A 70823-nucleotide genomic window follows, 5' to 3' on the forward strand; every position below is an offset into this window, starting at 1 on the left:
AGAAAGTAGAATTCCTTGTTCAGAATTTCTACCTTGGACAGACAGTGATGACCTTTGTAATCTCTTTTTACAGAGTATTGGAAAATCTGAAGACGGAAGTTTCAACATCAACAGATGAAGGGCTTATGCCCGAAACATTGACTCTCCTGCTCCTCGGATGCTGCCTGACCTGCTGTGCTTTTCCAGCGCTGCAATTTTCGACTCTGACTCTCCAGCATCTACAGTCTTCACTTTGATGTCAATGTCTGACAGTCACTCAGTCCATCGGGACCGCAACAGTTTTTAACTATGAGTCTGTGAGAAGGAGGAAAGCTTTTTGGTTCTCATTTGAGTACGTTTTCAGCATCAGTGGGATTGGATGAGACACCCAACTGTTGCAGCGCACTGAATGAGGAGTGTGTAGCAGCTATACGGCCTAGAAAGAGGAATTCACGACGTGTTTGTGCGCGACTGAAGCTTTGGCCATGGAGAAACCCAAGGAATCCCACCCCATGGAGAAACCATGGAAGTGTGGTGACTGTGGGAAAGGCTTCCGTGCTCCGTCTGCCCTGGAGATTCATCGGCGCAGTCACACCGGGGAGAGGCCGTTCTTCTGCCCTGAGTGCAGGAAGGCCTTCAGCAATTCCTCCGCCCTGCAGGCCCACCAGCAGGTCCACACAGGGGAGAGGCCGTTCCCCTGCACTGAGTGCGGAAAGATCTTTAGCAATTCCTCCATCCTGCTGAAGCACCGGCGGGTCCACACGGGGGAGAGGCCCTTCAGCTGCCCTGAGTGCGGGAAGGCCTTTACACAGGCGTCCATCCTGCTGACCCACCGGCGGATCCACACTGGGGAGAGGCCGTTCTCCTGCCCCGAGTGTGGGAAGGGATTCAGTCAGGTGAGCAACTTGCATGCGCACCAGCGGGTCCACACTGGGGAGAAGCCCTTCAACTGCCCCGAATGCGGGAAGGCCTTCAGCTATTCCTCGGACCTGCTGAAGCATCAGCGCGTCCACACCCGGGAGAGGCCCTTCAGTTGCCCCGAGTGCGGGAAGGGCTTCAGCGATTCCTCCGACCTGCTGAAGCATCAAAGGGTCCACACGGGGCAGAAGCCCTTCAGCTGCCCCGAGTGCGGGAAGGCCTTCAGTGATTCCTCTGCCCTGGTGAAGCACCGGCGAGTCCACACGGGGGAGAGGCCCTTCAGCTGCCCCGAGTGCGGGAAAAGCTTTGCCCGGTCCTCCAACCTGCTGACCCACCGGCGGATCCACACGGGGGAGAGGCCCTTCAGTTGCCTCGAATGCGGGAAGGGCTTCACCCGCTCTTCCCACCTCCGGAGCCACCAGCGAGTTCACATGCCATCGCAGGGGGATTAAAGGAGTGACGGCCGAGTGCCATTATCGACTGGACGATCAACCCAGTTCCAGGGATCCCGGGTTCAATTCCCACCGCGACAGATGGTGGAATTGGAATTTGGTCAGAAATCTGGAGTTCAGAATCTAACGGTGAAACCATTTTAGGGGTGTGGGGGTGGAGAAACCCCCATCTGATTCACTCAGTCGCCCCAGCTGTATCCTTTACCCGGTCTGGCCTGTACGTGACTCCAGACCCACAGCAGTGCGACTGATTCCCACCCACCCCAAAAAGCCCCTGGCAAATGGGCGAGGAGAAACTTACTTGGACACAGGGTATGGGTTGAAATTGCTGATTGAAGCAATACTTCCTCTGGGTTACGGCTGTACCAAGGATCCAATTACAAAGAGACAACTCCGTGCTGACCAATATTAAAGGAAGGGGGTGGGGGGGGGGTGTCTGTGTGCACTTTGATCTTGAGGTGTTTTTTTTTTTAATCTGCTATGCTTTCTCTGCCTTTTTGCTGGGGAGAATCTGAAGCTGTAACAAAGTTGGGTCACAATAAAGGTTACCTGAACTTACCCTCTGGCTCAGACTCTCATTGAAAGCTTTGAGCTCCAAGAGGTTTTTGTTTTGAAGCTGCTCATTTCTTTCAGCCTCCTGCAGAGTTTCCAATGTCGTGTATCAGATGGAGCAGTGAATGAGGAGCCAGTACCGTTAGAATTTTTTCCGGAGTGCAGAGTGTGCCATGTCATTGGCATTGTAAGGTTTCCTGGCAGCACCAGAAGCTGTGGGCTGTGTTCACTGGGAACAATGTGGAAGTGCCGGTGTTGGACTGGAGTGGATAAAGTGAAAAAATTACACAGCACCGGGTTATCTTCCAACAGATTTATTTGGAAGCAGTAGCTTTCGGAGTGCTGCTCTTTCATCGGGTACCTATGGAGCAGGAACATATCGCAACCGATCACAGTGTCATACTACGGATAGGATATATTGAACAAATCAAGATTGTGGTTTAGTCTTTCAGCTTCTAGAATGGTTTTGTGGGTTTTGGTTCATTAATATGTAAAGCTCAGAAGTACTTTTGAGTCACATTCTTGAGATGACTTAAGGTTTTATAAAAATCAGTGACATCTCAGCTCAGTACATGAAGGATGTGAGGTTTGACTCTGTCTGTATCCCAATCTTGAATTTCCAAAGTAGGAATGTATAAAATATTACATGGATTGACTGCCTGCAGATTGTGTGCTTTTTTGATCAAAATTGAATGTATCTGCAAATGCAAATTTACCCCATAGACCTGTGTGTGTCTGTGCATGCAGCAGAGAGTGTGTGTGTGCGCGCACGTGCATGTGACTTTGTGTGTGAGAGTTTGCTTAAGAGTATATGTTTGCCTGTGTGCGTGCTTGGTAATGTATGAGTGTGATGAAGTATAAGCCTATGAGAGGGTGAGAGTGGGTGGTACGTATCTGTGTCTGAGACACAGCGTGTACACGAGAGCGGTATAGATAAAAGTGAGGAATTGCATTTTGCTTAAAAAAAAGGGAGGACTAGTAGCAGTTACTGGCAGGGCCCTGCGTTATGTTGTAGAACAGAGACATGGGGGTGTGGTTCAGGTACATAGTTCTTTAAAAGTTGCATCACTGGTAGACAAAGTGGTGAAGAGTTGTTTAGCCTACTTGCCTTCATTGTACACACTGTTGAATGTTGGAGTTGGGACATCATTTTGAAGTTGTACTTTTAGAACACCAAGTGCAGTTCTGGTCGCCCTGTTATGGGAAGAATACTATTAGAGAAGGTTCGGTAAAGATTTACCAGGATGTTGCCAGGACTGAAGGGTTTGAGTTATAAGGAGAGGCTGAGACTTTATTCACTGGAGTGGAGGAGGTTGAGGGGTGATCTTATTGAGATTTGTAAAATCATGAGGGGTGCAGGCAAGGTGACTAGCAAAAATAGTGAGGAGCATGTTTGGTTAGGTCGAGTCACGGGGGAAAAGAAATATTGGCTCTACCGTTCCTTTTTCTCCTATTGGCATTTGACACTTAAATTTGTCAGTAATCACAGCATTGCCACAGAGTGGACAGCGCACGCTCCTCGGTGTCAGCAAGAACGGCGCATGGTCCTAGCTGTCCGCTGCAACGGGGCGCGATCTTCTTTAGAAGCCAATGAGGAGCCTTGGAGGACCGAACAGAGGGTAGTCCTCCTGCCAATGAGAACATCCCCTATTGTCTGAATGTGGAAGTTGTAACTGAAAGGGGCACAGGCTGGACTGAGAACCGGTAGGGGTGGGCTGCCTTAGAGTGGTTGGAAGGTGGGAGGCTTGCTGTGTCTGTATTGTCTGCACTTCTGTATGTAACTGTATTGTTTAATGTACAAATGTCATTGTCTCTGTCTTGTCATATGTGGAACTGGGATTTGAGGTTTGTCCTCATCTCCCTGTAAAATGGTCAAACGGTAGGGTTTGGGGCCTAGCTTTGCTGCTCCTCTCCCTTGTAAAATTGCTGTCTCTTGTACAGCTGTAAATGTTTATTGTAAACTGTTTTGTAATTTGTTTAATAAAATAAAAAATGCGGAAGTTGTCCCATGAGCTTCTGAAGCTGCTGCTGCACCTCTCTCTCTGAATGAAGATTGAACTTCACTCCAGACTGCAACTTCCTTCCTCTGTTTAACATCTGGGAGTACGGCACACTCTTTTCCATTTCTTATTTCATTGTGGGCTTCAATTGTTGACTCGCAGCAACTGAATGTAAAGGAAGTGAATCCAGGGAGGAGCAGTCTCAGGAACTGTTGATCCAGGTCTGTGTCTCAATTGGCAAACACAGTCCCACAGTGTGAGGTTATAGCCTTTGCTGTGGGGAAGAAAGGAAGGAAGGGCATTGTTTAATTGGTGATATATGGGGATGTGGGGAAGGGGAGGACTGCAGGTGTTGAAGATCAGAGTCAAAAAGTGTAGCACTGGAAAAGCACAGCAGTCAGGCAGCTTCCAAGGAGCAGGAAAGTTGAAGTTTCGGGCCCGAGCCCTTCATCAGGAATGCCGTGTGGATGTACAAAGGGGCCTCAGCATCCTCCTACACCAGTCACTGCCTGTTGTCAGACAGGTACAGCAAGCAATCAGCATGGCAAGTGTTATATTAGCAAGAGAAATTGAGTTCAGAAGTGGGGATGCCTTCCTACAGTTACGGGGGCGGGGGGTCATTGAATATATTCAAGGCTGAACTCATCTGATTTTTGAACAACAAAGAGGTGGATGTTTCTGGGGGAAGACAAGAAAATGGTTTCAAGACCAGTATAGAACTGTTACAGAGTTGGACAGCACAGAAACAGACCATTCAGTCCAACTAGTCCGTGCTGACTATGTTCACAAACTAAACTCATTCCACCTGCCTGTGTTTGGCCCATATCCCTCCGAACCTTCCGGCTTTTGCTGTTCCTTGGATGCTGCCTGAACTGCTGTGCTCTTCCAGCACCACGAATCCAGAATCTGGTTTCCAGCATCTGCAGTCATTGTTTTTACCTCCCTCTGAACCTTTCCTATTCATGTCCTTATCCAAACATCTTTTAAACACTGTTACTGTACCTGCATCCACCATTTCCTCTGGACATTCATTCCACACACAAACCACTCTCTCAAAGGAAAAAGGTGCTCCTCATATCTCTTTTAAAATCTTTTCACCTCGCACCTTTAAAATTTGCTCCTAATCTTGAAACAACTCCTGCCATTCACCTCATCTATGCCCCTCATGATTTTATAATTCTCCTATAATGTCGCATCTCCACTTCCTGTGTTCCATTGAAAACATCCCAGCCTATCCACCTAGATGTAGGTAAATTAATATCCAGTTATGATCTGTTCAAAGCTGGTGCAGGCTCGAAAGACCAAATGACCTACTTCTGCTCCCAACTCTCTCACTTTGTCCAGGACAGTAAGAGACTATAAGACAGGAGCAGATATTTGGCCATTCACCACATCGGGTCTGCTCATACCATTCAATCGTGGCTGATCGGTTTGCCAACCCCATTCACCTGCTTTCTCCCAATACGTCTCGATCCCCTTGATACTCAAGAAACTACCTATCTCAGTTTTAAATAGACCCAGTGACCTGGCCTCCACAGCCTTCTGTGTCAAGGAATTCCATAGATTCACCACTCTCTGGCTGAAGTTTTTCCTTTTCTCCATTCTAAAAGGTCTTCTGGTCCTAGTCTCTCTTACCAATTGAAATATCTTCCCAATGTCCAGGTCGTTCAGTATTAGGTATGTTTCAATTAGATCCCCCTCCTGGTGAGTATGGCCCTGTTAATCAGCATGAACCAGACCCTTCAGGATGTGGTACAGCTGGGATTAGGTTCAGCAAACTGAAAATGGAGGGAGAGTGTGTGGGATGGAGATCTTCAGCTTCTCTGGAATAAGGGAGGAAAGAGATATAAATGAGAATTGATCGGATGGGCTGATCGGCCAAAGAGTGGCAGGTTGAGTTTAATTTAGAGAAATGTGAGGTTTGCGTTTTGGTCAATCAATCCAGGCAGGACTTGAACAGTTAAGGGGAATGTTGCAGAACAAAGAGACCTTGATATGCTTTCCTTTATTGGTCAGAGCATTGAGTACGGGATTTGGGAGTTCCTGTTGTGGCTGTGCAGGACATGTGGTTAGGCCACTTTTCGAATAATGCATTCAGTTCTGGTCTTCCTGCAATAGGAAAGGTGTTGTGAAACTTTGAAAGGGGTGGGAAAACTTTTATAAGGCTTGTTGACAGAGTTGGAATGTTTGAGGTACAGGGAGAGGCCAGGGATATTTTCCCTGGAGCATCAGAGGCTGAGGGGTGACCTTATAAAAGTATATAAGGGGCATAGATCAGGGCAAGGTGTTTTCCCCAGGGTAGGGGAGTCCTGAACTAGAAGAACATAGGTCTGAGGTGAATGGGGAAAGGGAAGTGAGCAGAAACTTTTTCACGCAGAGGGTAGTGGAGGTGTGGAACCTGCTGCCAGAGGAAGTGGTGGAGGCTGAAATAATGACACAATATAAAAGGTATCTGTATATATGAATAGCAAAGGTTTAGAAGAATGTGGGCCAAATGCTGGCAAATGGAACTGCGTTAATTTATTATGTCAGGCTGGCGTCTGTCTAGGTTAGGGTGGATTAACCATAGGATGTGCAGGTTAGGTGCATTAGTAAGGGTTAAATGCTGAGCAATAGGGGTTGGGGAATGGGTGTGGACTCCCTGGGCCGACTGGCCTGCTTCCATACTATGGAGCTTCTCCGACGGGAAGATGTTTTGCAAACTGCGCAGGCGCACTGCGGACCAGACGGCCGCCGTCCGGAGCAGGCGCAGTGTGACAGCTCCCGCTGCCGGCCTCGCTCCATTGGTGATGTCACAACGCGGAAGTGGCCATGTCAGTTTCAGAGTGTAACTCCTTCCCTCTGGGGAACTCTGCATCCAGGGAGGGGGAATCTGTTCACTTGTAGCAACTGGAGTGAATCCAGGGAGGGAGCAGACTCTGCAAACTAAAGGTGAGGAGAGACGGATAGAGGGAGGAGTGACCTGAAAGACTTTTATAAAATGAAGAGGGGCGGGGAGAGGGTAATTAGACAAGGTCTTTTCCTTGGGATGGGGGAGTCCAGACCTGGAGGTTAATAAGTTAAGGGGGTGATTTAAGCGGCTTAAAGGGGTATTCTTTTTACGCAGAGGGTGGTGCATTTATGGAATGAGCTGCCAGAGGAAGTGGCTCAGGCTGGTACAGTTGCAGTATTTTAAAAGTCATCTGGTTGGGGATATGAATAGGAAGGGCTCAGAGGGATTTGGGCCAAGTGCTGGCAAATGGGACTAGATTAATTTCAGATATCTGGTCAGCACCGAAGAGTTTGATCCAAGTGTCTGTTTCTGTGCTGTATGGCTGTGACTCTGGCTTTCCACAAACATTTGCCACATCTTTACCTTCAGTTTCTCTCTGGTGTCTATGTTAATTCCTTGATGTCTCATTTTGCTCCCCCGCTTCCCGGGGACGTTAACCATTTTGTGTCTAGTTCTTCTTCAAGAAGCTGCATTGCAGGTGCACCCTGAATTGACACTCTTCCCAAATCAGACCTGCTCACTCTTAGCAGTATCCTAATGTTGTGAAAGATATTAACTTTCAGGTGGAGGTATCCAAAATTCAGAGAGATGTCGGTTTTGACGTTTTTGCTTTTCTGTCCCTGTAAGATCCTGAATCAGCACTTTCAGGAGAATTAGAGTGGAGTGAGATCAGAGGGGGAGGGAGAATGGGATGGTGCTTTCAATTTTGTGGAATAATAAAAGAAAAGAATGGTCTGCAGAAAGTAGAATTAATTGCTTGTTCAGAATTTCTACCCTGCACTGGCAGTGATGACATTTGTAATCGCTTTTTACAGAGTATATGAAGATCTGAAGACAGAAGTTTCAAAATCAACAGGTGAAGGCCTTATGCCCAAAACGTTGACTCTCTGGCTCCTCGGATGCTGCCTGACCTGCTGCGCTTTTCCAGCACTGCACTTTTCAACACTGACTCTCCAGTGACTGCAGTCCTCACTTTGATGTCAATGTCTGACAGTCACTCAGTCCATTGGGAAAGCAACGGTTTTCAATTCTAATTCTGTAAGAAGGAGCAAAACATTTTGGTTCCTGTTTGAGTAGGTTTTTAGCATCAGTGGGACTGGATGAGAGACCCTACCGTTGCAGTGCACTCAGTGAGGATCGTATAATAGCTGTACGGCCTGGGAAGAAGAATTCATGTTGGGGAGGGTCTCCACACGTTTGTGTGCACCTAACGCTTCGGCCGTGGAAAAACCCGAGAAATCCCACCCTGTGGAGAAACGATGGAAGTGTGGCGACTGTGGGAAAGGCTTCCGTGCTCTGTCTGCCCTGGAGGTTCATCGGCACATCCACACGGGGGAGAAGCCGTTCTCCTGCCCCGAATGCGGTAAGGGCTTTACCCAGGACTCTACCATGCTGACCCACTGGCGTATCCACACAGGGGAGCGGCCCTTCAATTGCCCCGAGTGTGGGAAAGCCTTCAGCAATTCTTCGAACCTGCTCAGGCACCAGCGGCTCCACACTGGGGAAAGGCCCTTCAGCTGCCCCGAGTGCGGGAAAGCCTTTGTCCGGGCCTCCCACCGCCTGACCCACCAGCGGGTCCACACGGGGCAGAGGCCCTTCAGCTGTCCTGAGTGTGGGAAGAGATTTACCCAGGCCTCCAACTTGCTGACCCACCAGCGGGTCCACACGGGACAGAGGCCCTTCAGCTGTCCTGAGTGTGGGAAGAGATTTACCCAGGCCTCCCACTTGCTGACCCACCAGCGGGTCCACACAGAGGAAAGGCCCTTCAGCTGCCCCGAGTGCTGGAAAGGCTTCACCTGCTCCTCCCATCTGCGGAGGCACTAGCGAGTTCACGTGCCATCACAGGGGGATTGAAGGAGCGACGGCCAAGTGCCGTTATCGACTGGACTGTCAGCCCGGTTCCAGGGACTCCCGGGTTTGAATCCTGCCCTGACAGATGGCAGAATTGGTATTCGGTCAGAAATCTGGAGTGCAGAATCTAACAGTGAAACCATTTTCGGGGGTTGGGGGTGGAGTAACCCCCATCTGATTCACTCGCGTCCTTTTTAGGGAAGGAAACTGTCGTTGTGGGATAGGATCACTCGGTCGTCCCAGCTGCATCCTTTACCCGGTCTGGCCTACACGTGACTCCAAACCCACAACAGTGTGGTTGACTCTACACTGCCCCCCCCCCCCCCCACTGGCAAATGCGTGGAGAGAAACTTACTTGGAGACAAGGTATGGGTTGAAATTGGTGAGTAAGGCAGTATTTCCTATGGGTTACGGCTGTAGCAAGGACCCAATTACAAAGGGACAATTCGGTGCTGACCAATAGTAAAGGAAGAAAGGGGGGTGGCAATGTGTGCGCTTTGACCTTGAGCTGCTTATTTTAAAAAAAAGCAACATTTTCTATGCCTTTTTTGGTGGGGGGGGGGGGGGGGGGCGGCGGTGCGGGGGGTGGAATCTGAAGCTGTAACAAAGTTGGGTCACAATAAAGGTTACCTGAACTTACTGCCGGGCTCAGACTCTCATTGAACTTTGAGCTCCAAGAGGTTTTTGTTTTAAAACTACTCATTTTTTTGCAGCCTCCTGCACTGAGTTTCCAATGTCGTGTATCAGATGGAGCAGTGAATGAGGAGCCAGTACCGTTAGAAATTGTAAATTTTTTGTGAGTGCAGGTACTGCATCGTTTCATCAGAATTGTAAAGTTTACTGGCAGCACCAGGAGTTGTGGGTTGTGTTCACTAGATACGCGTATCTTTACAATTAAGAATACCAAAAATGATATATTCAGAAACATAGTTGAAGTCTGAAAGCATTTTAAATTTTTTAAAAGAGCTGTTGAAACCTTTCTGAAACTTGAACTGAATTCTATGCAGTTTAACCACAGCTCAGGACAGGTTGGAAGGGGTGAATGGCCTGTTCCTAGTCTTGTGAAATTGGTTCTGACTATGTAGAAATAGAGTCATAGAGTTGTACAGCATGGAAAGAAACCCTTCAGTCCACGCCGACCAGATATTCTAAATGAACCGAGTGACCCATTTGCCAGAATTTGGCCAAATGTCCCTCTAAACCCTTCCTATTCATATCCCCATCCAGATGCCTTTTAAATGCTGTAATTCTATCAGCCTCCACCACTTCCTCTGGCAGCTCATTCCATAAACGCCATAAACGCACCACCCTCCGTGTGAAAAGGTTGCCCCTTAGGTCCCTCACAAATCTTCCACACCCCCCTCCCCCCAACTCTATGCCCTCTAGTTCTGGACGACTCCCTATCCCCAACCTTGGGGAAAAGAGATACAAAAGTTCATTTACTCCCCCCACAGGATAAAGAGTTGCCCAGAGGGAGGGGGTTTCACTCTGAACCTCACAAGACCAGTTCTGTGCAGTGACATCAACAATGGAGTGAGGGGGTGGGGTAAGGTGTCTGGGTAATGGGGTGGGGCCAAGCTGAAAGCAGTCCATGCACCATTTGCAAAAATCCCAACCCGAGGAATCCACCCGAGGCAGATGGGAAACGGAAGCCTTTCCCACAATTGCCACACTTTCACGGTTTCTCCACGGGGCAGGATTCCTCAGGTTTCTCCGTGGCTGAAGCTTCAGTTACACACAAACGTGTGTGGAGCCCCTCCCCACCCTGAATTCCTCTTCCCAGGCCCTATAACTGTTTCAGGCTCCACACTCAGTGTGCTGTAACAGTAGGGTCTCTCATCCAGTCCCACTGATGCTGAAAACCTACTCAAACAGGAACCGAAAAGCTTTGCTCCTTCTCACAGAATCATAGTTGAAAACTGTTGCATCCCGATGGACTGAGTGACTGTCAGACATTGACGTCAAAGTGAGGACTGCAGACGCTGGAGAGTCAGAGTCAGAAAGTGCGGTCTGGAAAAGCACAGCAGGTCAGGCAGCATCCGAGGAGCAGGAGAGTTGACGCTTCTGGCATAAGGCCTTCATCTGTTGATTTTGAAACTTTTGTCTTCTGATCTTCAAATACTCTATAAAGAGAGATTACAAAGATCATCACTATCAGTGCAGGGTAGAAATTCTGAACAAGAAATTTTACTTTTTGCAGAACATTCCTTTCTTTTGTTATTCCACAAAATTGAAAGCACCATCCCGCTGTCCCTTCCCCTCTGTTCTCACTCCGCTCTAACTAATTTCCCTGAAGGTGCTGATTCAGGATCTTACAGGGGCAGAAAAGCAAAAATGTCAAGACTGACATCTCTCTGAATTTTGGATAATTCCACCTGCAAGTTAATATCTTTCACAACACTGGGATACTGCTGAGAGTGAGCAGGTCTGATTTTGGGAAGCAAAAAAAGTGTCAATTCGGGGTGAATCGGGAAGTCAGCTTCTTGAGGAAGAACCAGACACAAAATGGTTAACGTCCCCAGGAAGGTGGGAGCAAAATGAGACATCAAGGCATTAACACCGACATTGGAGAGAAAGTGAACCTATTGACGTGGCAAATGTTAGTGGAAAGCCAGAGTCATAGAGATGTACAGCACAGAAACAGACCCTTTGGTCCAACTCATCAGTACCAACCAGTTATTCTAAATTAATCCAGTCCCATTTGTCAGCACTTGGCCTATGTCCTCTAAACCCTTCCTATTCGTATACCCATCCAGATGCCTTTTAAATGCTGGAATTGTACCAGCCATCACCACTTTCTTTGGCAGCTCAATCCTTACATACAGCACCCTCTGAATATAGGAGTTGCCCTTGAGGTTCCTTTTAAATCTCACCCTCACCCTGAACCTAAGACCCATCCAGGGAAAAGACCTTGTCTATTTACCCTATCCATGCCCCACATGATATTATAAAAGTTTGTAGGGTCACCCTCAGCCTTTGGCGCTCGACAGAAAACAGCTCCACCCTGTTCAGCTCAAACCCTGACAACATCCTTGTCAATCTTACCTGAATCCTTTCAGGTTTCAAAACATCCTTCCTCTAGCAGAGAGACCAGAACTGCACACAATACTCCAAAAGTAGCCAAACAAATGTCCTGGAGAGTGCACAACGTAACCTCCCAACTCCGATACTCAGAGGACTGGGAAAGTTTTCAAAACCCACAAAAAACAACCGGGACAGAATGGAGGGACAAACCGATCTTTTGCGGGTCAGCTTGGAACATCAGGGCGGGGGAATGGGAATGAGGGAAGGAAGCTGAATGTGCTGGAGCCAAGGTGGAGGAAGAACAGAGGATGCAAAACCGGCTTGAAGCTGCAATGAGGAGTATTGCATGTGCTGTACTTGTACCTGTTGCAGTTACTGGTGGGAATCGGGTGCATTTTAAACATCAAAACAGAAAAGCTATCTACTCCTCCCACCTTCCCAACGTCGATCCTTCTGTCCCACCTCACCCGGGTAACTAAGACACATACCTGAGTTTGTGGAGTCTCCTCCCTCCCTGGATTCACTCCAGTTGCTACAAGTGAATAGATTTCCCCTCCTTCCATCTCTGTCTCCCTCGCGGGATGAAGAGTTGCCCAGACAGAGTGAGACTGACTTAAACGGACAGGGCCACTTCCCTGCTGTGACATCAACATATCGAGAGGCGAGTCACAGTTTGCAAAACCCCTTCCCTTCAGAGAATCCCCACAGTGTGGAAGCAGGCCACTCGGCCCAAAGACTCCATACCGACCCTCTGAAGGTTAACCCACCCACACCCATTCCCCTACACCTGTTGCTCTACATTTACCCTGACTAACCTACACATCCCTGGGCACTATGGGTAATTTGGCATAGCCAATCCCCCTGAACCTTCACATCCCTGGGCACTAAGGGTAATTTGACAAGGCCAATCCCCCCCTAACCTGCACATCCCTGGGCACTAAGGGTAATTTGGCATGGCCAATTCCCCCCTAACCAGCACATTCCTGGGCACTATGTGTAATTTGGCATAGCCAATTCCCCCTAACCTGCACATCCCTGGGCACTATGGGTAATTTGGCAAGGCCAATTCCCCCCTAACCAGCACATCCCTGGGCACTATGGGTAATTTGGCATAGCCAATTCCCCCTAACCTGCACATGCATGTCCATGGGGGTGAATTTGTGTGTGTTTGCATGAAAGAGAGAAAAAAAAATCTACATCAGTATATCTCTGCCTATTTGCTAACAGGTGCTTTATTTCTGTTGGTGTAAATATTGTTGTAAATCATAGCTGGGTGCTAACAGTTAGATGGAAGGGAGACAAAATTCCCCAAGTAGGGCACCATGAGAATCCTGGGAGAGCCCCATTTCTGGTTTACTGCTGAATGAACAAACATTAAGCACAAACACCTATTTATCTCTAATTTTGTTTCATTTTTCTTGTTTAATTCTCTGTTATGCCTACACTCTGTGCCTGGATGGTTGACAGGCTGGGAGATTGTTTTATTGTTCCAGAAGGTGTAATAGGGAACAGGGAGATCGACAGAGGACAGAGAAATCAGGCCCTGAAATCCGAGGTGACACCAGACTACCGTGTGCTCAGGGCTTTGATGAGCAGTGCCAATCCTCTGCCTTTACCTCACTTCCCATCTGACTACCCCCTCGATATTCAGGATCCAATCCTTGTCATCCTGAAGCCATGTCTTTGTTAGGAGTCTCCAATCATAATTATTCTCTTCATTGTGTGCAGTTAATTCATTCACTTTTGTTAGAATGCAGCACACATTCAGACACACTGTTTTTAGATTCAATTTTTGTGACCTTTAAAATCCAGTTTTGATTGCTGGTACATTTACTCCCCTTGTACCTTTCTATCGTTCTCTGATGTTCATTTTCCACGTCACTATACTGCTCACATGCCTTGATTTGGATTGGCCATGCTAAATTGCCCAGAATGTCCAGGGATGTGCAGGTTAGGTGGGTTAGCTATGGGAAATGAAGGGTTATAGTTTCATAGTAATAGAAGCAGGAGTAGGCCATTTGGCCCATCCAGCCTGCTCCGCCATTCATTAAGATCATGGCCGATCTATCCATCGACTCAGCTCCTCCTCCCTGCATTGTCCCAACTACCCTTCATTCCCCTACCATTGCAAATACCCATTCAACTGTGTATTGAGTTTAGAGTCATAGCAATGTTCAGCATGGAAACAGACTCTTGGGTCCAACCCGTCCATGCCAACCAGATATCCCAAAACAATCTTGTCCCACCTGCCAGCACCCAAACCATATCTCTCCAAACCCTTCCTATTCATATACCCATCCAAATGCCTCTTAAATATTGCAATTGCACCAGTCTCCACAACTTCCTGTGGCAGGTCATTCCATACACACACCAGCCTCTGTGTGAAAAAGTTGCCCCTTTAGTCTTTTATATCTTTCCCTTCTCACCCTAAACCTACGTCCTCTAATTCTGGACTCCCCACCCCAGGGAAAAGATTTTTTTCTATTTATCCTATCCATGCCCCTTATGATTTTATAAACCACTATATGGTCACCCTTCAGTCTCTGACACTCGAGGGAAAACAGCCCCAGCCTGTTCAGTCTCTTCTTATAGCTCAAATCCTCCAACCCTGGCAGCATCCTTGTACATCTTTTCTGAACCCTTTCAAGTTTCACAACATCTTTCCGATATGAAGGAGACCAGAATTGCACGCAATATTCCAACAGTGGCCTAACCAATGTCCTGTACAGCCGCAATATGACCTCCCAACTCCTGTACGCAATACTCTGACCAATAAAAGAAAGCATACCAAACGCCATCTTCACTATCCCATCGACCTGTGACTCCACTTTCAAGGAGCTATGAACCTGCATTCCAAGGTCTGTCTTAGTGAAGATGCCTCTACTGCTTCCATGGGCAGAGAATTCCATAGATTCACTACTCTTTGGGAAAAGCAGTTTCTCCTTATCTCGGTCCTAAATCTACTCCTCCTAATCTTGAGGCCTCATCCAGCAGCAGAAATGACTGGATAGGGTAGGGCTTCATCCCCACAGTGCAACAAATTCCCACCTTCCATCAAAATCCCGGATGTAGTTACTCACTCAGTTGCTGTCTCACAAATGCAAGATTTCATTATAACTTCTTCTGCTCCCATTAAGGGCAAAACATCTTTGAAAGCTGCTCTGAAACTCCAGCCTTCACAATCACACTTCTGCTTTCACCAAAGAAGATTAGAGTCATACAGCACGGAAACAGACCCTTTGGTACAACTCGTCCATGCTGACCAGATATCCAGAATTAATCTTGTCCCATTTACTAGTATTTGGCCCACATCCCTCTGCATCTGGATGGGTACATGAATACGAAGGGTTTTGAGGAATATGAGCCACATGCTGGCAAATGGAATAGATTGATTTTGGGTATATGGTTGGCATAGACGAGTTGGGCTGAAGGATCTGTTTCTGTGGTATATGACTCTAACTGTCTTCGGTGAAAACAGAAGTGTGGTTGTGAAGATAGGACTTTCAGAGCAGCTTTCAAAGATGTTTTGCCCTTACTGGGACCGGAAGAAGTTACAATGAAATCTTTCATTTGGGAGACAGCAAGCAACTAAGTGAGTACATCCGGGATTTTGGGGGAAAGTGGGAATTTGTTGCACTTCGAGGATGAAGCCCAATCCTATCCAGTCATTTCTGCTGGTGGCTGAGACTAGGCCTCAAGCTTTGGGGGAGTAGGTTGAGGACAGAGATGAGGAGGAGGAAGTGAGGGCAGTTGCTTTTCCCAAAGAGTAGTGTATCTGGGGAATTCTCTGCCCGAGGAAACAGGCTGCAAAATGCCCTGGTCCTAACTCTTCGACTTGACATACCCGTGACAGTAAGCTTTGAAGTGTTTTGGTTAACTGATGCAAATATTTCCCATTTGTCCAACAATCCAGTGTCAGCTGTTTCAGTCATTGGGATGGTTTTGATTCATCTACTAAATACACCTACTCTTATTAGACAATATTCATGACAATGTACACGAGGTGATACTATATATGCAAGTTGTAGACAATTAAAAAAAGCCGACCAGGCATGGAAGTGGTTAACAAACCCAGGGCATCTCTCTTAGAGTATGCATCTTGTTTGTTTACAAATTAAACACACTTCAGATCTTTTCCTAGCTGCTTTCCGAAAATCTGGGTGCCACCAGGTTTGTGAGTGTGTCCAATAATGTACGTAATCAACAGAAATAGGCAGCAGCAAAGAGTGAACACAAACCAGTCCAGCAGGGGGCACCCACATTTTGGTTTGAGTATTGAAGGAGTACCCTTTTTGAGGCCCCTGTGATATCAGTCCCATACCCAGGCTAATCTGCATTGAAACCAGATTATGAAGTTTTAACCTTTCTGCAAACTTCTGCCTGTGTGTGTGTGTGTCTCTGTAACATTTTCCAACTTTCTTCATATCTCAGTTTGTCAGCTTTTGTTTATTCCTTCCTTCCTTCCTTCCAAGGGTAATGAGGTACTCACATTCCAGAACAGCCCAAGTTAGGGAGCTGAGCCTCATAAATCCTGGCTGTGACACATTGCTGCTTAACCAAGTGTGCAAACTCTAAATCCCTCTCAGCTGTTCCATTTGCAAATCGAACACTGAATTCAAGGCAAGTTGTTCATGTCTCTGCATTAGTCCACAACACGGGGAAATACAACGGAGTCTTTAATAGTTGCCCAATGTGTCCTGTATACCAAATTCATTCAAGTCTGGACGTCCTGAAGCGAGCAATTATACTTCAGATTTCTACTCGCCAATTAAAACTAATGTTGGGCACTCAAACAGATCGGAGGCATCTTGAAGCATGCCACGGTCCTCAGTGTGGGTCCAGGGCTTATCAAATAGGGTTTCACCTCTCGTAACCCTGGGGCAAGCCAATTCATTATTACTAACTTTGGAAAGCGCAAGTGCTCTCAGCAACATTACATCCAGACACTAGGACCCTGTTGAGTTCTCTCACGAGTATCTTGTGGCTGAGTAGGGAGAATTGTAGCAACATTTCTAACAGCACTTTTGTCCATGGCCAGCTTTCCTCTTTATTTTGGACACAACAAAAGTAGCAACCACCCTCTATATTTCATCTCTCAAAGGATATCGGCCGGTGACCTGAGAGGACCAGGGTATCTCCTGCCTGACTCGCCAACTGTGGGGGATGGAAATAAAGCCCCATGTCAGGAAAGAATTTGTTTATCGGGAAGCAGTACAGCTGCAAGGCCAACCATCTCCGCTGAGCCTGGGAAACACAAGCTTTAGCAAACAGGCACTAAGCTGAGATTCAAAATGGTTTCCAGGCTTTAATATGTGACAAAATGGCTGACCCAAATCTAACAATTCTCCCACATCATCGCAGGGAATAAAACAAGAAAAATGAAACAAAATGAGAAATAAATAGGCGATCGTGCTTAATGTTTGTTCATTATGAGGTAAACAAGAAATAGGGGTCTCCCAGGATTCTTATGGTGCCCTACTTGAGGAATTCTGTCCAACAAGTTTAATTGGAAGCAGTATCTTTCGGAGTGCAGCTCCTTCATCAGGGGATTGTGGAATATAAGATAGTAAGACACAGAATTTATAGCAACAGTTTATAGTGTGATGTAACTGAAATTATATATTGAAAAAGACCTGGATTGTTTGTTAAGTCTCTCATCTGTTCGAATGACCTTGATAGTTTCAGTTCTTTCAAATGTAAATCACAAAACTTTTTTAAATAGTTAAATCCTTAAGTGAACTTTACCAATTGGTGTCACGTCAGCCCAGATAATGTATTGAAGGAGTGAGCTCCTCTGTGTGAGACTGTCTGTGCCACAATGGTTAAACTGACTTACAGAATCTTACATGGATTCATGCAGTTTTTGAGCAAAGTAAGACATAATTCTGCAAGTACAAATTCACCCAACAAATTTGTTTGTATGTGTGTGGGGATGTATATTTGCAGAAATATTCTATGTGCATTTTTATAAGAAAAAATCTGCAGACAGGCAATACATGTAATAGTTTGTAAATTCAACTTTGGAAATAGCATCAGTCTGACTCAAGATTGGGATACAGGCAGACTCTGACCTCACACCTTTAATGCATTGTCTGAGCTGAGATGTGAGCTTTTGCTATAAAACCTTGTTATCTCAAGAAGGTGACAACAAGAAATTCTGGGATTTACATTGCAATGAGACCTGCTTCTATTTGAAAAGGTGGAAGACTTAACAATCCAGGTTTGTTCAATATACCATTTCAGTGGCAGGACACTGGAATGTTTTGCTCTAAATTGTGTCTTAGGATCTTATACTCCACAACCACCTGATGAAGAGGCAGCACTCCAAAAGTTACTGCTTCCAAAGAAGCCTGTTGGACTACAGCCTGGAGTTGTGTGATTCTAGTATCTGGTTTCTAGCATCTGCAGTCCTTGTTTTTACCCAGTTGATTTTAACCCTTCTGTTATCCTCTTGCAAGGATGCCTGCATTGAAAAAGTTTACCTCCTCACTCGACAAGAATCTCAGCGAGTCCCTCTCCCACTGCAACTCTCAGGTCATTTCCTCTACCCTGAAGCTCTTCAACCATGTCCTGAAACAGACTCACGACCACAGTCACATTTGCTTCCTCAGTGCCTGCCTCCATAACCAACTCATCCTATACGGAGTCTGGACCACCTTTAAACCAGCAGAGTTCGGATCCGAACAGGCCACTCCACCCTCCTATCTGAGCTATCCCCTCTATTCCCACCCCCATCCACCTATTGTACTCTTTGCTACCATCCCCCACCCTCCTCCCTGACCTATCCCCTCCATTCCCACTCCCATTCACCTATTGTACTCCATGCTACTTTCTCCCCACCCCCACCATCCTCTCATTTTTCTCTCCATCCTGCAGGCTCTATTCCTGATGAAGGGCTTTTGCCCTAAACGTCGATTTTCCTGCTCCTCGGATGCTGCCTGAACTGCTGTGCTTTTCCAGCACCACTCTCATCAAAAGTGGATTGGCCATGTTGAATTCCCATAGTGCCCAGGGACGTGCATGTTAGGGTGGATCGGCCATGCTAAATTAGGCATAATGTGCAGGTAAGACGCATGATTCAGGGTTAAATGTAGAGGAATGAGTGTGGGTGGGTGACCCTTGGGAGGGTCGGTGAGGCCGAGTGGCCTGCTTCCACACTGTGGGGATTCTCTGAAGGGAGGGAGTTTTGGAAAGTGTGTTCTCCTGCCCGTCTGCTGCAGGCGCAGCGCATGCGCAGTGCGGCGTCCCGCTGTCGGTCTTGCCCCGCCCCCTGCACCGTCCCTTTTCCTTGCCCGCCCCTAGTTCCTTTGTGACGTCACAACGCGGAAGTGGCCCGGTCAGTTTCAAAGTGAATCTCCTTCCCTCTGGGTAACTCTTCATCCTGGGAGGGAGACAGAGATGGGAGGAGGGGAAACTGTTCACTTGTAGCAACTGGAGTGAATCCAGGGAGGGAGCAGACTCCGCAAACTCAGGTATGTGTCTTAGTTACCCGGGTGAGGAGGGACGGAAGGGAGAGGGCTGGATATTTTGTCTGTTTTTACGTTTAAAATGCAGCCGATTCCCACCTGTAACTGCAACAGGTACAAGTACAGCACATGCAATATTCCTCATTGCAGCTTCAAGCCGGTTTTGCATTCTCTGTTCTTCCTCCACTTTGGCTCCAGCACGTTCAGCTTCCTTCCCTCATTCCCATTCCCCCGCTCTGATGTTCCAAGCTGATCCGCAAAAGATCGGTTGGTCCTTCCATTCTTTCCCGGTGGCGCCCATTACTCTTGTCTATTTCTTGCCTTAATCCGGCCATGTGCGTGAACAAAGTGTTAGCGTATATCCTCTTTCACTGCCAGCTGCTTCCTTGTTTGCGAAAGCAACATTTCCTCCCATTTTCCGCCGACACTGAGCCTTCTGACCTCCTTGATTGTGTTTTATTTTGTTTTTGCAGAAGCAGGAAACAGATGCATATAACTGTTTGTACGAGCATATCTAGTTTAACCTACACCCCCTCGCCTCACACCACCTTTATCTGTTTGTCTGTAATATCTACCATTGTTTGCAGGCACATTTCACTCTAGTATGCACATTTTAACTAATACAGAAGCAATTATATAATTCCTTCACATAATTTTAACTCTTGTTAACTCCACTCTTGGCTGAAGCAATTATACCCTGGCGTTAGTTCATTTACCTTGCAGAAGCAATTATGGTTACAGAAGTAACACTGCTTTACCCATGTCCCACAGGGGTGACCCTACAACCTTGTATAAAATAATGTGGGGCATGGCGAGGGTACACAGACACGATCCTTGATCTGCGGTTGCTCATAGATTTCTTTTAAATCTCACCCTAAACCTAAGCGGCAACTCCTATGTACAGAGGATGGTGTGTGTAAAGAATGAGCTGCCAGAGGAAGTGGTGGCTGCTGGTTCAATTACAACCTTTAAAAGGTATCTCGATGGGTATATGTTGGGAAGCATTTAGAGGGACATGGGCCAAGTGCTGGCAAATGGGACTAGATTGATTTAGGATATCTGGTCAGCATGGACGAATTGGACTGAAGGGACTGTTTCTGTGCTGTACATCTGTGATTCTGGCTTGCCACTAATGTTTGTCACGTCTGTATGTTCAGTTTCGTCTTGGTGTTGGTGTTAATGCATTGATATCTTATTTTGCTCCCCACTTCCTGGGGACAGTAACCATTTCCTATCTGGTTGTTCTGATCTGGACTGCTGTCCGGATCTTCGGATTTCTGGAATTGGTCAATAAATACACCCGGAAATGACTGTCAATCACACAAGCAATAGTTTATTCTTTGATACGGCCGGGTCGGTAGACTCTGATCAGCCCAGAAGGATTAGATTAGATTCCCAACAGCGTGGAAATAGGCCCTTCGGCCCAACCAGTCCACACCGACCCTCTGAAGAGTAGCCCACCCAGACCCATCTCGCTCTAACTAATGCACCTCACATTACAGGCAGTTTAGCATGGTCAATTCACCAAACTTGCACATCTTTGGATTGTGGGAAGAAACCCACGCAGACATGGGGAGAATTTGCAAACTCCCACAGCCAGCCCCCCCCCCCCCCCCCCCCCCCCCCAAGGCTGGAATTGAACCTGGGACCCTGGTGCTGTGAGGCAGCAGTGCTAACCACTGGGCCACTGATGAGTACCCCCAAAGTTCCAGAAGAATCTGCCGACTTTTACAGAGTTTGTATAGAACTTATGTACACTGTTTTGAGTCAGACATTGAGCATAATCACAAAGTAACAACCAATCAGATCCCGCAAGGTCCTCGTGTATTTTTGACTTAGCCTAGGGCAGCACTGCGGCCTCACAGCACCAGGGTCCCAGGTTCGATTCCAGCCTCGGGTGACCATCTGTGTGGAGTTTGCACATTCTCCCGATGTCTGCGTGGGTGTCCTCCAGGTGTTTCGGTTTCCTCCCAGAGTCCAAAGATGTACAGGTCAGGTGGATCGGCCATGCTAAATTGCCCATAGTGTTAGGTGCATTAGTCAGAGGGAAAATGGGTCTGGGTGGGTTACTCTTCGGAGGGTCAGTGTGGACTGGTTGGGCCAAAGGGCCTGTTTCCAAACTATAGGGAATCTAATCTAATCTATCATCATTTCTTGTAGACGACCTATTCTTGGAATCGTATTTGTCCTGTCTGGTGGTTAGGGTTAAACCGTTACTTCTGCGATTAATGGTTAGGTTCACATTTGTTACTTTGGCATTTGCAATTTTTTTCACTGGATTTACGTCAGTCTGTGGTTTCTTGTTTGTTCTGAGTCGCCAGTATCTGCCTGACTCAGTTCCCACCGAGTTAGCCAAGCAGAAGCTATTTTGTCCTACCTCCCATGTTAAAGTGGAGATTTGAGGTGGCCCAGGGAATCCTTTGTGGACTCAGACCTGTAAAGCCTCTCTCTTGGTTTGTCCTGGAGATCGTACTCTTTGGAAGCCTGGAATAAAAATCTCTCATCATAAAGTCCCAAAATGCAATTCAATTCAATCCAATCCAGAGCAGATAAGCACTAAGAGTTAATTTTGTACGAGATTCAACAGCCTCAGCACTAAAATGGTCTCACAAGGGAACGGCTGTGAATGTAGTCACTTGGTGTCCTGTTCGCACAGATTCACTGATGCTGAGGCAAACCTTCTTAATTGCCTTACAGCATCCTGTTATCACTTGGTGAGCCCAGGTGTCCCTATCTTTAAGTTCTCTCCTCTTTCTGAGCCTTCCTGCCTGTTTATTTTCTAGTGCAGTAAATGATTTGAATAATTCAGCATTACTTTTTAGTTTGAATGTTTAAAGACAAGTTTTAAGGCTATAGACTTTATCACCCAGATGTCCACACCCTCATTCCTCCCTTTGATTGCACCGCGATCACTGAAAGAGAAGGCTAGTCCAAACACATGCCCTTCAAGGTGGTCCAGCCATCAACATCCTGCAGAGCGGCACCACCATCTTCGCAGCTCATCTGGTCATATTTATCATCGCCATTGACACGTGTGGGTGAGCCATCGGAACGCAAAAGGAGCATCTTCTGGAGCAAATCTATATCACTAAGGGACCTCATAAGCCGAGCAATTAAATACCTAACAATAGCAATACCGACAAACATAAATAGCTAAATTGATAAGCCAATTGTACCATCAGCCCGACCTGCAGTTTCCCCAACTGGTCCCTTCAGTCATTCTGTCAAGGAATACCTGGATCTCTTCTTGTATCTTAGTAATATTGCCAGTGAGATCGGGAATGCCCATAGTGCATTTATCTTGGACAATGGTGCAGACCTCACCCTCCCGGGCAAGTATATAGTCTAAGGCATCCCGATTCTGCATAGAGTAAAGACACAGGTCTGATAATCCCAGTTTCCTCTGTTCCAGGGCCTCTTTAGTCTTATTTCCTCGAATGGTCAGGCCACAAAGGAGGGAATTGTGGTTCTTCCAACCTCAGGGTACTCTGGAATCTGCATCCTATTGGATGTCCTGTATTGTCACCTAGTCCGTTCCAGGTCCATGTGCCCCATAAGGCCTGCTGTACCCCAGCTAGTGTTACACCAGCTGTTTGTATACACAGACCGGAGCTATTGGAAAGTGATATTTCTCTTCACAGGGTCGGCAGTAGGAAGTCTGACGAATAGAATGGAATCGGGGACTGGGACGGGGCAAGTAAGTCATCTCCCGATAGAGAGGAGTAACATACTACTGCCTCTGGGGCGAAGAGCGTTCTGTGGGCCTGTATAAATCAGTTGCTGGATTGTGGAGTTTCCCCTATCAGGCTTCTCTTTTCTCGAGTCGGCCCGTTCTGCAAAAAGGGAAGGTGTTCCCGGGCATCCTCAAAATATTTACCATAATAACGAGGTTGATCATTTTTATCCTCACTAGGCTTGCGTCTGCAGGTAAAATAAAAAAAACATGGTAACTGCCACTGATTTCTACTGTCCAGATGGACCACCTGGTCTTTCTGATGTAAGAGTCCATTGCAATAATCAATCTTCATCACATTCCACACGTCAAAGGCATCTGGTCCGGTGCTCCGGATGACATCTCCTCAGCATGGGTGGTGGATAATCTCTGATCATTCCTTGTCGCATCCATACTTAGTGGCTTTCCCCATCAGGACGTTGTACATGATCAGAAAGGTGAGGAGATAGGCGATCCCCCACATGTACCTCCTCTTAGTTCAAGTATCTGTAATAAGGTTAACATTAGAACAACAGCAAAATCCAAAAACCCAAATGGACAGTGGCCACTCCTTTTGTTGGGATTCCAGTATTCTCTCCTCCTCTTCCCCACTTTTGACTGCAGCGGTCAATCAAATTACAATGGTGCAGTTGGACCCAAGCCGAGCGCCCAGCGACTTTGACCGCCGTAGGGGTGGGAAGTAAAACCTGGAAGGGGCCATCCCAATGAGGTTGGAGACCTTTGCCAGTCCAGGTCTTGACGAGCACCAACGAACCAGGCTCTACCAGCGACGAGGCTGAAAGGGAGGGAACATCGCTGTAGGCCGCACGCTCCTGGGAATGACAGGCACGCTAAACACTAGTTAGAGCAAGAACATAACCAACCATTGCTTCGGTCATGCGGTGGACGTAGACTGAGAAAGGAGCCGAATTGTACCAAGGGGTACGGAGGGGGTGACCAGAGAGACTCTCTGCTGGAGACAGTCATGTCTTGCCGACAGACATGGATCTCATCTGGAATGAGGCCACAGGGATTAGCATAACCAGGAGAGGCCAGACTCGGCCATTAATTTGGCAAGTTTAGTCTTGAGTCTGGTTAAAACATTCACCAAGGCCGGCCGCCTGAGGATGATAAGCACCATGCAGTTGCCGACAAATACAAAGCTGGGAACAGAGTTCTCTGTTAGTATTACCTACAAAGTGTGGTCCATTGTCCGAGCTAATGCACGCAGGTATACTGAAGTGGGGAATTATTTCCTTAAACAAAATCTTCACCACGGTCTCAGCAGTAGCGTTAGGAGGAGGGTAGGCTTCAGTCCACTTAGAAAAGACATCAACAATAAGCAAAACATATTTATAGCAACTCAACTCATTTCTACAACTCAATTAAGTCCAGTTGAAGTGTCTCCAAGGGACCCTCCAGCAAGGGAGTTCTCGTAGAGATACTTGAACTAAGAGGTGGGGGATCGCCTTCCCACTGACCTGTATGATCACGGACAACATCCTGATCGGGAAAGCCACTGACTGAGTATCGATGCGATCTGGAACGATCTGAGATTATCCTGATGTCATCTGGTGCACCAGACCACACGCTTTCAACGTGGAGTCGTTTGAGCGATGGCGTGAGCTGCCAGAGGAAGTGGTGGGTGCTGGTACGATGACAAGTTAAAAGGCTCCTGGACGGGCATCTGAATATGAAGGGTTCAGATGGGTCAGGGCCAAGTGATGGCAAATGCGACTGGAGTCATAGAGATGTACAGCACAGAAACAGACCCTTCGGTCCGACTCGTCCTTGCTGACAAGATAGCTAACCCAATTTAGTCCCAGCTGCCAGCACCCGGCCCATATAGGGGCCAAGTGATGGCAAACGTGACTAGATTAATTTAGGATATCTGGGCAGGTTGGGCCAAAGGGTCTGTTTCTGTGCTGTGTGATTCTAATTGTCTTCAGTGAAAGCAGAAGTGTGGTTGTGAAGGCTGGACTTTCAGAGCATGTTTTGCCCTGACTGAGAGCGGAAGAGTTTGACTGAAATGTATCGGTGTTAATGCCTTGATGTCTCATTTTGCTCCCACCTTCCCGGGGTCATTAACCATTTTGTGTCTGGTCCTTCCACCCTGAATTGACACTTTTTTTTTGCTTCCCAGAATCAGACCTGCTCACTCTCAGCAGGATCCCAGTGTTGTGAAAGATAGTAACTTTCAGGTGGAGGCATCCAAAATTCAGAGAGATGTCAGTCTTGATATTTTTGCTTTTTCTGTCCCTGTAAGATCCTGAAACAGCACCTTCAGGGGAATTAGTTAGAGCGGAGTGAGAACAGAGGGGAAGGGAGAGTGGGATGGTGCTTTCAATTTTGTGGAACAACAAAAGAATATTCCACAGAAAGTAGAATTGCTTGTTCTGAATTTCTACCCTGCACTGATAGTGATGACTTGTAATCTCTTTTTGCAGAGTATTTGAAAATCTGAAGACTGAAGTTTCAAAATCAACAGATGAAGGACTTATGCCCGAAACATTGACTCTCCTGCTCCTCGGAAGCTGCCTGACCTGCTGTGCTTTTCCAGCGCCACATTTTTTGACTGACTCTCCAGCGTCTGTAGTCCTCACTTTGATGTCAATGTCTGACAGTCACTCAATCCATCGGGACAGCAACGATTTTTGATTGTGATTTCTGTGAGAGGGATCAACGCTTTTCGGTTCATGTTTGAAGACGTTTTCAGCATCAGGTGGGACTGGACGAGAGACCCCACTGTTGAAGCACACTGTGTGTGGAGCCTGAAACAGTTATACGGCCTGGGAAGGTGATTTCACAGCAGGGAGGGGCTCTACACGTGTTTGTGAGCAGCTGAAGCTGTGGCCATGGAGAAACCTGAGGAATCCCACCCTGTGGAGAAACCGTGGAAGTGTGGTGACTGTGGGAAAGGCTTCCGTGTACCGTCTACCCTGGAGACTCATTGGCGCAGTCACACCGGGGAGAGGCCATTCCCCTGCACTGACTGTGGGAAGGCCTTTACCGACGTCTTCACCCTGCGGAGCCACCAGCGGATCCACACCGGGGAAAGACCCTTCAGCTGCTCTGTGTGTGGGAAGGCCTTCAGCTATTCCTTCCACCTGCGGAGCCACCGGCGCGTCCACACGGGGGAGAGGCCCTTTAGCTGCCCCGAATGTGGGAAGGCCTTTACCCATGTCTGCGCCTTGCGGAGCCACCTGCGTATCCACACCGGGGAGAGGCCCTTTAGCTGCCCCGGGTGCGGGAAGGCCTTTACACATGTCTCCTCCCTGCGGAAGCACCAGCAGATCCACACGGGGGAGAGGCCCTTTACCTGCTCTCAGTGTGGGAAGGCCTTCAGCATATCTTCCTCCCTGCTGAGGCACCAGCGGATCCACACCGGGGAGAGGCCGTTCATTTGCTCTCAGTGCGGGAAGGGTTTCACCCGCTCCTCCCACCTGCGGAGACACCAGCGAGTTCATGTGCCATCACAGGGGGATTGAAGGAGTGACGGCTGAGTCCCATTATCGATTGGAATATCAACCCGGTTCCGGGGACTCCCGGGTTTGAATCCCGCCACGACAGATGGCAGAATTGGTATTCAGTCAGAAATGTGGAGTTTGGAATCTAACGATGAGACCGTTTCAGGGAGGGGGTGGTGCAGGGGAGAAAGCCCCCATCTGATTCCCTCTCTCCCTTGTTAGGGAAGGGAACCGCCATTGTGGGAAAGGATTCACTCAGTCGTTCCAGCTGCATCCTTTACCCGGTCTGGCCTACACGTGACTCCAGACCCACAGCAGTCTGGTTGACTCTACACTTCCCCTTCCTGGCAAAGGAGCGGGGAGAAACTTACTTGGAGACAGGGTATGGGTTGAAATTGCTGAGTGAGGCAATACTTCCTCCGGGTTACGGCTGTACCAAGGATCCAATTACAAAGGGACAACTTAGTGCTGACCAATCGTAAAGACAGTGGGGGTAGGGACAGGGGAGGTGTGGTGTGTGCACGTTCACCTTGAGCTGTTCTAAAAGCAACTACTTTGTCTCTGCCTTTTTGCTGGGGGGGATCTGAATCTGTAACAAAGTTGGGTTGCAATAAAGGTTACCTGAACTTACCACCGGGCTCAGACTCTCATTGAAAGCTTTGAGCTCCAAGAGGTTTTTGTTTTAAAGCTACTCATTTCTTTCAGCCTCCTGCACTAAGTTTAGAACATAGAACAATCCAGCGCAGAACAGGCCCTTCGGCCCTCGATGTTACGCCGACCTGTGAACTATTCTCAGCTCATTCCCCTACGCTATCCCAAAATCATCCATGCGCTTATCTAAGGATTGTTTAAATCTCCCTAATGTGCCTGAGTTGACTACCTTAGCAGGTAGGGCATTTCACACCCTTACCACTCTCCGTGTAAAGAACTTGCCTCTGACATCTGTCTTAAAGCTATCACCCCTCAATTTGTAGTTATGCCCCCTTGTACAAGCTGACGTCATCATCCTAGGAAAACGTCTTTCTCTGTCCACCCTATCTAATCCTCTGATCATCTTTTATGGCTCCATCAAATCCCCCCTTAACGGCCTTCTTTCCAATGAGAAAAGACCCAAGTCTCTCAGCTTTTCCTCATAATACCTTCCCTCCAGACCAGGCAACATCCAGTAAATCTCCTCTGCACCTTTTCCAATGCTTCCACATCCTTTCTATGATGGGGCAACCAGAACTGTACACAATATTCCAAGTATGGCTGCACCAGTGTTTTGTATAGTTGCAGCATGATATTGCGGTTCTGGAACTAATCCCTCTACCAATGAAACCTAACACACCGTGTGCCTTCTTAACAGCACTATCCACCTGGGTTGCAACATCCAGGCATTTATGCACATGGACTCCTCGATCCCTCTGCACATCCACACTACCAAGAATCTTTCCATTGACCAACTACTCTGCCATCCTGTTATTCTTCCTGAAGTGCATCACCTCACATTTAGCTGCATTGAACTCCATTTGCCACCTCTCAACCCAATTCTGCAGTTTATCCAAATCCCCCTGCAACCTGTAACATTCTTCCAAACTGTCCAGTACGCCACTGACTTTAGTGTCATCTGCAAATTTACTAATCCATCCACCTATACCTGTGTCTAAGTCAGTTATAAAAATGACAAACAGCAGTGGTCCCAAAACAGATTCTTGTGGAACACCACTAGTAATTGGACTCCAGACAGAATATTTTCCATCAACCACCACTCGCTGCCTTCTTCCAGTTTCTCATCCAAACTGCTAAAGCATCCTCAATTCCATGCCTCTGTACTTTCTCCATCAGCCTACCATGTGGAACCTTATCAAAGTCCAAGTACACCACGTCAACTGCCCTACCCTCATCTACATACTTAGTCACTTTCTCAAAAAACCCAATGAGGTTTGTGAGACACGATCTGACCTTGACGAAACCATGTTGACTATCTGAAATTAAACTGTTGCTTACTAGATGATTATAATTTTATCTCTTATAATCCTTTCCAAAATCTTTCGTACAATAGAAGTAAGGCTCACTGGTCTGTAATCACCTGGGTCATCTCTGCTGCCCTTCTTGAACAAGGGCACAACATTTGCAATCCTCCAGTCCTCGGGTACTAAACCCGTAGACAATGATGACTCAAATATCAAAGCCAAAGGCTCTGCTATCTCCTCCCTAGCTTCCCAGAGAATAGTCGGATAAATCCCATCCAGCCCACGGGACTTTTCTACTTTCACTCCTTGAATTGATAACACCTGTGTGTAACTAACCTCCATCCTTTTGAATCTAATATCTCGTACCTCATTCTTTTCCTGAGTGAACACCGATGAGAAATGTTCATTTAGCACCTCTCTGAATTCTACAGAATTCACCTCTCAACTGCTCAATTCTGTCTTTGACTGGCCCTATTCCTACTCTAATCAACCTTTTATTCCTCACATGCCTATGGGAAGCTTTAGGGTTCTCCTTTATTCTAGTTGCTAAAGACTGTTCGTGTCCTCTCTTTGCTCTTCTTAACTCTCTCTTTCAATCCTTCCTCGGTGATCTGAAATTCTCTATTGCCTCATCTGTACCATCTTGCCTCATCAGCACATAAGACACAGAACTTATGTCAAAACATCAGTGTCATGCAACTGATAGAATATATTGAACAAACTTAGATAGTCTTCATCTCTTAGAATGGGTGTGGGCTTTGGTTCATTAATATGTAACAATGTTCTTGAGATGACATAAGGTTTTATAAAGAAAAGATATCTCTACTCAGACAATGCATTAAAGGTGTGAGATTTGAGTCTGTCAGTATTCCAACCTTGAATCAGACCGGTTCTGTTTCCAAAGTCGGAATTTGTAAAATATTAGATGCATTGACTGCCTGCAGATTGTGTGCTTTTTGAACAAAATTGAATGTATCTGCAAATATAATTCTGCCAATACAATTTCACCCCATGGAGTAGTGTGTGTGTGTGTGTGTGTGCATGAGAGAGTAAGAGTGTGCACAGAAGTGTGTGCGTGAGTGTGCACAGAAGTGTGTGCGTGAGTGTGTGCACAGAAGTGTGTGTGCGCGCATGCTTGGGAAAGTGAGAGTGTCATGGAGTATGAGCCTGCAAGTGTGAGAGTGTTGAGGGGTGTGTGTCTGTCTGTCTGAGAGACAGAGTATGTGTGTGAGAGAGAGGCTTAATAAAAGAAAGGGGTTGCATTTTTGCTAAAACAAGGACGTGTACAGATAATGATCGGGCGATGAGTCGTGTTAGAGAACACAGACATGGGGGGAGGGGGTGGGGGGAGTGTTCAGGTACATAGTTCTTTGCAAGTTGCAACACTGCTAGATAAGGTGTTAAGAATGCATTTCACAACATTGCCTTCATTGTTCACACCACTGAGGAGAGGGGTTGGGACATCATGTTGAGGTTGTACAGGATGTTGGTGAGGCCACTTTCAGAGTACTGAGTACAGTTCTGGTGGCCCTGTATGAGGAAGAATACTATTAGAGAGGGTTTAATAAAGATTTACCAGGATGTTGTAAGGACTGGAGGGTTTGAGTTATAAGGAGAGGCTGAGACTTTATTCACTGGAGCACAGGAGGTTGGGGGGTGACCTCAGTGAGATTGATAAAATCATGAGGAGTGGGCATAAGATGAATAGAAAATGGCTCTTGTTTAGCGTAGGGGAACTCAAAACTTGGGGGGCATTTTTTTTAATGTAAGGAGAGAGATTTAAAAGGAAGCAGAGGGGCAACATTTTGAAAGAGGGTGATTTGTATGTGGAATGAACTTGATGAGGATGTGGTAGATGCAGGTACAGTGACAACATTGAAACAGCATTTGGATGGGTACATGGATAGAAAGGTTGAGCCAAATGCAGGCAAGTGGGACTGGTTTAGTTTGGAATCCTGGTCGGCATGGATGAATTGGACCGAAGTGTCTGTTTCTGTGCTGTATACCTCTATTGAAACCAGTAGAATTCTGAAAGGGTTTGGCAGGATAGATGCAGATAAAATGCTCCTTTGTGGGGAGGGTCATCGAATTCCGACAATGTGGGAGCAGGCCATTCAGCTCATCTATTTCACTCTGGCCCTCTGAACAGTATCCCACGCATACCCAACTCCTTACTCCGTATTTCCCATGGCCAATCCACCCTAACCTGTACATCCCTGGTCACTATGGGTAACTTAGCACAACCAATTCTCCCTAACCTACACTCTAATCTATACATTACCTTCTCAAGAATGTAATTTAAGTGCAGAACTTTTCTAAGAAAAATGTCAGTTTGACTCAACATTGGGTCACAGATAGAATTCACATCTATTGTCTCTGCTTATAAATAGGGCAACGTCTCTTCGAAATGTAGATTCATTTCGATATAACTGCGTTAGCTTACATATTAAGATATCCCTTTGAATGTGCCCACATCCCTTTGAAATGTAATCTCGCCCATTTACATCTCTGTATTTATTGAAATACCCGTTAAAATATCCATGTCCCTTTAAAATGCAGATTGCCCCCTTTAGATATGAGACCATTCCGTTAGATGTCGGAATATCTGTTTAAATGGAGCCGTGAGCTTTCCCAATGTAACAGGGCCTCCTCGAAACGTGGCAGTGTCCCCCCCTGCAGCTGCAGAGCGGGACAGGAGAGTTTGTTTTTGTGTTTGTTTGTTTTTTTTTGTTTCTTCCTGTTTGTCCTACGTAGTGTTTGTGGCAGTCCTTGCAAACACCCAGAGTATGGGTCTGGAAGGTATACGCTTCGGCGGGTCGGTGTGGACTTGTTGGGCCGAAGGGCCTGTTTCCACGCTGTGAGTAATCTAATCTAATCTAAGGATGTTGCCAAGACTGGAGGATTTGAGCTATAGGGAGAGACAGAACAGGCTGGGGCTGTTTTCCCTGGAATGTCAGAGGCTGAGGGGTGACCTTATAGAGGTTTATAAAATCATGAGGGGCATGGATAGGATAGATAGACAAAGTCTTTTCCATGGGATGGGAGAGTCCAGAACTAGGGGTCATAGGTTTAGGGTGAGAGGGGAAAGATATGAAAGAGACCTAAGGGGCAACCTTCTCATTTAGAGGGTGGTACGTGTATGGAATGAGCTGCCAGAAGTAGTGGTGGAGGCTGGTACAATTGCAACATTGAAAAGGCAACTGTGGGGGGATATGGGCCCCATGCTGGCAGGTGGGACTAGATTGGGTTGGGATATCTGGTCAGCATATACGAGTTGTCCAGGTTCAGGTGGATTGACAGTACTGAAATACCCATAGTGCCCAGGGATGTGCAGGTTAGGTGCATTAGTCAGGGGTAAATGTTGAGCAATCGGGGTTGGGGAATTGTGTGGTGGGTTACCCTTTGGAGGATCGGTGTGTAGTCTTTGGGTCGAGTGGCCAGCTTCCACACTGTGGGGAGTCTCTGAAGGGGAAGGGATTTTTGTAAACTGTGCAAGGCAACGCAGGCGTAGTGCGGGGGCCTGCTGTTGGCCTTGCCCTGCCCCTTGCTCCTCCCCCTGTTGTTGAGCTGTCTAAAAAACAGCTACTCTTTCTCTGCCCTTTTGCTGGGGGCATCTGAAGCTGTAACAATGTTGGGCCACAATAAAGGTAACCAGAACATACTGCTGGGCTCAGGCTCTCATTGAAAGCTCCAAGCGGTTTTTGTTTTAAAGCTGCTCATTTCTTGCAGCCTCCTGCACTAAGTTTCCAAAGTCGTGTATCAGATGGAGCAGTGAATGAGTAGCTGGTTTCATTAGAAATTATAAACTTTTCAGGAGTGCAGGCACTGCATCGTTTCATTGGCAGTTTACTGGCAGCACCGGGAGGTATGGGCTGTGCTCATTAGAAAGGAGGTGGAGGTGCTGCTGTTGGACGAGATGGGACAAGGTTTAAAAATAACAACACCGGGTTATAGTCCAACTGTTTTATTTGGAAGCACTAGCTTTCGGAGTGCTGCTCCTTCATCGGGTAGCTGTGGAGCAGGATCATAAGACACGGAGTTAAGAGCAAAAGGTCACAGTGTCATGCAACTGATATGATATATTGACAAATGTAGATTGATGTTAAGCATTCAGCACACTTACCTTAATTGTTCACACCATTGAATAAAGGAGTTGGAACATCATGTTGAAGTTGTACAGGATGTTGGTGAAGTCACTTGTAGAGTACTGAGAAGGCTTCTGGTGGCCCTATAATAGGAAGAATACTATTACAGAGGGTTCAGTAAAGATTTACCAGGATGTTGCCAGGACTGGAGGGTTTGAGTTATAAGGAGAAGCTGAGACTGTCTTCACTGGAGCACAGGAGGTTGAGGGGTGACCTCATTGAGATTGATATGATCATGAACATCAAATAGCGACGAGCCTGCACGGTTATGTCAAGTGAGTGGGGGAGAAATTGTGGCATTTGGACACTTTAAATCCATCAGAAACAGCATCTCCATACAGCATACTGTGCATGTCAGGTGAGGTGCCAAAAGACTGGAGGTTGGCTCACGTGGTGCCACTGTTTAAGAAGGGTGGTAAGAACAAGCCAGGGAACTATAGACCAGTGTGCCTGACATCAGTGGTGGGCACATTATTGGAGGGAATCCTGAGGGACAGGATTCTACCTTCATCTAGGTGGATTTTAAAAAGACTTGAAAGGCACAATGTTTTTTACACAGAGTGGTTCACGTGAGGGCTAAATGTCTCGAGGAAGTGGTGGATGATGCAGGTACAGTAACGTCATGAATAGGAAAGGTTTGGAGAGATCCATATCACTGGCAGGTGGGACTGGTTTAGTTTGAGAACATAGTCAGCATTGACTAGTTGGACTGAAGGGTCTGTTTCTGTGCTGTCTGACTCTGGAACGGTCTTAAAACTGGATACTGGTCTTAAAACCATTTTCTTGCCTTCCCCCACAAGCATCCACATTAAAATCACGTGAACTCAGCCTTGAATATATTCAATGACCCCCTAACTGCTGGAAGACATCCCCACTTCTGAACTTAATTCCTCTTGCTAATATGCCACTTGCCTTGCTCATTGCCTGCTGCACCTGTCTGGCAACTGGCGCAGAAGGACACCAATGCCCCTCTGAACATCCACGCATCATTCCTGATGAAGAGCTTGTGCCCCAAAATACGACTGTCCTACTGCTCGACCCACTGTGCTTTGCCAGTTGTGGTCTTCTCTACGTCAGGAAGACCAAAAGTAAACTTGGGGAATGGTTTGCCGAGCATCACAGCCGGGTCCGCAGAGGCTGAGTGGACTTCCCAGTCTCCACCCATTTTAATGCCCCTTCCCACTCCCCTTCTGACAAATTAGAGGAACAAAACCTCATCTTGTCTGACCAGTCCGCAGCCCGGAGGACTCGACACTGAGTTCTCCAATTTCAAATAATCTCCCATCCCATCCCCCAACTCACTTCCCAGCCCCTTCCACTCTTCCCTGCTGACTAGATTCCTTCCTCCCATTCACCAACCAGATTATGGGGATAATGCAGGAACAGGATACTGATTGAGGATGATCAGCCATGATCATAATGAATGGTGGTGCTGGCTCGAAGGGCAGAAGAGCCGACTCCTGCACCTATTGTCTATTGTACCCTCTATCTGTCTCCACCTATCCTCACTTCATCACCCTGCCCCCAGCACATCCTTGTTCCACAGCTCTCCCTATACCTACCCCCAATCCTGAACAAGGGTTACACCAGATACCTCAACTCTTCCACCCACTGATACTGCCTGGCTTGCTGCATTCTTCCAGTCTCCTGCCTGTCTATTTTGTCAATTGAGACAAAGGCTTGGACTAATTTTTCCAGAATCTGTCCCCTCACTGGATTCACTCCCATTCCTTTCAGTTGCTCCAAGTCAACAATTGAACCCCAGAATGAAACGTAAATGGAAAAGGGGGTGAGAAAAGAGAATGCTGTACATACAGATGTTGGACAGAGGAAGGAAGCTGCAGTCTGATTGAAGCTCAAACTTCATTGAGAGGAGGGGCAGGAACTTCAGAACCTCATGGCCCAACTTCCACATTCACCAATAGGGGAGCTCCGAATGGCAGGAGGACAAGTCTCCTTCCGGTCCTCCAGTGTCAAAAGTAGGTTTCGCCCCCTTTCTGCCGACAATAAGGAACACGCCCAATGTTTTGGTGACATTAGCAAACATGTGCGCTACTTGTTGACACCGAGGAGTGTACACAATATGCTCTGTAGCAATGCTGGTGTTACTGACAGATTTTAAGTTTCCAAATGACTATCGGAGATCCAAAAGGGCAGAGCGATATTTTTTTCCCCCATGTGGCTCGATATTTGATTGAGCAGCCAGACAAATGCAAAGTTTTTAAGTCTTTACCTCTGTGTTGGGGTGACCTTCACAACTAGAGGACATAGGTTTAGGATGAGGCCGCAAAGATATAAAAGGTACCTGAAGGGCAATGTTTCCATGCAGAGGGTGGTGCAGGTATGGAATGAGCTGCCAGAGGAAGTGGTGAAGGCCGGTATAATTACAGCCTTTAAAAGGTATCTGGATGGATATATGAATAGGAATGGTGTAGAGGGATATAGTGTTGGCAAAGGGGACTAGATTAATGTAGGATATCTGGTTGGCGTGGACAGGTTGGACTGAATGGGTCTGTTTCCGTGCTGTACATCTCTACGACGCTAAATAATAAAAAGTCAACTTTTCCAGTGAACATATCGATGTTAACAAGGCTTAGTGCACAACCTGCTTTACTAACCGTTCTCAACAGGTCCTGCCCCTTCAATAACTGAGGAACATATACATGCTGGTGCATAGTATCCTTCACTAGTATTTACACACTACCCTCAGCAATTGTACAAGTAACAGCAAAGGATTAATAAAACAGTGAGGGGTAAACAGCACAAGCGCCAGTAAAAGCAGATGGAAAGTGAGTGTAAAATGTGACTATGACAGGACAGGCCCCACATTCCTTCCCCTCCGTCCCCCCCACAACCTGCCTCACCTTTCACCTCCCGGGCCCAGTACCTTCCAGGTGGCCCCATAGTTGACACAGGGGCCGCCCCACGACCAGTAGAACTCCACCACCCAGGCGGCCGACCAGTTCCCAAGCAGGCCCTCAACCCCATCCGCCTCCAGAATGGTCACCGGCTCCTGCCTGCTGTACAGCCGGCCGGTGTGGCCGTGACACAGCAGCTGCACCAGGAAGGCGGCGGTGACCAGTGACGGGGGTCTGCCCCGGGCCGCACGGCGCCATTTTCCTAACGGCCGCCGCTTCCCCGCTCGAGCGACTTCTCCTCCCGAGCGACTTCTCCTCCCAACCGCCTTCACCCCCGCGTGACGTCTGCACGGGGGGATGGGCGGGGCCGGGGGAGCCTCACCGTCACCAAGCAACAGCCACCTCGCGCTACAACTGCTCATTCACAAAAACAAACTCTCCTGTCTCGCTCTGCAGCTGCAGGGGGGACACTGCCACGTTTCGAGGAGCCCTGTCTACATTGGGAAAGCTCACGGCTCCATTTAAACAGATATTCCGACATCTAATACAACTATGTTAACTTTCAACTACTTTCAGGGAACATGTATTTTGCTCTGAGTAAGTCTATTGAGTTTAACTGCAGCATGGCTGTAGTTTTAAACTTGTTTGCTTTCCTGAACAGCTAGGTTTAAATGTTTTATTCGTTAGAAGAACCAAAATTAGTGATAGTTCACATATCCACCCTGAAATGGGGTGGGTAACTGGATTGAGTGGGTAGGCGCCATACTAAGTTTAACTTTGGGGACAGCCTTTGAGCTGCATATGAACAAACTGCTTACATGTTGCACTTATCGACTGCTAAATATCTGCTCTTGTTATCTTAACACTTAGCCTTCTGATTGGACATTGCAAAGGTTCACCTCCCGCCCACACCCCGCCAGCACCCTTCCCAAGGGTCAGACCCTCCCTCTCTCCAGGCACACAGTCTGAATAATTGACGAAGCAAAATTCACTGTCAAATCCCATCAACATGGAAGATCCCAGCCCACCCTACCTCCCACTCTGTACCCAACCCATCCAAAAACCACAAAACATCATCTCATCTTTAAAAAACAAAAGGAAAACTGGACCGCATCAAAACGTTCAACAACGGTCAACGCTATGACTGTTACACAACACTTTACGGAGCTACATTTCAACTTGAGTTCGTTTGCACTCCCTCATGAGAGTTCACATTAAAAGCTCATTGTACCAAATCAACGGCATGCCACAGCTCTCTGGAATTCAGCGGAATTCTTCCTGGTATCCCTCATGTTTTCTGGGTTTTTTGAGAAAGGAGACCGTCCCGTTAGCTTCGCCTTCAGATCTCCTTGGCTACGCCCAAAGTTTCGGCTGATCAGTTCAAGCACAGGGTCGCAGCCTTTTCTTGCTAAGCTCAGCTGGCTTAAACGTTAGCAACGCCTCTGGTTCCCGTTGGGATTTACGCTCCCGAGCGCAGACCTGGCCCGCAGCCTCTGAACCCACCAGTTCCTGCTGACTGCAAACTGCCCTTCTGTCAGCAAAAGTACAAACATGACTGGGACAGTGTTCATTTCGCTATTCTCAATGTCAACTCTGACCCCACGAAAGGTTCTCTTTTCAGGGGCGGGCATGTCAATTGCCGACTTGGGGTTTGGTGAAATGTCTCAACAAGTGGTTCCGTTTGTCTATATTTACAAGAATTCTAACCCCAACTAGACATTTACATGTAAAATCTAAGAATTATGCAACGTGACACATGAAAGCATGATGAGGAGCATCTCCTGTGTCCTCTCTCAGCTCAGAGAAGACTTAAACCCCGCTCCCCCCTGTAACATTCCTCCAGGTGACAAAAGGAACTTAACGCAGGCGGATTATAAGGGGTTGCTCAGTGGTCACAGCGCCAAGGGACCCGGGTTCAATTTCAGCCTCGGGGCGACTGTCCGTGTGGAGTTTGCACATTTCCAGCCTGCGCCTGCGAGGGTTTTCTCCGGGTGCTCCGGCTTCCTCCCACCATCCAAAGATGCGTAGGTGAGGGTGAATTGGCTATGCTAAATTACCCATAGTACTGTTAGGACAGAATCTGTTCTTGCATGTTCGTTTTAGGAGGAGAGACAACAGACGCTCAATTGTTTGGCACAAGCAGGCTTTAATGCAGAATCGTAGCTGATACAGTGAATCACCATGCATTCACTGGAGAAGGCGCGTTCTGCCTTCCCCTCCCAAATCTGCTCCTGATATACTCTTTGCTAAGCAGAGCTTCGCGGAGCTACTAAGCATTGCCTTATTAGGACATTTCGCGTTTGCTAGGCGTTTCCTGTTATTGAGCTCATTTGGGCGTTGGCAGCTGAGCTGGCCACGTAAGCAACAGTTTCGATTTCCCAAGCAGCAGCTACAGCTACAGTTTCGATTCCCCAAACAGCAGCTATAGCTCCACCCTCCCTTGACCTATTTTATCCTAACAGTACCCAGGGATATGTAGGATTGGGTAATTTAGCATGGCCAATCTACCCTAACCTACACATCCCTGGACACTATGGGTAATTTAGCATGGCCAATCCACCCTTAGTGTAGGATTGGCCAGGCTAAATTGTCCTGTAGTATCCAGAGATGTGCAGGTTTGGGTGGACTGGCCGTGCTAAATTACATAGTGTTTGGGGATGTGCAGGTTAGGGGGCATTGGCCGTGCTAAATTACCCATAGTGCCCAGGGATGTGTAGGCTAGGTGGGAATTGCAGGGTTACAGGCAGAGGTCTGGGTGAGGTGTGGGTTGGATGGGCTGAAGAGCCTACTCCTACACTGCAGGGGTTCTAAGCGTGAGATGAGGTGCTTGACGGAAACGATGGGGAAGAGGCAGTGAAAACACAACGAGACCGTTTGAAAGTGGGAGCATGACAGGAGGGGGTGGGTAAATGGGATGTGGTGAGGGAGGGGGCTTAGGAGAGAAAGAGACACAGAAAGAGAGGGTCACACACAGATACAACTGGTGAAAGTGGGGAAGATTGTGATAGGTTCAGATAAGGTGGAGGAAGAAAAGCTGTTCCCTATTCACTGATAGTGACAAGGTCAGGGGCGGCCTGAAGTTCAGGGGTTTGAGCAGGAAAGAGAGGGGGAAAACAGAGGAAAAACAGGTTTACCCAGCAAGCAGCAATATGCTGGAATCCGCTGTCACCTCAGAGAGACAGACAGACGCAGAGGCAGATGCAGAGAGACACAGAGAGAGAGAGAGAGAGACACAGAGAGACAGAGAGCCAGAGACGGGGAGGTAATCAGATGAAAGGCCTCCCTGTGCTGTGAGATCCAAAAGGAGCACGCGAACAGCTGCCCCAGTGTTTCTGGCGGTCTGAGGCATCTCCCCCTCGCCCCATTACCGGTACCGCTCTCCCGTCCCATTGGCACCTTCCCGGTGAACGGCCCACACTCGCATTGCACTCAAGCTGCCCCTTACCCCCCCGGGGGCTGGAAGAGGACGGAACAGCCCGTTCCGGAGCGGGGCTCGGGAACGCTGCCCATGTCTGCGACGTCCTTTCCGAGAAAGGAAACAAAAAGGACAACAGACAGGGGACCACCCGCATCAACGGGAATGACAACATTTCACCCTCAGACAAGGCTTTGTCAAGAGATGTACAGCACGGAAACAGACCCTTCGGTCTAACCCGTCCATACCGACCAAATATCCCAACCCAAACTAGTCCCACCTGCCAGCACCCGGCCCATATCCCTCCAAACCCTTCCTATTCATATACCCATCCAAATGCCTCTTAAATGTTGCAATTGTACCAACCTCCACCACATCCTCTGGCAGCTCATTCCATACACACACCACCTTCTGTATGAAAACGTTGCCCTGTAGGTCTCTTTTATATCTTCCCCTCTCACCCTAAACCTATGCCCTCTAGTTCTGGATTCCCCAACCCCAGGGAAAAGACTTTGCCTATTTATCCTATCCATGCCAGTCATAATTTTGTAAACCCCTATAAGGTCATCCCTCAGCCTCCGACGCTCCCGGAAAACAGCCCCAGCCTGTTCAGCCTCTCCCTGTAGCTCAGATCCTCCAACCCTGGCAACATCCTTGTCAATCTTTTCTGAACCATTCCAAGTTTCGCAACAGCGGGGAGACCCAGAAATGGAAAAGACTGAAGGGGGAAGTCAGCGGTAAATCTTTTGAAGAGGTTACAAAGGAGAGACCTCTGTCTGCAGCGGGAATGACCCCCACAGTAGCAGGTCGAGGTGGACGGCATTTAAGGAGAAGCTGGATACAGACGTCAGGGAGAAAGGAACTGAAGGGAATGCTGCTGTAAGGGAAATCAAGTGTGAGCAAGTGAAGGGGAGGTGCGTAGAGGCTCACATGGGTCAGAAATACTGAGAGAGACCAGTTGAGCTGAAGGACCTGACTGGAGACTCAATGGGACAGAGTGAAAAATCTTGGATCCACCTGCAAGAGAAGGAGAAACACGTGATTTACCTCCCAGGATTTAGCAAGTCCCGCAGATTCTGCAGATCACTTTTTTGGTCAGAGCACTGAGTATCGGGGTTGGGGTCTGGACAGGACGTTGGTTATGCCACTTTTGGAATACACAGGAACCTCGATTATCCAAAGGACACATGCAGGGTGTATTTCAGTCGCTTGACGATTAGATCCCTCACAGTGTGGAAACAGGCCCAACCAGTCCACACTGACCCTCCAAAGAGTAACCCACCCAGACCCATTTCCCTCTGACTAATGTACCTAACACGTCGGGCAACTTAGCATAGCCAATTCACCCTGACCTGCACATCTTTGGACTGTGGGACAGAACCGGAGCACTAGGAGGAAACCCACGCAGACGCGGTGAGAATGTGCAAACTCCACACAGTCTGTCGCCTGAGGCAGGAATGAAACCCGGGTCCCTGGTCCCGTGAGGTAGCAGCGCTAACCACTGAGCCACCGTACTGGTTCATCTAATTCTGGATAATCGAAGTTCCTCTGTATTATGTGCACTTCTAGTCTATCGGAAGGATATTGCAAAACTTGAAAGGGTTCAGAAAGATTGACAAGGATGTTGCCAGGGTTGGTGGGTTTGAGCTACAGAGAGAGGCTGAACAGGCTGGGGTTGTCTTCCCTGGAACGTCGGAGGCTGAGGGTTGACTTTAAGAGAGGTTTATAAAATCATGAGGGGCATGGATAGGGATAGACAAAGTCTTTTGCCAGTACTAGAGGGCATAGGTTTAGGGTGAGAGGGGAAAGATTTAAAAAGGGTCCTAAGGGGCAACATTTTTCACACAGAGGGTGGTGTGTGCGTGTGGAATGAGCTGTCAGAGGAAGTGGTGGAGGCTGGTACAATTGCAACATTTAAAAGGCAACCACTTGGGTATCTGTGTAAGGAGGGGTTTGGAGGGATAGGGCCAATTGCTGGCAAATGGGACTTGATTAGTTGAGGATATGGAGGAGTTGGAGCGAAGGGTCTGTTTCTGTGTTGTACATCTCTACTTCAGGAGGAAATGCGCAGTCGCAGGCTCGCAGAGCCACTGGCTGCCAAGCGGATGGGAGCACAGCAACTGCAGTGACCCTCCGCCCTCCCACCCAGGGTTCAGCCCTGGGCGGTGACTCACAGCACCTGGCCCCGTCACTTGTGCCCCCGCTGGTGCCGCAGCAGGTGCTGGGAGTGAGCGAAGCCCCTCTCGCAGACGGGGCAAGTGAATGGCCACTCCCCGGTGTGGACCCGCTGGTGTGTCCGCAGGTTGGTCAGCCGGGTGAAGCCCTTGCCGCAGACGGATCAGATGAACGAGCGCTCGCCGCTGTGAAGCCGCCGGTGCAACAGCAGGTTGGAGGAGCAGGTGAAGCCCTTGCCGCACTCGGGGCAGGTGAACGGCCTCTCCCCGGTGTGGACCCGCTGGTGTGAGAACAGGCGGGACGACCGGGTGAAGCCCTTGCCGCAGACCGAGCAGGTGAAGGGCCGCTCCCCGGTGTGGACCTGCTGGTGGGTCAGCAGGTTGGACGACCGGGTGAAGCCCTTGCCGCACACCGAGCAGGCGAAGGCCCCCTCGCCGGTGTGGACCTGCTGGTGGGTCAGCAGGTTGGACGACTGGGTGAAGCCCTTGCCGCAGACGGAGCAGGTGAAGGGCCGCTCCCCGGTGTGGACCCGCTGGTGGGCCAGCAGGGTGGACAAGTCAGAGAAGCCCTTGCTGCACACCGAGCAGCTGAACGGCCTCTCCCAGGTGTGGACACGGCGGTGGATCTCCAGATCGGATGGGTAGCAGAATCCTTTCCCGCAATCCCCACACTTCCACGGTTTCTCCATGGCGCACGGAATGCCTCCTGAGACTTCCTTTCCCCACAGTGGGCAAACTGGCTCAGGCACGTGCCCCTGTGGTTCAGGTAAAGACGATACTTTAAGAGCCTACTGAAGCAGACAAAAATGTTCGAAGAATTTGCCCCTTCTGGACTGAAAGAGGGACGTCTCTCCTGTCCCACGAATCAAGGGGCTCTGTCAGACCTTCACATGGTACTCAGTTGGGGAGCTCTACCTGCAAAGCTGCTCTTCTCATATCCTGTGAAAAGGGGGATTACAAAAGTCATTGCTGCCTGCACATGACAGGAATTCAGAACAGATCATTCTAGTTTCTGTAGAACTTCCCTAAAACAATCAAGTTACAATATGCAGATGCCAGTGTTGGGTTGGGGTGTACAAAGGTAAAAAAAAATCACACATCACCACGTTGTAGTCCATTAGATTTGTTTAGAAGTTCGAGCTTTGAGAGCTCTGCACCTTCATCAGGTAGCTAGTAAAACTTCCAGGCAAAAAAGACAGCAGATGCTGGAGATCAGAGTGGTGCTGGAAAAGCACAGCAGGTCAGGCAGCATCCGAGGAGCAGGGGAAAAAAAAAGACATTTCAGGCAAAAGCCCTTCATCAGGAATGAGGAAAGAATGAGGACACTTTCCTCATTCCTGAAGAAGGGCTTATGCCCGAAACATCAAATCTCCTGTTCCTTGGATGCTGCCTGACCTGCTGAGCTTTTCCAGCACCACTCTGATCTCCAGCATCTGCAGACCTCATTTTCTCCTATAACCTAGAGTTGTGTGATTTTTAACTTTAAAAAAAAGTGTTGCAAATCATACATACATACATACACACACACACACTTTTCTTCAATTCTCACTCTGCTGTTTCTGATATTACCCATCCCCCAGTATTGTTCAGAAAGGGACTTATTACCTAAAAAAGCTGTAAATCTCCATCCCACACACTCTTTAACTCTTGCTGTACCTAATATTCCACCTTCCCCCATGCTCCAGCAGGGTCTGACTGATGCTCATTGACTGAGCCACACTCACCTCTTCCTGGACACAGAGACACTCCAGACCAACACAACATCAGCTACCCTTAACACCCCACCACAACGGCGCATGTGCAGGAGCAACCGGTCACGCGAATGGAGGGACCGCCGTCGTCACAAGGGCCGCGCGTTGATTGGACGGAGCGCCCGCCCGTGCGGCGTTCCAGCCTTTCCCAATGGTCCACCACGCCGTGCGTCACGCGGCGGCACTGGTATTTGTGACGCCCAGGCCCACGTGACCTCTCTCCTCCACCACTCCCCACGCGCCCCTCCCTTCACCTCGACCCGGGGAGGCATGACCAATGGGGAGCCTTGGAGGACCGGAAGGAAGGCTGGTCCTCCTACCAATCAGAGCATCCCCTCAATGTTTGAATGCGGAACTTGGATCATGAGTTCCTGCTGCTCTCGCGCTCTCTCTCTCTCTCTCTCTCTGAATGAAGATTGAGTGTTACCCCAGACTGCACCAACCTCTGTGAGTACAGCACCCTCTCTTCTCACCCCTCCTATTCCATTTCTTTTCTCATTTTGGGATTAAACTGTTGGTTTGTAGGAAGTGAAGTGAAAGGAGGTGAACTCAGGAAAGGTGCATATGCTGGATGCATTGGTCTAGATCGCTGTCTCTGTCCCTCTGTCTCTGTGTCCCTCTGTCTCTCTCGTGTCCTTCATCAGGAATTGCGGAGGGGGAGGTGGAGGGGTGTGGAAAGGGTGCTGAGAGATAAATAGGAAGGTGGGAGTGGGGCTGGTGGTAAGGTAGATGCAGGTTGGGGGGGGGGGGAGGTGATGGCGACAGGGTGGAGCAGATTGGTGGGAAGGAAGATGGACAGGTGAGACAGTTCAAGAGGGTGGTGCTGAGTTGGAGGGTTGGAGCTGGGGTGGGTGGGGGGAGGGAATGTGAGGAAACTGGTGAACTCGATGTTAAAGCCGTGTGGTTGCAGGGTCCTAGGCCACCTGATACCTGGAGGAAGAAGGCCTCTGCATTGGGACCCTCCAACCATACAGGATCAATATTGATTTCACCAGTTTCCTCATTTCCCCCCCTTCCCCCAGCCCAATCCCAGATACAACCCTCGAACTTGGGAATGCTCTTTTGAACTGTCCCACCTGTCCATCTGCCTTCCCATCTATCTGCTCCACCCTCCTCTCTGACCTGTCACCTTCTTCCCCTGCTTTCATCTACCCATGGCATTCTCAGCTCCCTTCCCCCAGTCCCACCTCCCTCCCATTTATCTCTCAGTCCCTTTGGGCCCACCCCACATTCCTAATCAAGGGGTTATGCCCAAAACGTCAAACCTCCTGCTCCGAGAACAGCCAGGGAATTCCTAGAGGCATGGCACTCATCCACAGATTCAATCAATAAGCACATCGACCTGGACCCAATATACTGACCGCTGCAGCGGACAGCTGGAACTGACAACCGGAAGCGGGCAGAGACAAACCACTATAAATGCCGGAGCAAAGATCACAGAAGCGCTTCACAGGAGGCTCCCAAGCACTGAGGATGTCACCTCGACAGGGGACGAAACGTCTGCAATACAAACTCCCAGCTCGGCGAACAGAACCACAACATGTCATGTATTTCCAGTCATACCCGTTACAGGACAGGAGAATACTGGGCTCAATGCTGACTCTGTGGATGAATCTAGTCAGACTCATTCCTCTCTATATCCACAGAGTCCTGTAAGTGTATTCCTCTATAGGGTCCCTCCAGTCTCACTTGGGTATTGATCGACTCCACTACATCCTCAGAGCGAGCATGTTCTAGGTCTTGTTACCAAAGCAAAGTTCTTGCTCTGATTCTCTTTCCCCTCCCCCCCCACATCTTGGTCTGTCAATATGGTAGAGAGAGAGAGAGACGGGGGGGGGGCAGATAACTAGGTTTGCAAACTGCATGAGGGTGGCATGGTGGCTCAGTAGGTAGCACCGATGCCTCATAGTGCCAGGGACCTGGGTTTAATTCCAGCCTCGGGTGACTCTCCGTGTGGGTTTTCCCCGAGTGCTCCGGTTTCCTCCCACAGTCCAACCTTGTGCAGGTGAGGGTGGGTTGCCGTGCTAAATTGCCCAGAGTGTTCAGGGATGTGTAGCTTAGGTGCACGTGTCAGGGGTAAATATAGGGGAATGGGTCTGGGTGGGATACTCATCACAGGGTCGGTCTGGACTTGTTGGGCCGAAGGGCCTGTTTCCACACTGTAGGGGTTCTAATTCTTAACTTTTCTTGGAGCTAGATCTGCCAAATGTCAGGAATCAGAAAAATTGGGAGGGAGTGTATTAGGTACGGCAGTAGGGAGAGTGTGTGGGATGGAGACTCACAGGTTTTGGGTTATGGGCGTGGAATGAATATTCCGTGAAATCGATCTGTTAAACTCTGAGATTCTACGTGATACTGACAGCGATGACTTTCTAATTTACCGGCTTTCACAGGAGGATTTACCTGCACATCTTGAACTAATTGCCTCAGCCAGCTTGACTCATTGGGACTGGAATTTTATCGATCTTTTGAGTGGAGAAGGAGGATTGTCCCGCCTGCTTCCAGAGATCTGACTGGTAAAGCACTGAGATGCCGCTGTTCGAGGGTGGAGGGAGCTTTACCGGAGCGGAGAGTTAGCCAGCCGGCCCCCCGCAGCAGAGTGGGACGTCAGAGGGAGCGTCGAACCTGGAGGGAGGCCGCGCCGTGGGGAAACCGTGGAAGTGTGGGGAATGCGGGAAGGGGTTTCGAGTCCCCTCTGAGCTGGAGACCCACCGGCGCGGTCACACCGGGGAGAGGCCGTTCTCCTGCCCCGAGTCCGGCAAGGCCTTCATTGGGTCCTCCAAGCTGCTGAGGCATCGGCGGGTCCACACCGGGGACAGGCCGTACCCCTGCCCCGAGTGTGGCAAGGCCCTTCACCCAGCTGTCCCACCTGCAGACGCACCGGCGCCTCCACACACCAGGGAGAGGCCTCTCACCTGCCCCGGGGGCGGCAAGGCCTTCAATCGATCGCCGACCCTGCGGACGCACAGGCGCCTTCCCAACGTGATCGCACGGAGTTGAAGTCTGCAGCGAATCCCACCCAGGACTGGGGGGGGATCGTGCCCCGTTCGAAGACAGTGGGTGAAGCGGGAAGGGAGCGAGGCTTCCTTTCTGCCGGACTGGCCGCTCTCGCTCCCTTTGCTTCCCGTGGGACCGATGCTGTTTGAGGCTGGGACTGCACGTTCCCCGGGCCAAAGATCTGCAGGAGCTGAGGAAGTGCACTCCTTTCACACCGGATGGTAAATCATGTTTGTCCCATCTATTTCAGTCTTAAATACCCTCCGTGACCTGGCCTCCCAGCCTCCTGTGGCAGTGAATTCCACAGATTCCCCACTCTCTGTCTGAAGAGGTTTCTCCTTATCTCCGTTCTAAAAGGTCTAAGGCTGTGCCCTCGGCTCCTGGTCTCTCCTACCAATGGAAACATCTTCCCAATGGCCACAGATAGTTCAAAGTCAAATACAATAGCCTCTATTCCATTGAGTGTCCAGCACACTTTATAACACTTTGTAAAATCAGGAGGGCCATTGATGAGGTGAGTGGCAGGTGTCTTTTCCCGATAGAATAAAGAATATTCCAGCACAGGAACAGGCCCTTCGGCCCTCCAAGCCTACACCGATCCAGATCCTCTATCTAAACCTGCTGCCTATTTTCTCAGGATCTGAATCCCCCTGCTCCCTGCCCTTTCATGTATCTGTTGAGATACATCTTAAATGACGCCATTGTTCCCGTCCCTACCATCTCCGCTGGCAACACATTCCGGGTACCCAGCACCCTCTGTGTAAAGAACTTTCCATACATATCTCCCTTAAATCTTTCCCCTCTCACTTTGAACTCATGACCCCAGATAACTGAGTCCTCCACTCTGGGGAAAAACATTTCTTGCTTTCCACCCTGTCTATACTTCTCATGATTTTGTTGGCCTCAATCAGGTCCACCCTCAACCTCCGTCTTTCCAATGTAAATAATCCTGATCTATTCAAACTCTCTTCATAGTTAGCATCCTCCATACCAGGTAACATCCTGGTGAACCTCCTGTGCACCCTCTCCAAAGCATCCACATCCATTTGGTAATGTGGCGACCAGAACTGTACGTGGTATTCCAAATCTGGCCGAAACAAAGTCTTGTATAACTGTAACATGACCTGCCAACTCTTGTACACAGTACTCTGTCCGCTGAAGGAAAGTGTGCCATATGCCGCCTTGACCACTCTACTGACCTGCATTGCCATCTTCAGGGAACAATGGGCCTGAACACACAGATCTCTCTCTACATCAGTTTTCCCCAGGACTTTTCCCATATTACCTCACTGCTCGAGTCCTTCATAGTACCCTCCTTCAGCACAGCTGTGATAGCTTCTCTGACCAGTAATACAACTCCTTCACCTCTTTTACCTCCCTCTCTATCCCACCTGAAGCATCGATATCCTGGGATATTTAGTTGCCAATCTTGCTCTTCCCTTAACCAAGTCTCAGTATTAGCAATAACATCATCCTCCCAGGTACGGCTCCAAGCCCTAAGTCCATCTGCCTTACCGACTACACTTATTGCATTAAAACCAATGCACCTCAGACCACCTGTCCCTTTGTGTTCATCATCTGTTCCCTGTGACTCTTCCCCTTTGTCACACTGACTTTATTATCTCGCTCCTTACAGGCTTTAGTTACTACCTCCTTCCTGACCACGAACCTCCTCATTTGTTTCCCATCCCCCGCCACATTAGTTTAAACCCTCCCCAGCAGCGTTAGCAAAAGCACCCCCAAGGATATTGGTTCCAGTCTGGCCCGGATGTAGCTCGTCTGATTTGTAATAGTCCCACCACCCCCAGAACTGGTCCCAATGTCCCAAAAATCTGAACCCATCCCTCCTGGAATTTTATCGGTTCCCATGCGATTCCCCATCATTCTGTTCAAACCTATTGAATTCATTGCCAATCGACTCGATCCCTCCTGATCCATGAATCCTCTCCTCTCAAGAATCAATTTGATGAACATTTGTTATCTTCCGTGTATTGAAGAACTTCTCTTTTCAATCCTCCCACTTCCTCCAAACTAAAGGAGTTGCCATGGGCACCCGCGTGGGCCCCAGCTATGCCTGCCTCTTCGTAGGATATGTGGAACAGTCCATCTTCCGCAACTACACTGGCACCACCCCCCACCTTTTCCTCCGCTACATCGATGACTGTATCGGCACTGCCTCGTGCTCCCACGAGGAGGTTGAACAGTTCATCAGCTTTACTAACACCTTCCATCCCGACCTCAAATTCACCTGGACTGTCTCAGACTCCTCCCTCCCCTTCCTAGACCTTTCCATCTCTATCTCGGGCGACCGACTCAACACAGACATCTACTATGAACCGACTGACTCCCACAGCTACCTGGACTACACCTCCTCCCACCCTGCCCCCTGTAAAAACTCCATCCCATATTCCCAATTCCTTCGTCTCCGCCGCATCTGCTCCCAGGAGGACCAGTTCCAACACCGCACAGCCCAGATGGCCTCCTTCTTCAAGGACCGTAGATTCCCCCCAGACGTGATTGACGATGCCCTCCATCGCATCTCCTCCACTTCCTGCTCCTCCGCCCTTGAGCCCCGCTCCTCCAACCGCCACCAAAACAGAACCCCACTGGTTCTCACCTACCACCCCACCAACCTCCGCATACAACGTATCATCCGCCGTCATTTCCGCCACCTCCAAACGGACCCCACCACCAGGGATATATTTCCCTCCCCTCCCCTATCAGCGTTCCGCAAGGACCACTCCCTTCGTGACTCCCTCGTCAGGTCCACACCCCCCACCAACCCAACCTCCACTTCCGGCACCTTCCTCTGCAACCGCAGGAAATGTAAAACTTGCGCCGACACTTCCACACTCTCTTCCCTCCAAGGCCCCAAGGGATCCTTCCATATCCACCACAAGTTCACCTGTACCTCCACACACATCATCTATTGCATCCGCTGCACCCGATGTGGCCTCCTCTATATTGGGGAGACAGGCCGCTTACTTGCGGAACGCTTCAGAGAACACCTCTGGGCCACCCGGACCAACCACCCCATGGCTCAACACTTTAACTCTCCCTCCCACTCCACCAAGGACATGCAGGTCCTTGGACTCCTCCACCGGCAGAACATAACAACACGACGGCTGGAGGAGGAGCGCCTCATCTTCCGCCTGGGAACCCTCCAACCACAAGGAATGAACTCAGATTTCTCCAGTTTCCTCATTTCCCCTCCTCCCACCTTGTCTCAGTCGGTTCCCTCAACTCAGCACTGCCCTCCTAACCTGCAATCTCCTTCCTGACCTCTCCGCCCCCACCCCGCTCTGGCCTATCACCCTCACCTTGACCTCCTTCCACCTATCACATCTCCATCGCCCCTCCCCCAAGTCCCTCCTCCCTACCTTTTATCTTAGCCTGCTTGGCAAACTTGCCTCATTCCTGATGAAGGGCTTATGCTCTAAACGTCGAATTTCCTATTCCTTAGATGCTGCCTAACCTGCTGTGCTTTAACCAGCAACACATTTTCAGCAGAGCTCAGAAATACGAAAGGTGCAGTAACAATGTTGGGACTATACTACAGGCCTCCCAATAGTGAGCGTGAGATAGTGGTACAAATATGTAAACAGATCATGGAAAGATGAAGGATAGGTGGTGGTGAGAGGAGATTTTAATTTTCCCAACATTGACTGGGATTCACTTACTGTTAGAGGAGTAGAATTTGTAAGGAGAATCCAGGAGGGTTTCCAGAGTAGTATGTAAATAGTTCAACTCGGGAAGGGGCCATATTGGACCTGGTGTTGGGGAATGAACCCGGCCAGGTGGGTGAAGTTTCAGGTGGGGATTACGTTGGGGATAGGGATCACAATTCCGTAAGGTTTAGAATACTCATGGACAAAGACGAGAGTGGTCCGAAAGGAAGAGTGCTTATTGGGGAAAGGCCAACTATACCCAAATTCAGCAGGCGCTGGGGAAGTGTGGATTGGGAGCAGCTTTTTGAAGGAAAATCCATATTCGATATTTGGGAGGCTCTTAAAGAGAATTGATTCGAGTTCAGGAGAGAGATGTCTCTGTGAAAATGAGGGATGGAATTGGCAAGATTAGGGATCCATGGATGACAGGTGAAATTGTGAGACTTGCTGAGAGGAAAAAGGAAGCATACATAAGGTCTAGGCGACTGAAGACAGACAAAGCTTTGGTCCTACTTTCCCGATATTCTTCCAATCTGAAATGAGGAATTAAGAGGGTTAAAAGGGGCGATGAGATATCCTTAGCGAGCAAGGTTAAGGACAACCCCAAAGCCTTTTATTCATATAGAAGGAGCAAGAGGGTAACTAGAGAAAGGGTGGGCCCACTCAAGGACGAAGGAGGAAAGATGTGTGTGGAGTCAGAGAAAATGGGCAAGTTTCTTAATGAGTACTTTGTGTCAGGTTTAACTGAGGAGAGGGACATGGTGGATGTTGACGTTAGGGATAGATCTTTGAATACTCTAGGGCAAGTCGGCATAAGGAGGAGGAAGTGATGTGTATTCTAAAAAGGCATTAAGGTGGTCAACGTCCCCAGGTCCTGATGGGATCTATCCCAGGTTACTGAGGGAAGCAAGAGAGGAAATAGCTTGGGCCTTAACAGATATCTTTGCAGCTTCCTTGAACACAGGTGAGGTCCCAGAGGACTGGAGAATTGATAATGTTTTCCCCTTGTTTCAGAAGGGTCGCAGGGATAATCCAGGTAATTACAGACCTGTGAGCTGGATGTCAGTGGTAGGGAAGCTGCTGGAGAAGATACTGAGGGATAAGATCTATTTACATTTGGAAGAAAATGAGCTTATGAGTGATAGGCAGCATGGTTTTGTTCAGGGAAGGTCATGTCTTAGCAACTTAATAGAATCCTACGAGGAAATGACACAATTGATTGATGAGGGAAGGGCTGCAGATGTCATAGACATGGACTTTACTTGGGCATTTGACAAGGTTCCCCATGGTAGGCTGATGGAAAAGGTGAAATCACATGGGGTCCAGGGTATTCTAGCTAGATGGATAGAGAACTGGTTGGGAAACAGGAGACAGGGATAGTATTGGAAGGGAGTTTCTCAAAACTGAGACGGTGACCAGTGGTGTCCCACAGGGCTCCGTGCTGGGGAGCACTGCTGTTTGTGATATATCTAAATGATTTGGAGGAAGGTGTAGGTTGCCTCATTAGCAAGTTTGCAGTTGACACTAAGATTGGTGGAGTAGCAGATAGTGAAGAGGACTGTCAGAGAATACAGCAGAATGGAGAATAGACTAGAGAGTTGGGCAGAGAAATGGCAGATGGAGTTCAATCCAGACAAATGTGAGGTGATGCATTTTGGAAGATCCAATTCTAGAGCAAACTAAACAGTAAATGGAAAAGTCCTGGGGAAAACTGATGTAGAGAGAGATCTGTGTGTTCAGGCCCATTGTTCCCTGAAGATGGCAATGCAGGTCAGTAGAGTGGTCAAGGCGGCATATGGCACACTTTCCTTCATCGGACGGAGTATTGAGTACAAGAGTTGGCAGGTCATGTTACAGTTATACAAGACTTTGTTTCGGCCAGATTTGGAATACCATGTACAGTTCTGGTCGCCACATTACCAAATGGATGTGGATGCTTTGGAGAGGGTGCAGAGGAGGTTCACCAGGATGTTACCTGGTATGGAGGATGCTAACTATGAAGAGCGTTTGAATAGATCAGGATTATTTACATTGGAAAGACGGAGGTTGAGGGGGGACCAGATTGAGGCCAACAAAATCATGAGAGGTAAAGACAGGGTGGATAGCAAGAAATGTTTTTCCCCAGAGTGGAGAACTCAGTTACCTGGTGTCATGAGTTCAAAGTGAGAGGGGAAAGATTTAAGATAGGTATGGAAAGTTCTTTACGCAGAGGGTGCTGGGTACCTGGAATGTGTTGCCAGCGGAGATGGTAGGGACGGGAACAATGGCGTCATTTAAGATGTATCTCAACAGATACATGAAAGGGCAGGGAGCAGAGGGATACAGATCCTGAGAAAATAGGCAGCAGGTTTAGATAGAGGATCTGGATCGGTGTAGGCTTGGAGGGCCGAAGGGCCTGTTCCTGTGCTGGAATATTCTTTATTCTATCGGGAAAAGACACCTGCCACTCACCTCATCAATGGCCCTCCTGATTTTACAAAGTGTTATAAAGTGTGCTGGACACTCAATGGAATAGAGGCTATCGTATTTGACTTTGATCTATCTGTGGCCATTGGGAAGATGTTTCCATTGGTAGGAGAGACCAGGAGCCGAGGGCACAGCCTTAGCCCTTTTAGAACGGAGATAAGGAGAAACCTCTTCAGACAGAGAGTGGGGAATCTGTGGAATTCACTGCCACAGGAGGCTGGGAGGCCAGGTCACGGAGGGTATTTAAGACCGAAATAGATGGGACAAACATGATTTACCATCCGGTGTGAAAGGAGTGCACTTCCTCAGCTCCTGCAGATCTTTGGCCCGGGGAACGTGCAGTCCCAGCCTCAAACAGCATCGGTCCCACGGGAAGCAAAGGGAGCGAGAGCGGCCAGTCCGGCAGAAAGGAAGCCTCGCTCCCTTCCCGCTTCACCCATTGCCTTCGAACGGGGCACGATCCCCCCCCAGTCCTGGGTGGGATTCGCTGCAGACTTCGACTCCGTGTGATCACGTTGGGAAGGCGCCTGTGTGTCCGCAGGGTCGGCGATCGATTGAAGGCCTTGCCGCCCCCGGGGCAGGTGAGAGGCCTCTCCCTGGTGTGTGGAGGCGCCGGTGCGTCTGCAGGTGGGACAGCTGGGTGAAGGGCCTTGCCACACCCGGGGCAGGGGTACGGCCTGACCCCGGTGTGACCGCGCCGGTGGATCTCCAGCTCAGAGGGGACTCGAAACCCCTTCCCGCATTCCCCACACTTCCACGGTTTCCCCACGGCGCGGCCTCCCTCCAGGTTCGACGCTCCCTCTGACGTCCCACTCTGCTGCGGGGGGCCGGCTGGCTAACTCTCCGCTCCGGTAAAGCTCCCTCCACCCTCGAACAGCGGCATCTCAGTGCTTTACCAGTCAGATCTCTGGAAGCAGGCGGGACAATCCTCCTTCTCCACTCAAAAGATCGATAAAATTCCAGTCCCAATGAGTCAAGCTGGCTGAGGCAATTAGTTCAAGATATGCAGGTAAATCCTCCTGTGAAAGCCTGTAAATTAGAAAGTCATCGCTGTCAGTATCACGTAGAATCTCAGAGTTTAACAGATCGATTTCACGGAATATTCATTCCACGCCCATAACCCAAAATCTGTGAGTCTCCATCCCCCACACTCTCCCTACTGCCGTACCTAATACGCTCCCTCCCAATTTTTCTGATTCCTGACATTTGGCAGATCTAGCTCCAAGAAAAGTGAATTAGAACCCCTACAGTGTGGAAACAGGCCCTTTGGCCCAACAAGTCCATACCGACCCAACAAGTCCAGACCGACCCTGTGATGAGTATCCCACCCAGACCCATTCCCCTATATTTACCCCTGACACGTGCACCTAAGCTACACATCCCTGAACACTCTGGGCAATTTAGCATGGCCAACCCACCCTCACCTGCACAAGGTTGGACTGTGGGAGGAAACCGGCGCACTCAGGGGAAACCCACACGGAGAGTCGCCCGAGGCTGGAATTGAACCCAGGTCCCTGGCACTATGAGGCATCGGTGCTACCTACTGAGCCACCATGCCACCCTCATGCAGTTTGCTAACCTAGTTATCTGCACCCCCCCGCCTCTCTTTCTACCATATTGACAGACCAAGATGTGGGGGGGGAGAGAGGGAGAGAAAGAGAATCAGAGCAAGAACTTTGCTTTGGTAACAAGACCTAGAACATGCTCGCTCTGAGGATGACTGTAGTGGAGTCGCTCAATACCCAAGTGAGACTGGAGGGACCCTATAGAGGAATACACTTACAGGACTCTCTGGATATAGAGAGGAATGAGTCTGACTAGATTCATCTACAGAGTCAGCATTGAGCCCAGTATTCTCCTGTCCTGTAACGGGTATGACTGGAAATACATGACATGTTGTGGTTCTGTTCGCCGAACTGGGAGTTTGTATTGCAGACGCTTCGTCCCCTGTCTAGGTGACATCCTCAGTGCTTGGGAGCCTCCTGTGAAGCGCTTCTGTGATCTTTCCTCCGGCATTTATAGTGGTTTGTCTCTGCCCACTTCCGGTTGTCAGTTCCAGCTGTCCGCTGCAGTGGTCGGTATATTGGGTCTGGTCGATGTGCTTATTGATTGAATCTGTGGATGAGTGCCATGCCTCTAGGAATTCCCTGGCTGTTCTCGGTTTGGCTTGTCCTATAATACTAGTGTTGTCCCAGTCGAATTCATGTTGATTTGTCATCTGCGTGTGTGGCTACCAAGGATAGTTGGTCGTGTCGTTTCGTGGCTAGTTGGTATTCATGGATGCGGATCGTTAGCTGTCTTCCTGTTTGTCCTATGTAGTGTTTTGTGCAGTCCTTGCATGGGATTTTGTACACAATAAGGACTGCACAAAACACTACATAGGACAAACAGAAAAACAGCTAATGATCCGCATCCATAACACTACTATCTTCTCCCAAACTTTGAACACATAACATGGCTACAACACTCTATGATATAACTAGAAATAAATTATAAATCAAATTTATACAACCATAAATAAATACATATTGCAGAGTAACACGAGATATATCCAAGTCCAGTATGATTTTTACTGTGCAGTTAAACGAAACTTGAAAGGGTTCAGAAAATGTTTACAAAGATGTTGCCAGGGTTTGAACTATAGGGAGTGGCTAAATAAGCTGGGGCTGTTTTCCCTCGAGCATCGGAGGCTGAGGGGTGACCTTATTGAGGTTTATAAAATGATGAGGGGCATGGATAGGGTGAATAGACAAGGTCTTTTCCCTGGGGCGGGAGAGTCCAGAACTAGAGGTGAGAGGGGAAAAGACATAAAAAGGACCTAAGGGGCAACTTTGTCAGTCAGAGGGTGGTGCGTGTATGGAATGAGCTGCCAGAGGAAGTGGTGGAGGCTGGGACAATTGCAACATTTAAAAGGCATCTGGATGGGAATATGAATGGGAAGGGTTTGGAGGGACGTGCTGGCACATCGGACTAGATCAATTTTGGCTATGTGCTCGGCATGCACCAGTTGCACATAGGGTCTCTTTGTGTGCTATACATCTGTATGACTCTCAATGCTGTCCAGGCGAGTCAGTGATGTTACAACAACACTGGACCAGCAATCCAGAGGCACCAGGCAAATAATCTGGGCTCATGGGTTCAAATACCAGTAAAAACAAACATTGGGGAAATTAAATTTAAATTTTTTTAAAAATCTGAATTGAAAACTAGTCTCAGTCATTGAGAGAATGAAACTTTTCTGAAAACCCATTTGATTCAATAACGCTCTTCAGGGAAGGAAACCCGCTAGCATTAACTTGGTGCTGCCTGCATATGATGGCTCACGTGCTTGACTTTTAAAATGCCCCCTAAAGTCTGGCAATCCTCTTGTCTGAAGGGCAGTTAGTGACAAAAACATTGTTGGCCTTGCCAAAAAGAAAGCCCACATTCCATGGAGGAGTTTTTCTCGAATGTGACTTCACATCTGCGAATGGGTCACATCAGAACATCCAGACAAATAAGCACCAAAATGTCTGGTGCAGCAAGAGTACAGCAGGTCAGCCAGCATCTGAGGAGCAGGAGGTTTGATGTTTTTGGCATAACCCCTTGATTAGGAATGTGGGGTGGGCCCAAAGGGACTGAGAGATAAATGGGAGGGAGGTGGGACTGGGGGAAGGGAGCTGAGAATGCTATGGGTAGATGAAAGCGGGGGAAGAAGGTGACAGGTCAGAGAGGAGGGTGGAGCAGATAGATGGGAAGGCAGATGGACAGGTGGGATAGTTCAAAAGAGCAGTCCCAAGTTCGAGGGTTGTATCTGGGATTGGGCAGGGGCCGGGAGGGGGAGGAATGAGGAAACTGGTGAAATCAATATTGATCCTGTATGGTTGGAGGGTCCCAATGCAGAGGCATTCTTCCTCCAGGTATCAGGTGGCCTAGGACCCTGAAACCACATGGCATCAACATCGATATCACCAGTTTCCTCACATTCCCTCCCCCTCCCACCCCAGCTCCAACCCTCCAACTCAGCACCACCCTCTTGAACTGTCCCACCTGTCCATCTTCCTTCCAACCAATCTGCTCCACCCTGTTGCCATCACCACCCCCCCCAACCTGCATATCTACCTTACCCCCAGCCCCACTCCCACCTTCCTATTTATCTCTCCGCACCCTTTCCACCCCTCCCCCTCCGCAATTCCTGATGAAGGACACGAGAGAGACAGAGACAGAGAGAGAGAGAGACACAGACACAGAGGAGCAAAGACAAACAGACACAGAGAGAGACACAGAGGGACAGAGACAGCGATCCAGACCAATGCATCCAGCATATGCACCTTTCCTGAGTTCACCTCCTTTCACTTCACTTCCTACAAACCAACAGTTTAATCCCAAAATGAGAAAAGAAATGGAATAGGAGGGGTGAGAAGAGAGGGTGCTGTACTCACAGAGGTTGGTGCAGTCTGGGGTAACACTCAATCTTCATTCAGAGAGAGAGAGAGAGCAGCAGGATCTCATGCTCCACCTTCCGCATTCAGACAATGAGGGGATGCTCTGATTGGTAGGAGGACCAACCTTCCTTCCGGTCCTCCAAAGCTCCCCATTGGTCATGCCTCCCCGTGTCGAGGTGAAGGGAGGGGCGCGTGGGGGTTGGTGGAGGAGAGAGGTCACGTGGGCGTCACAAAGACCAGCGCCGCCGCACGGACGGGCACTTCGTCCAATGAACGCGCGGTCTTTGTGACGACGGCGGTCCCTCGATTCACGTGACCGGATGCTCCTGCACATGCGCCGTTGCGGGGGGGTTATGGGGAGCTGATGTTGTGTTGGTCTGGAGGGTCCCTGTGTCCAGGAAGAGGTGAGTGTGGCTCAGTCAATGAGCATCAGTCAGACCCTGCTGGAGCATGGGGAGGGAGGTGGGATATTAGGTACAGCAAGAGTTAAAGAGTGTGTGGGATGGAGTTTTACAGCTTTTTTAGGTAATAAGTCCCTTTCTGGACAATACTGGGGGATGGGTAATATCAGAAACAGCAGAGTGAGAATTGAAGAAAAGTGTGTGTGTCTGTGTGTGTGTGGGGTGGAGATTTGCAACACTTTTTAAAGTTAAAAATCACAACTCTAGGTTATAGGAGAAAATGAGGCCTGCAGATGCTGGAGATCAGAACTGAAAATGTGTTGCTGGAAAAGCTCAGCAGGTCAGGCAGCATCCAAGGAACAGGAGAATCGAGGTTTCGGGCATGAGCCCGTCTTCAGGAATGAGGAAAGTGTCCTCATTCTTTCCTCATTCCTGATGAAGGGCTTTTGCCTGAAATGTCGATTTTTTTTATTTTTTCCCTGCTCCTCGGATGCTGCCTGACCTGCTGTGCTTTTCCAGCACCACACTGATCTCCAGCATCTGCTGTCTTTTTCGCCTGGAGGTTTTACTAGCTACCTGATGAAGGTGCAGAGCTCTGAAAGCTCGAACTTCTAAACAAATCTAATGGACTACAACCTGGTGATGTGTGATTTTTTTTACCTTTGTACACCCCAGCCCAACACTGGCATCTGCATATTGTAACTTGGTTGTTTTAGGGAAGTTCTACAGAAACTAGAATGATCTGTTCTGAATTCCTGTCATGTGCAGGCAGCAATGACTTTTGTAATCCCCTTTTCACAGGATATGAGAAGAGCAGCTTTGCAGGTAGAGCTCCCCAAATGAGTACCATGTGAAGGTCTGACAGAGCCCCTTGATTCGTGGGACAGGAGAGACGTCCCTCTTTCAGTCCAGAAGGGGAAAATTCTTTGAACGTTTTTGTCTGCTTCAGTAGGCTCTTAAAGTATCATCTTTACCTGAACCACAGGGGCACGTGCCTGAGCCAGTTTGCCCACTGTGGGGAAAGGAAGTCTCAGGAGGCATTCCGCGCGCCATGGAGAAACCGTGGAAGTGTGGGGATTGCGGGAAAGGATTCCGCTATCCCTCCATGCTGGAGATCCACCACCGTGTCCACACCGGGGAGCGGCCCTTCACCTGCTCCGTCTGCGGCAAGGGCTTCACCCAGTCGCCCCACCTGCTGTCCCACCAGCGGGTCCACACCGGGGAGCGGCCGTTCGCTTGCTCCGAGTGCGGGAAGGACTTCAGCGAATCGTCCAGCCTGCTCAAGCACCAGCGGGTCCATACCGGGGAGCGGCCCTTCACCTGCTTGGTGTGCAGCAAGGGCTTCCCTCACTCGTCCAGCCTGCTCAAGCACCAGCAGGTCCACACCGGGGAGCGGCCCTTCACCTGCACCGTCTGCGGCAAGGGCTTCACCCGCTCGTCGCACCTGCTGACCCACCAGCGGGTCCACACCGGGGAGAGGCCGTTCAGCTGCTCCGTCTGTGGCAAGAGCTTCTCTCACTCGTCCAGCCTGCTGCGGCACCAGCAGGTCCACACCGCGGAGCGGTCCTTCATCTGCTCCGTCTGCGGCAAGGGCTTCTCTCACTCGTCCAGCCTGCTGCGGCACCAGCAGGTGCACACCGGCGAGGGTGCCTTCACCTGCTCCATCTGTGGCAAGGGCTTCCCCCACTCGTCCGGCCTCCAGATCCACCAGCGGGTCCACACGGGGGAACATCCTTCCGATAGACCAGAAGTGCACATAATACAGAGGAACTTCGATTATCCAGAATTAGATGAACCAGCACGGTGGCTCAGTGGTTAGCGCTGCTACCTCACAGTACCAGGGACCCGGGTTTCATTCCTCCTCAGGCGACAGACTGTGTGGAGTTTGCACATTCTCCCCGCGTCTGCGTGGGTTTCCTCCTAGTGCTCCGGTTCCGTCCCACAGTCCAAAGATGTGCAGGTCAGGGTGAATTGGCCATGCTAAATTGCCTGTAGTGTTAGTTACATTAGTCAGAGGGAAATGGGTCTGGGTGGGTTACTCTTCAGAGGGTCAGTGTGGACTGGTTGGGCCTGTTTCCACACTGGAAGGGATCTAATCGTCAAGCGACTGAAATACACCCTGCATGTGTCCTTTGGATAATCGAGGTTCCTGTGTATTCCAAAAGTGGCCTAACCAACGTCCTGTCCAGACCCCAACCCCTATACTCAGTGCTGTGACCAATAAAGTGATCTGCAGAATCTGCGGGACTTGCTTAATCCTGGAGGTAAATCACGTGTTTCTCCTTCTCTTGCAGGTGGATCCAAGATTTCACTCTCTGTCCCATTGAGTCTCCAGTCAGGTCCTTCAGCTCAACTGGTCTCTCTCAGTATTTCTGACCCATGTGAGCCTCTACGCACCTCCCCTTCACTCGCTCACATTTGATTTCCCTTACAGCAGCATTCCCTTCAGTTCCTTTCTCCCTGACGTCTGTAACCAGCTTCTCCTTAAATGCCGTCCACCTCGACCTGCTACTGTGGGGGTCATTCCCGCTGCAGACAGAGGTCTCTCCTTTGTAACCTCTTCAAAAGATTTACCGCTGACTTCCCCCTTCAGTCTTTTCCATTTCTGGGTCTCCCCGCTGTTGCGAAACTTGGAAGGGTTCAGAAAAGATTGACAAGGATGTTGCCAGGGTTGGAGGATCTGAGCTACAGGGAGAGGCTGAACAGGCTGGGGCTGTTTCCCCTGGAGCGTCGGAGGCTGAGGGATGACCTTATAGAGGTTTACAAAATTATGAGGGGCATGGATAGGATAAATAGGCAAAGTCTTTTCCCTGGGGTTGGGGAATCCAGAACTAGAGGGCATAGGTTTAGGGTGAGAGGGGAAGATATAAAAGAGACCTACAGGGCAACTTTTTCATACAGAAGGTGGTGTGTGTACGGAATGAGCTGCCAGAGGATGTGGTGGAGGCTGGTACAATTGCAACATTTAAGAGGCATTTGGATGGGTATATGAATAGGAAGGGTTTGGAGGGATATGGGCCGGGTGCTGGCAGGTGGGACTAGTTTGGGTTGGGATATTTGGTCGGTATGGACGGGTTAGACCGAAGGGTCTGTTTCCATGCTGTACGTCTCTTGACAAAGCCTTGTCTGAGGGTGAAATGTTGTCATTCCCGTTGATGCGGGTGGTCCCCTGTCTGTTGTCCTTTTTGTTTCCTTTCTCGGAAAGGACGTCGCGGACATGGACAGCGTTCCCGAGCCCCGCTCCGGAACGGGCTGTTCCGTCCTCTTCCAGCCCCCGGGGGAAGAGGCAGCTTGAGTGCAGTTGGAGAGTGGGCCGTTCACCGGGAGGGTGCCAATGGGACGGGAGAGCGGTACCGGTAATGGGGTGAGGGGGAGATGCCTCAGACCGCCAGAAACACTGGGGCAGCTGCTCGCGTGCTCCTTTTGGATCTCACAGCACAGGGAGGCCATTCATCTGATTACCTCTCTGCCTCTGCGTCTGTCTGTCTCTCTGAGGTGACAGCGGATTCCAGCATATTGCTGCTTGCTGGGTAAACCTGTTTTTCCTCTGTTTTCCCCCTCTCTCTCCTGCTCAAACCCCTGACCTTCAGGCCGCCCCTGACCTTGTCACTATCAGTGAATAGGGAACAGCTTTTCTTCCTCCACCTTATCTGAACCTATCACAATCTTCCCCACTTTCACCAGTTGTATCTGTGTGTGACCCTCTCTTTCTGTGTCTCTTTCTCTCCTAAGCCCCCTCCCTCACCACATCCCATTTACCCACCCCCTCCTGTCATGCTCCCACTTTCAAACGGTCTCGTTGTGTTTTCACTGCCTCTTCCCCATCGTTTCCGTCAAGCACCTCATCTCACGCTTAGAACCCCTGCAGTGTAGGAGCAGGCCCTTCAGCTCATCCAACCCTCCCTCACCCAGACCTCTGCCTGTAACCCTGCAATTCCCATTGGCTAACCCACCTAGCCTACACATCCCTGGGCACTATGGGTAATTTAGCACGGCCAGTCCACCCAAACCTGCACATCCCTGGATACTATAGGACAATTTAGCCTGGCCAATCCTACACTAAGGGTGGATTGGCCATGCTAAATTACCCATAGTACCCAGGGATGTGTAGGTTAGGGTCGATTGGCCATGCTAAATTACCCAATCCTACACATCCCTGGGTACTGTTAGGATAAAATAAGTCAAGGGAGGGTGGAGCTATAGCTGCTGTTTGGGGAATCGAAACTGTTGCTTACGTGGCCAGCTCAGCTGCCAACGCCCAAATGAGCTCAATAACAGGAAACGCCTCGCAAACGCGAAATGTCCTAATAAGACAATGCTTAGTAGCTCCGCGAAGCTCTGCTTAGCAAAGAGTATATCAGGAGCAGATTTGGGAGGGGAAGGCAGAACGTGCCTTCTCCAGTGAATGCATGGTGATTCACTGTATCAACTACGATTCTGCAATAAAGCCTGCTTGTGCCAAACAATTGAGCGTCTGTTGTCTCTCCTCCTAAAACTAACATGCAAGGACAGATTCCGGCCTTACAGTACTATGGGTAATTTAGCATAGCCAATCCACCCTCACGTACACATCCCTAGGTACTATGGGTAATTTAGCCTGACCAATCCACCCTAACCTACACATATCTGAGCACTATGGGTAATTTAGCATAGCCAATCCACCCTCACCTACGCATCTTTGGATTGTGGGAGGAAGCCGGTGCACCCGGAGAAAACCCTCGCAGACGCAGGCTGGAAACGTGCAAACTCCATAGGGACAGTCGCCCCTGAGGCTGGAATTGAACCCGGGTCCCTTGGCGCTGTGACCACTGAGCAACCCCTTATAATCCGCCTGCGTTAAGATCCTTTTGTCACCTGGATGAATGTTACAGGGGGGAGCGGGGTTTAAGTCTTCTCTGAGCTGAGAGAGGACACAGGAGATGCTCCTCATCATGCTTTCATGTGTCACGTTGTATAATTCTTAGATTTTACATGTAAATGTCTAGTTGGGGTTCGAATTCTTGTAAATATAGACAAACCGAAAGACTTGTTGAGACATTTCACCAACCCCCAAGTAGGCAATTGACATGCCCGCCCCTGAAAAGAGAACCTTTCGTGGGGTCAGAGTTGACATTGAGAATAGCGAAATGAACACTGTCCCCGTCGTGTTTGTATTTTTGCTGACAGAAGGGCAGTTTGCAGTCAGCAGGAACTGTGGGACTACAGGCTGCGGGCCAGGTCTGCGCTCGGGAGCGTAAATCCCAACGGGAACCAGAGGCGTTGCTAACGTTTACGCCAGCTGAGCTTAGCAAGAAAAGGCTGCGACCCTGTGCTTGAACTGATCAGCCGAAACTTTGGGCGTAGCCAAGGAGATCTGAAGGCGAAGCTCACGGGAGGGTCTCCTTTCTCAAAAAAACCAGAAAACATGAGGGATACCAGGAAGAATTCCGCTGAATTCCAGAGAGCTGTGGCATGCTGTTGATTTGGTACAATGAGCTTTTAATGTGAACTCTCATGAGGGAGTGCAAACGAACTCAAGTTGAAATGTAGCTCCGTAAAGTGTGTAACAGTCATAGCGTTGACCGTTGTTGAACGTTTTGATGCGGTCCAGTTTTTCTTTTGTATTTTAAAGATGAGATGATGTTTTGTGGTTTTTGGATGGGTTGGGTACAGAGTGGGAGGTAGGGTGGGCTGGGATCTTCCATGTTGATGGGATTTGACAGTGAATTTTGCTTCGTCAATTATTCAGACTGTGTGCCTGGAGAGAGGGAGGGTCTGACCCTTGGGAAGGGTGCTGGCGGGGTGTGGGCGGGAGGTGAACCTTTGCAATGTCCAATCAGAAGGCTAAGTGTTAAGATAACAAGAGCCGATATTTAGCAGTCGATAAGTGCAACATGTAAGCAGTTTGTTCATATGCAGCTCAAAGGCTGTCCCCAAAGTTAAACTTAGCAGGGCGCCTACCCACTCAATCCAGTTACCCACCCCATTTCAGGGTGGATATGTGAACTATCACTAATTTTGGTTCTTCTAATGAATAAAACATTTAAACCTAGCTGTTCAGGAAAGCAAACAAGTTTAAAACTACAGCCATGCTGCAGTTAAACTCAATAGACTTACTCAGAGCAAAATACATGTTCCCTGAACGCAGTTGAAAGTTAACATCGTTGTATTAGATGTCGGAATATCTGTTTAAATGGAGCCGTGAGCTTTCCCAATGTAGACAGGGCTCCTCGAAACGTGGCAGTGTCCCCCCTGCAGCTGCAGAGCGAGACAGGAGAGTTTGTTTTTGTGAATGAGCAGTTGTAGCGCGAGGTGGCTGTTGCTTGGTGACGGTGAGGCTCCCCCGGCCCCGCCCATCCCCCCGTGCAGACGTCACGCGGGGGGCGAAGGCGGTTGGGAGGAGAAGTCGCTCGAGCGGGGAAGCGGCGGCCGTTAGGAAAATGGCGCCGTGCGGCCCGGGGCAGACCCCCGTCACTGGTCACCGCCGCCTTCCTGGTGCAGCTGCTGTGTCACGGCCACACCGGCCGGCTGTACAGCAGGCAGGAGCCGGTGACCATTCTGGAGGCGGATGGGGTTAAGGACCTGCTTGGGAACTGGTCGGCCGCCTGGGTGGTGGAGTTCTACTGGTCGTGGGGCGGCCCCTGTGTCAACTATGGGGCCACCTGGAAGGTACTGGGCCCGGGAGGTGAAAGGTGAGGCAGGTTGTGGGGGGGACGGAGGGGAAGGAATGTGGGGCCTGTCCTGTCATAGTCACATTTTACACTCACTTTCCATCTGCTTTTACTGGCCCTAGTGCTGTTTACCCCTCACTGTTACTTGTGCAATTGCTGAGGGTAGTGTGTAAATACTAGTGAAGGATACTATGTACCAGCATGTATATGTTCCTCAGTTATTGAAGGGGCAGGACCTGTTGAGAATGGTTAGCAAAGTATGTGGTGCACTAAGCCTTGTTAACTTGGAGATAGTTTGGTATTTGGAAAAATATACTTTTTTATTATTTAGAATCATAAAGATGTACAGCACATGAACACACCCATTTGGTCCAACCTGTCCATGCCAACCAGATAACCTAAATTAATCTAGTCTCATTGGTCAGCACTTGGTTCATATCCCTCTCAACCCTTCCTATTTATATACCCATCCAGATACCTTTTAAATGCTGTAATTATACGACCTCCACTACTTCCTCTCGCAGCTCATTCCATACGTGCACCATCCTCTGCATGGAAAAGTTGCCCCTTAGGTACCTTTAATATCTTTCTGCTCTCACCCTAAACCTATGCCCTCTAGTTGTGAACCTCACCCCTACTCTGGGGAAAAGACATTTAAAAAAAAGTTGAGCAGCCAGACAAAAGCTATAAAATGTTGAGCCACATGGGGAAAAAGAACTGTGGCTCTACCTTTTATTTCTCCTCTTGGCATTTGAACATTTAACATCTGTCAATAACACCAGCATCGCCACAGAGCACATTGTGTCTGCTCCTCGGTGTGAACAACAGCGCACCTGCTCGCTGGTGTCACCAGTACATTGTCCATGCTCCTCGCTGTCGACAGAAAAGGAGACGTCGCTTATCTCTGTTCCTAAAGGTCTTCCCTTTATTCTTAAAGCTGTGTCCTCTGATCCTAGTCTCTCCTACCAATGGAAACTTCTTCCCAATGTCATTGCACTGTGGGGATGAAGCCCTAACCTGTCCAGTAATTTCTGGTGGGTGAGACTAGGCCTCAAGGTTAGAGGGAGTAGCTTTCAAACAGAGATGAGGAGGAACTGCTTTTCCCAGAGGGTCGTGAATCTATGGAATAGTCTAGATTAGAGTGGTGCTGGAAAAGTACAGCAGGTCAGGCAGCATCCGGAGAGCAGGAAAATTGACGTTTCGGGCAAAAGCCCTTCATCAAAATCTCAGGAATCCTTTGGCCAAGGAAGCAATAGAGGCAGCTTCATTAAGTATATTCAAGACACAGTTGGGTGGGATTTGGCCTGGTTGGGGAATTAAGGGGTTCCTTGTGACAGTGCAGGGAAGAGGAGATGAAACGATGGATAGATCAGCCATGATCTTAATGAATAACGGAGCAGGCTCACTTCTAGCAACTGGAGTGAATCCAGGGAGGGCGCAGACTTTGCAACCTCAGGTATGTGTCTTGGTTACCCGGGTGAGGAGAGACAGAAGTTCAAGTTGGGACTGTTTTCCGTAGCTTGCCAGAGTCTGAGGAGTGACCTTATACACTTTTATATCATCATGAGGGGCATGGATAGGGTAAATAGATGTGGTATTTTCCTTTGGATGGGGCAGTCCAGAACTAGAGGGTAATAGGCTTAGGATTGAGTGTGGAGCTGCTGCAAGTCAGGCAGCATCCAAGGAGCAGGAAAATTGACATTTCGGGGAAAGGCCCTTCATCAGGGAAGTGTGTGTGTGAATTTGTGTATAAGACTGTGCGTGGGAGAGTCTGTATTTGCACGAGTGCCTGCTTGATAAAGTGAGATTGTGATGGAGTATGAGCCTACGAGAGGGTGAGTGTTTTGAGGGGGTGGTGTATGTGTATGTCTGAGAGAGAGCGTGTGTGTATGAGAGAGGTATGGATATCAGTGGATCAGCTTTGGCTTGGAGGGCTGAAGAGCCTGTTCCTGGGTTGTAAATTTTTTGTTCTCCATTGAGGTTGTACAGGATGTTGGTGAGGCCATTTATTTTTGGAGTACTGAGTACAGCTCTGGTCGCCCTATAATAGGAAGAATACTATTAGAGCCCGGACCAACGAGGAGCACTGGAACACCGGAAGGAGTCTGGTCCTCCTGCCAGTCAGAGCAGCCCTATTGTCTGAATCCGAGACATCGATTTTCCTGCTCCTTGGATACTGCCTGACCTGCTGTGCTTTTCCAGTGCGGCTTCAATCTTGACCCATGAGCTTCTGAAACTGCTGCTGCTCCTCCCTCTTTGAATGAAGATTGAGATTCATCCAAGACTGTAATTTCCTTCCTCTGTCCAACAGCACTCTCTTCTGTCACTCCCTTTTCTATTTCTTTTATTTTCATGCTGGGATCCAATTGTTGACTTGCAGCAACTGAAAAGAAAGGGAGTGAATCCAGAAAGAGGCCAGACTCTGGAAAAGCTGGTCCAAGTCTGTGCCTCAAACACCTGGCATGTGCAGTACCACAGTGTGAAGTTATAGTCTTTGCTGTGAAAAAAAAAGCAGAAATGAGGTGTATTGTTTAAATGGTGATATATTGGGAAGTGGAGAAAGTGAGGACTGCTAATGCTGGAGATCAGAGTCAAAAGGTGTGGCACTGGAAAAGCACAGCAAGTCAGGCAGCATCCAAGAAGTAGGAAAATTGATGTATTGGGCACAAGCCCATCATCTGGAATGATGTGGCTTAGGGTGAGAGGGGAAAGATATAAAAGAGACCTAAGGGGCAACCTTTTCACGCAGAGGGTGGTACGTGGATGGAATGAGCTGCCAGAGGAAGTGGTGGAGGCTGGTACCCATTATAATATTTAACAAGCATCTGGATGGGTACATGAAGAGGCAGCATTTCGAGGGATATGGGCCAAATGCTGGCAAATGGGAATAGATTGATTTCGGATATATGGTTTGTATGGATGAGTTGGGCAGAAGGGTCGGTTTCTGTGGTGTCTGACTCTCGTTGTCTTCGGTGAAAGCAGAAGAGTGGTTGTGAAGACAGGACTTTCAGAGCAGCTTTCAAAGATGTTTTGCCCTTACTGGGACCGGAAGAAGTTACAATGAAATATTTGGGAGACAGCAAGCAACTAAGTGAGTTCATCTGGGATTTTGGTGGAAACTGGGAATTTGTTGCACTGTGGGGATGAAGGATGTCCATTCTATCTCTCTCGCCACTCCACCCTCTGACCCCTGTCCAGTCCATCACCCCATCCTCTCGCCATTGATTCTGTCTCTCACCCCCACCCGCCCACCGCCCATCTGTTCCCTCCCCCAGCACCTTCTGCTTCTTGTCCTTTCTCTTTCCACCAATTGCCCCTGTCCATTCTCTCTATCTTCCCACATTCTGCAGTCCCCCCTTTCGGTCTCTGCTCACACTCTGGACCGCGTGCTCTGTCCATCACCCACGTCAGCCCCTGTCCATTCCTCCAACCAGCCACAGTATCCCCAATCCATTCCACCCCCCCCCCACATCCACAGTATCCCTGTCCAATCCCCCCCCCTGCCCAGTCCCCCTCGCCATCCACAGCACCGGCTGTCCAACCCACACTGCCACCCATAGCACCCCCTGTCCATTCAACCCGCCAGCCACAAGTCCCCCATCCATTTCCTCTGCCACCCAGAGCACCCCCTGTCCATTCCCCCTGACAGCCTCAGTGCCCCCTGTCCATTCCCCACTGCACCCCCGTCCATTCCCCCATGGACTATAACCTGGTGTTGCGATTTTTAACCATATTCAGAAACATCTGAAAGCACATACTTTTTTTTTAAAAAAGAGCTGCTGAAATCTTTCTGAAACTTTCATTGAAGTCTACACAGTTAGGCTACAGCTCAGGACAAGTTATAAGGGGTGAATGGCCTATACTTAGTTGGAACCAATTTCACGAGACTATGTAGAAATAGAGTTGTAAAGCACGTACACGAAGACTTTCAGTCCAGGCTGACTAGATATCCTAATTTAATCTCGTGACCCATTTGTAAGCATTTGGCCCATATCCTTCTAAACCCTTCCTTTTCATATGCCCATCCAGGTGCCTTTTAAATGCTGTAATTGTACCAGCCTCCACCACTTCCTCCGGCAGCTCATTCCAAACACACACCACCCTCTGTGTGAAAGAGTTGCCCCTTAGCTCCCTCATAAATCTTTTCCCCCCATCCTAAATCTATACCCTCAAGTTCTGGACTCGCTCCCACTACCCTGGGGAAAAGGCATTAAAAAAGTTGAACAGCTAGACAGAATGCAAAAGAAATAAAATCTTAAGCCACAGGAAAAAATGTGATTCTATCCTTTTTTTTTCTGATTTGCATTTGGACGCTTAAAAACGTCAGTCATAACGGCATCTCCACAGAGCATACTGTGCATGCTTCTCGGTGTCAGTAAGGCACAACGCATATTTGCCGGTGTCAGCAAATCACTGCACATGCTTCTCGCTGTCTGCCGAAAAGGCGCGCGACCTACTTTTGACGAACCAATAGAATGCCAAGGAGGACCAGAAGAAGACCGGTCCTCCTGCCAATCAGAGCCCCCCATGTCTGAATGCGAAAGGTGCTCCATGAGTTTCTGAACCTGCTGCTGATTCTCTGCCTCTGAATGAAGATTCACCTTCACGCCGGACTTCAACTTCCCTCCTCTATCCAATTTCTGAGTGCGGCGCTCTCTTTTGCCACTGCCGTTTTCCATTTATTTTTAATGCTGGGCTCATGGGCCGTGGGTTTTACTCCCACAATCCAAAGATGTGCAGGTTGGGTGAATTGCCCAATTGGATGTGTAGGTTAGGTGCATTACTCAGGGGTAAATGTAGAGTAATAGGGGAATGGGTTGCTCTTCGGAGAGTTGGTTGGTCCGAAAGGCCTCTTCCCACACTGCAGGGATTCTATAAATTATTGACTTGTAGCAACTGAAAGGAAAGGGAGTGAATCCAGGCAGGTGTCGGACTCTGGAAAAGTTGGTCCAGATCTGTGTCTCAATTGGCAAAATAAACAGGCAGGAGGCTGGAAGAATATAGCAAGCCAGGCAGCATCAGGAAGTGGAGAAGTCGACGTTTCGGGTGTACCCCTTCAGGACGGGGCGTGGGTGTAGGGGGAGCTGCAGAACAAGGGGATGCTGGGGACAGGATAGTGTAGTGGGGATAGGTGAAGACAGGTAGAGGATAAGACCTGGTTGATCAATGGGAGGAAGGAATCTGGTTGGCAGGGAGGGGGAGGAGCTGGGACAGGAGTTGGGGGATGGGAAGGGAGGTTATTTGAAATTGGAGCACTCATGTCAGAAAGGGATGGTGACTGGAAAGTCCGGTCGGCCGCTACAGACCCGGCTGTGATGCTCAGCGAACCATTTCCCAAGTTTACACTTGGTCTCTCCAATGTGGAGAAGACCACAGTTGGCAAACACGTGGCAAGTGCAGTACCATCATATGAAGTGATAGCCTTTGCTGTGGGAAAAAAAAGCAGAAAGGTGTGTTGTTTAAATGGTGATGTATTGGGATGTGAAGAAAGTGAGAACTGGAGATCAGAGTCGGAAAGTCTGGCAAAGAAAGCACAGCAGGTCAAGCAGCATCCGAGCAGTAGGACAGTCAAAGTTTCAGGTATGAGCCCTTCATCAGGAATGATGCGTGGATGTTCAGAGGGGCATCAGCGTCCTTCTGTGCCAGTTGTCAGACAGGTGCAGCAGGCAATGAGCAAGGCAAATGGTGTATTAGCAAGAGGAATGGAGTTCAGAAATAGGGATGTCATCCTGCAGTTAGGGGGTCATTGAATAAATTCAAGGTTGAGTTAATCTGATTTTTGAACAAGAAAGAAGTGGATGTTTATGGAGGAAGGCAAGAAAATGGTTTTAAGCCCAGTTTAGAACAGTTCCAGAGTCAGTCAACACAGAAACAGACCCTTCAGTCCAACTAAACCGTGCTGACTGTGTTCACAAACTAAACTAGTCCCACCTGTGTGTATTTGGCCCATATCCCTCTGAACCTTTCCTATTCACGTACTTATCCAAATGTCTTTTAAACCTTGTTACTGTACCTACATCCACCACCGTGTCTGGACATTGATTCCACACACAAACTACTCTCAAAAAAAAGGCGCTATTCCAGTCTTTTGAAAATCTTTCTCCACTCACCTTCCTCATTTGCTCCCTAATCTTGAAACCCCCATCCTAGGGAAAGGACACCTGCGGTTCACCTCATCTACCCTCCTCATGATTTTATGAACCTCTTTTAAGGTCACCTGTCAACCTCATGTGTTCCAGTGAAAAAGTCCCTGCCTATTCACCCAGCTGTAGGTATATTCATATCCAGTTATGAATTGTTCAATGCTGGTGCAGACTTGAAAGACCGAATGGCCTGGTCTTGCTCCCAACTCTCTCACTCTGTGTCCAGAAGAGCAAGAGGCCCTAAGTCAGAGGAGCAGAAATTAGGCCATTCAGCCCATCAGATCTAATCACCCCATTCAATTTTGGCTGCTAGATTTCTCAACCCCATTCTCCCCGTAACCCTCGATCCCCTTGATACTCAAGAACCCAACTGTCTCAGTTTTAAATATCCCCAGTGACCTGGCCTCCACAGCCTTCTATGGAAATAGATTCCACAGATTCACCGCTCTCTGGCTGAAGAAGTTTCTCCTTTCTAAAAGGTTTTCCCTTCACTCTAAGGCTGTGCCCTCTGGTCTGAGTCTGTCCTACCAATGGAAACATCTTTGCAATGTCCACTCTGTCCAGGCTGTTCAGGATTATATATGTTTCAATTAGATCCTCCCCCGAGTGTGGCCCTATTAATCAGCATGAACCAGATCCTTCAGGATGAGGTACAGCAGGGATTAGAGTCAGCCAAGTGAGAATGGAGGGAGAGTGTGTGGGATGGAGACTTTCAGCTTCTAGGGAATGAGAGAAAAGTGAGTTTGCTATAAATTAGAATTGATCGGATGGGCCAAAATGTGGTAGATGGAATTTAATTTTGAGAAAAGTGAGTTGTTGCATTTTGGTCAAGCAATCCAGGCAGGACTGACACCGTTAAGGGGAGTGTTGCAAAACAAAGAGACCTTGGAGTGCAGGCTCCATAGTTGCAAATGTGTTGCTGGTCAAAGCACAGCAGGTTAGGCAGCATCTCAGGAATAGAGAATTCGACGTTTCGAGCATAAGCCCTTCATCAGGAATAAGAGAGAGAGAGCCAAGCAGGCTGAGATAAAAGGTAGGGAGGAGGGACTAGGGGGAGGGGCGATGGAGGTGGGATAGGTGGAAGGAGGTCAAGGTGAGGGTGATAGGCCGGAGTGGGGTGGGGGCGGAGAGGTCAGGAAGAGGATTGCAGGTTAGGAGGGCGGTGCTGAGTTGAGGGAACCGACTGAGACAAGGTGGGGGGAGGGGAAATGAGGAAGCTGGAGAAATCTGAATTCATACCTTGTGGTTGGAGGGTTCCCAGGCGGAAGATGAGGCGCTCCTCCTCCAGCCGTCGTGTAGTTGTGTTCTGCCGGTGGAGGAGTCCAAGGACCTGCATGTCCTCGGTGGAGTGGGAGGGGGAGTT

At 48.9% G+C, this 70823-nt stretch overlaps 3 protein-coding genes and 1 pseudogene across 4 annotated transcripts; 3 read left to right on the top strand and 1 right to left on the bottom strand.

Moving 5' to 3' along the window:
* The window catches only part of LOC132808361 (zinc finger protein 850-like), a 70282-nt pseudogene extending 68420 nt beyond the window's left edge, over nucleotides 1-1862 (top strand).
* Nucleotides 1863-6713: 4851 nt separating this feature from the next.
* On the top strand, nucleotides 6714-9251 carry LOC132808359 (gastrula zinc finger protein XlCGF49.1-like). Its single transcript, XM_060822106.1, has 2 exons — nucleotides 6714-6832; nucleotides 7709-9251. The coding sequence occupies exon 2, from the start codon at nucleotides 8067-8069 to the stop codon at nucleotides 8715-8717; it is 651 nt and encodes a 216-aa protein (XP_060678089.1). The 5' UTR covers nucleotides 6714-6832; nucleotides 7709-8066; the 3' UTR covers nucleotides 8718-9251.
* A 9850-nt stretch (nucleotides 9252-19101) lies between these two features.
* On the top strand, nucleotides 19102-58683 carry LOC132808362 (gastrula zinc finger protein XlCGF26.1-like). The gene is made up of 4 exons (XM_060822109.1): nucleotides 19102-19240; nucleotides 25394-26413; nucleotides 41036-41044; nucleotides 57725-58683. The coding sequence occupies exons 2-4, from the start codon at nucleotides 25802-25804 to the stop codon at nucleotides 58484-58486; spliced, it is 1383 nt and encodes a 460-aa protein (XP_060678092.1). The 5' UTR covers nucleotides 19102-19240; nucleotides 25394-25801; the 3' UTR covers nucleotides 58487-58683.
* Nucleotides 32317-35834, bottom strand: LOC132808360 (sulfhydryl oxidase 1-like). Of its 2 annotated transcripts, XM_060822108.1 has the most exons (3): nucleotides 35378-35834; nucleotides 32492-32596; nucleotides 32317-32379 (listed from the first exon to the last, which is right to left on the bottom strand). In XM_060822108.1, the coding sequence occupies exons 1-2, from the start codon at nucleotides 35791-35793 to the stop codon at nucleotides 32530-32532; spliced, it is 483 nt and encodes a 160-aa protein (XP_060678091.1). In that variant the 5' UTR covers nucleotides 35794-35834; the 3' UTR covers nucleotides 32317-32379; nucleotides 32492-32529. The 2 variants fall into 2 exon arrangements, with proteins under 2 accessions (XP_060678091.1, XP_060678090.1); XM_060822107.1 differs by having other exon boundaries at nucleotides 32331-32596.
* Nucleotides 58684-70823: the final 12140 nt, after the last annotated feature.

Source organism: Hemiscyllium ocellatum, assembly GCF_020745735.1.
Source record: "Hemiscyllium ocellatum isolate sHemOce1 chromosome 27 unlocalized genomic scaffold, sHemOce1.pat.X.cur. SUPER_27_unloc_5, whole genome shotgun sequence".
Taxonomy (NCBI): Eukaryota; Metazoa; Chordata; class Chondrichthyes; order Orectolobiformes; family Hemiscylliidae; genus Hemiscyllium; species Hemiscyllium ocellatum.

Excerpts from the sequence above, each read along its gene's own strand:
- LOC132808359 (XM_060822106.1), top strand. The coding sequence starts at position 8,067 with ATGTTGGGGAGGGTCTCCACACGTTTGTGTGCACCTAACGCTTCGGCC.
- LOC132808362 (XM_060822109.1), top strand. The coding sequence starts at position 25,802 with ATGGAGAAACCTGAGGAATCCCACCCTGTGGAGAAACCGTGGAAGTGT.
- LOC132808360 (XM_060822108.1), bottom strand. The coding sequence starts at position 35,793 with ATGAGCAGTTGTAGCGCGAGGTGGCTGTTGCTTGGTGACGGTGAGGCT. Across the intron at positions 32,597-35,377 it reads CTGGGCCCGGGAGGTGAAAG|GGCCACCAGAAGCCTTCTCA; the intron begins GTGAGGCAGGTT and ends TTCCTATTATAG.